Source organism: Diabrotica undecimpunctata, chromosome 1, assembly GCF_040954645.1.
Source record: "Diabrotica undecimpunctata isolate CICGRU chromosome 1, icDiaUnde3, whole genome shotgun sequence".
NCBI classification, from domain to species: domain Eukaryota; kingdom Metazoa; phylum Arthropoda; class Insecta; order Coleoptera; family Chrysomelidae; genus Diabrotica; species Diabrotica undecimpunctata.
The window spans coordinates 133,356,041-133,406,971 of NC_092803.1; the positions used below are offsets into that span (position 1 = coordinate 133,356,041).

The following is a 50,931-nucleotide window of genomic DNA, read 5'->3' on the forward strand; positions in this document are numbered from 1 at the left end:
ATTCTGTAGGTTGTGGTAAAACATTTACAACATAAATCGAGCACATACTAGACGTATCTTGAACAATTGTTTATTTAATTTATGAAGTGCTTTTGTTATATGTGTAAGTATGAGACGAAGTAAGATTACCAAAGATTGCTGCAGTGAAAAAAAGCAGGAGAGGAGAACTACGCATAGAATTTATTTAAATACAAGATTTTTTAATTTTTAAAAAACAACACAACTTTATCCTACAACAATAAACAACAGCATCTACAATTAATTATGGGTATCAATTAATTAAAGGTAATCTAAAAATAAAAAGCATAGAGTATATTCGACAAAGAAATACAGGTTTAACATGGCAAAGAAGATCCAAGACATAAAACACATGTAATGAGCTGCAGTTATAGAGGCGCAAACATAGACTCAGATCATCGCTTACCAATCTCAACATTGAGGGTTAGAATTTCAAACGTCAGCAGGAAAATAAAATGGATAGAAAGAGATGAAATGGGCAAAAGCTGAGACACGAAAAATTGCAGAACGTTACTTGGAAAACAATATCAACAGGCTAAGGCATTAAAATGTAAATGAAGAAAATCAGAAAGATATGGACTTCTACTGAACCAGATTAAAGAAAGATATTAAAGCAGCCGCAAAGAATGAAATAGGAACAGAAAATTGTACATGTATGCGAATGAACATGGGATCACTTCGTTAACACTGAAAATAATACTAACGCAAAAATTATCCGCAGAATTTTCACGACCAACATATGCTATTTTGTACTCAATCTTCTTCTCACAAACTCAATCATCGAGAAATACAAAGATAAAACTATACAAATCAATAATACGCCGAGTTCTAACATATGGTTTAGTGACCTTGACTTTAACAAAAAGTACATAAAACATGTTAGGATGTTAGGATGTAAAAGGAAAGTACTAAAGCGAATCTATGGAACAGTGAATGACAATGTATGTGGAAATGACGATACAACTTCGAACATTACGGAATATACCAGGGACCACATATTGTAAAATACTATTTTAAGATAGGATGTCTGAGAAAAATGTCAGAAAAGCTATCCTTGATATACCCATTGGTCATAGAAGAAGAGAAAGATCCAAAATAAGGATCCTTAATAACATGACAAGTATGAAAATACGTGCTTAGCAGAAAAAGGCGATGGATAGGAAGGACTTGGGAGAAATTCTTGAGCAGGATAGGATCCGCGCAGGGTTTTAAAGCCATAATGATGACGAATATGGAAAACAAAATTGAATGCATTAAACATGACGTTTTACATCAATTTGCTGTGCAAAAGAGTTGTCATGTACATACCGTATAATACATGTTTTAACATATTTGATATTACTTGATATACACACTGGATATTAATATATAATCCAAAATCTGTAGTATATATATATATATATATATATATATATATATATATATATATATATATATATATATATATATATATATATATAAATTGCTAGGATCAAGTACCGATTTCGAAGGGCAAAAAATTAAAAAATAGGGCCAAAACGCATTATTGTATTAATGCTATTGTCAGAACACGACGAGCACACAAACTGACTATCTACATACTACTTCTTCGCATCTGGATATCTGGATCGAAACAGCTTTACACAGTGTAATTGCTAACAAATTTGCATCGATAAAAATTATCATGTATAGCCAAGATAGTAGTATGTAAGTTATGTAACAGCAGCAACAGTTGATGTAAAAATTAGTAGAAGTAGGTTTACCGATGCCCTTAAGGCAGAAGTATATGTAAACGCTTTTGTATCGTGTTGTTTATTCTTGTTAATATTTTTGTCTCTTTAAGAACTGATGTTATTTTTAAATTTGAATGTCATACTTACAATAAACAATAGAAATATTGTTTCTATTTAACATCGTCCTTTACACGTTTTATTTTTATGCTCCGACATGTTCTGGCAATTTAACGAACAGCAGAATGCTTTCAGGCTCACTTGAGAACGTTAATACCTACTCATTCTGGCAATTCCAAAAGGTCTAGAACGAGTTCTTACCGACAATAAACAGACAAAAATCAATATTTATGACACCCTTGCAATATGAAGGTAACCATAACCCATTTTGGCCGTATGTTTTCACCACTGGCCGAAATCGATGTTAGATCCTAACATAATATGTACTTACCTATATGGTTTATGAGGAGAATAGATAACTTATATTTAACAATAATAAATATATTCCTTAATTTAATATAATTAATGCACATAATAAACATTTTACATTCTATTTTATATCTACATATAAAAATATAATAAACGCAAGATACCCTAAAAAATCTTAAACATATAAAATTATTAAATGAAATTGGAGACTCTTAATTATTAAAACAACTAAAAAACTGGTTATTTTTGGTAGTGTGGTTTCTAATCAACAAAAATAGTTTTGATTATTAATTTTATGTCTGCGTCTTTCGTATAAAATGAAAAGAAATCAAATTTCTAGTAAATATTTCTTTCATGAAGGTTGGCAATGCTAGGTGCGATTATATATTTATTTATACCCATATTACTGCCTTAGTATATTGCTTTTTGAGAAACTTTTTCTGGCGTTGACTCTGAGGCCTTCCTTGGACCACCAACCGCTCCATTTTGTGATTACTTTGATGGATATGAGCAAAGAACTTTGAAATTCTAGAGTAAACATTACTAATGAGGCACTCATTGGGTTTAATTTCATCTTGAACCAAGATAATCGTGCGGCGAGCCGTCCATCGAATACGAAGCAGGCGTGTCCATGTCTACATTTCAAAAGCGTCTATGCGTCATCTATCTGATTTTTTGACTGCCCATGTCTCGCATGCATAGTTAAATGTAGAAAAGATTCGGCTTGAACCGAGTCTCTTTTTGTGTCTCATAGAGGAGACTACCTCGTATCTCGCAATAAATCGGGTTTTAGGACTTTATTGTTGGCGATCAATAACCATGATTTTGGTTTTGTTATAGTTAACTTTGAGTTCAAGTTTAGCCCTTTCTACCTCGAGTTTTTTTTATTTAGTTAGTACTGTCTTCCGGAGTAGAGGCTACAAGTGTTGTGCCGTCTGCCTAAGTTTACTTCTTCCTCTCGACCATCCAAGACTCTGCGCAATATGAACTCTGAATATATGTTAAATAATAAGGAAGATAAAACGTATTCTTCGCCAACTTTCTTTTCCAAAGTACTATGGTCAGATATGAGTCCTGTGTTTAGGTACACGGACTATCATCAATATGTTTCATAGTTTGTGCCATTTAAAATTATCTGCCAAATGCCTTTGTATAATAAACAAAACATGTAAATATTAATGTTGACATCTGATATTCTCTGGCTTTTTCTATGATGTTTCTTATATTAGGGACTTGTTCTCTAATACCCCACAAATCTAGCCTGCTTAGGTGCTATCTGCAAACTTATAAACTTTTCTAGACGACGTTGTAGGATGGAGAGGATCACCTTACTGGCGTGTAATAGTAGAGTCTATAGTCTCTAGTTGCTACAATTATTTGTCTATAAAAAGAGTCTATAGCTGTTACAATTATTTGTTGGACCAAAGGCTGGTGTACCAGATTTCAGTACACAATCGATGTAATATTCTCACTACACACACCGAAAGATGCTTCAAGACATCAGCAGTATTGAGATCATAGACTACTAGTTTGTTTTACTTAGGTCTTTCAATTTCTGCTTGAATTTACGTGTGAGTAATTTGACTTTATTCTGACTTTATCAGTTCTTTGGTGTTATTTGTATCGGCATGTTGTTGAATCTTACTACATATATTTTCTTATATGAATCAGAGGATTCTTAATTATAGCGATTTAGAGTTCTTGCAGATAACCACACTTCTTTTATCTTAATAAAATGACGATTGTTAATATTACAGTTAAATTTCACTACCAATTGTGGGTAAATAATTGTTTGATGTTTCCTTTCCCTTACCCTAAATTATTTTGTACATAATCTTAATTTTTTGTTTTAATTTATGCGATATGTTTTATATATTTCTTCTTTAATTTACTTTGTTATTTCTTAATCCATTGATATCAAAATTGTTCTTGTGTACAAAATTTTATTTAATTTTTTTTTTAACTTCTGTATACTGTTGGCAATATTTAGTATATTTATTTTTATTATACTGTATTTAATTATAACATAGGATTTTCAGTATTCCGTAATTTATTTATTATAATATTCAGTAACCCTTTTTATAAACTGGCCCTTTGTCCTGACGGTAAAGTGTTGACATGGTTACAAACTTTCACTGAATTTATTTTACATTGATTGCTCTTTTGAATATATATGTATGGGTAGATTTTAATAATTTCTGTATCATAATTTTAAAAATATTTTTTAATTGATTAAATTTAACATCAATTTCTTTGGTCTTTTAAGACAAAATTCTTTTTGATTGTCAAATTAAGCGTTATAAAATTAAATTCACTCTCGTGGGTGTCAAAATGATATGAGTAATAATGTGGAAATACTGACCAAGCAATATTAGGTAAAGCGTTGATATTTACACCAGGACCAATTTAGGACAACCCTCACGAAATTTGTCTTGTAGAAAACTGCAATCATTATTATATTTAGATAGCTGATAAAAAGCAGTAAAGCTTGATCATAGAATATTGAAGCAAACTGAGTGGTTCACGTTTCCAAGAAAATTAATAAATAAATGTTTAAAATTAAAAGGAATATGTAAAAATATATTTAACTTTAAAAAACTTTAAGAAAACAAAATACCACATTTTAAACTTACCAAAGTTCACCAGTTGTGTTAAATAATTAAAAGTTTGTTGTCATGTGGTTGGACAGTAAATTATAGAATTAATTACTTGTCGAAATAACTTTATAAGTTCTGATTTAATTCAATTCTTTAATATAAATCTTTATGCATTGGATATATAAATATTACACTTACTTATTTTAGCAATAAATATTTTATAACATTTTAACGAGCTCTTTATAATATAAATCATAAAAATTATAATAAATGCCAAACAAATATCGTTGTACGTCATATGTCACTTGTATATTTAAACTAAAGCGCTGAAATGATAACTTCATTATTTAACATCTTTGATTTATTTGGTTATCTTGAAAAGAGTCAATCTGCGTCGGTGATTATTTGTCATTACTTATGACTACTTATCTTTCAATACATAAAAAAATATAAAAACAAAAACCTAATTGATTAAATACTGCAAGGCACTTTTGATGAAATTTCTTGTTCGATTGTAATAAGATAATAATTTGCGGTTAAAAAAATTGGTACTGTGCTCATAGACATATAAAAAATAGACTGACTGAGACGCAGGGACTGCTTTGCGTCATTTTTCTCTGTCGCACTGGAGTAACATGACTGTATGGCAGCAGTCAGTGTATTAGTATTATATGTCTATGAATGTGCTGGAATATAAAAAGCTGCAGGAAAATATTAAAACACATTTTTTGGTTATTTTATAGTTAAACTTTTTGGAATTTTTAATGTATTAACAAAGAAAGATATATCTGTCATCAATGCAATATATTTTATTTGAGAAAGATAAAGAAAGATAGAGAAAAAATAATAATTTTATTGATTGTTTTCCTGCATATTTTGAAAGCTCTTTATTAACTTAAAGTTACTTAAGGTTTTTAATTTGTTGGCTAATTTTAAAAGAAGGTAGAAATACTATGAATCACTGTATTGTGATTTTGATATGCTTTTTGTGGAAAGAAAAATTCCGTATTTCTTCCGGATTTAACTCCGAAACTCCAGAACATTTTGAAAAAACGAAAATGTTATGTTAAATTTACTACTACTTTTAATTCATGCTTGCCAGACATACAGTAGAACCCCGATTATCTGTACGCGGGTGATTTAGATTGCAGATATCTGTGCAGTATCGATATATTTTCGACGATACAAATTTTTTTGTTGCTTTTTTTTTCAGCCAATGTTACATCAATTCCTAAACGAAGGGATCAGGATATTTTTAAGATATTAAAGCACCTCTACCGAAGAGAAGTTATGATAAACTTCTTGGATGAAATTGATCTAATCAAGTTTGTTAAATCGTTCACCTTCACCATCAAAGATGCAATTTTTATAGTGGAAAATGCATGGAGTGGAGTGACAAAGAAGATTTTTAATAAGAATTTCTACAAGATTATGACCCTAGGAAAAGAACAAAGCATCATGGAATATGGTGATAAAGACCCTACCATAGCTGAACCAACTGCATTAGTGCGCAACGCCGATGGATTTAAAGAAATTAATGAAACCGAGGTTCAGACGTGGACAGAGTATAACAAAGGTGGGTTAGAGTATCATAAAAGACGATATTGTCGAACTATTTGTCAACCAGCCCTGTACGTCACAACCTGATTCATATGAAAATGAAAGTCAAGACGAAGAAAATAATGTTATGAAACAAAAGAGTAACTAACCGGGAGGCTGAAGAAGCTGCCAATATTCTACTAGACTATTTTGAAACTCAAAGAAGTTTTAAAAGAAAAAAAAATCAAAAACTTTTAACAAGTGTCGAAATTATTGAGTTTTTTAAAGGCATGGCTACCTAAAATGTATAACCGCTTTATATAAGTGCAAGGTAATCTACATACTCATGTAATTTTTATTCTTTTTTTTTAGTGTAAAACTTTATTTTTGTAGAAATCTGTTTTATTTTCCGATATGTATCTTTTCATGGTAGGTGCACATGTATGTATTTATGTATATATTTGTGTACATATGCACTCGTACATAATATACGAAAAAAATGTTCGGATTATCCTTTCTTTTCAAATATCTGTGGCACTCTCGGTTCTGCAGAACATGGATAATCGGGGATCTACTATATTAATCTACTGTTTAAAAATTCTAACGGCAGAAAATAAAGAGTTAGAATAAATATTTTGTAGTACTAAATAAAATATTAATTGCTATTTGAAAAAATATTCATAACATAGTCAGATTCATTGTTAAAAACGTATAATACAAATATTCCTAAATAGTCAGATTTTGACAGATTCATTGTCAAAAACGTATAATACAAATATTCCTACCACACCTTATTATTAGCTGAAAAATCCTTCCTGTTTCAGACCTCTTTCATGAAAAACGGAAGAATAACCATGAAAAGTCGGAGTGTATATTCAATGATTTTTATTTAAAAGTTTCTATTTAAACTTTGGATTAATTGTTGCATTTTTATTTGGTTAATAAACTAGATGTAAATAATTTTTTACTTTTATTTAGAATAAATATTGGTTATGAGAATGCGCGCTTGGTTGTATAGAACTAACTTCCAGTAATTTCCACTCGAACTCAAAATAAAATCTGTATAACGTAAAATAAATTAGTTATTAAATTGACTAGACAGTTTAACTATTTTTTTGCTTTGTTTTATCTACATATTATTAATCTGAAGAGTTTTCGTACCTTGTTTCATATCCCTGATATTGGCACTGTATAAATTAAACATGAATTGGCATACACTTTTTAAAAAATATATAACGAAAATTATTATGTGTAATAATTTTTTCTTACAAATTTTTGTTTTATTAAGAATATGATGTATGTAAGTCAAAATAATTAAAATAAATCAAAGTTTTAGGGCAGTCGATTCGGTTAACTTAAAGATGTAGAAATCAACGGATAAATCTACTCGTTCAAATTTTTAAATTTAGAGAAGAGATTTGTTTAAGTTTTAAGATTTTTTTTAATAATTTATATTATATATATATATATATATATATATATATATATAAGCATGAATTTAGGACTTTCAACGATAATGGTTTTGCTATTATTGTATTCGTTAACATATTATACCGGCCTCTAGAATTTATTACATCTTCTCGTCTGATTTAAATCATTTGGTAACTTTTGAGCAGTTTTATCATATATAATTGTTCTGATGAATTTCTTGCTTCAACTTTATTTCCTTAGGAGTGTCTCTTTTACCAGATATTAATAAATAATTAATAAATAACACAAAAATCACAATATTCACGTTTCATCCATTGGGACAATTGTAATATCTAAAAATAAAAAAAAGAAAATTAGAATAACATATTATAAATATACATGGAGGTTAAAGGAAAGCTATTAACCCATATACAGTAGTGCTCCATTTAAAAATCTACCTAGCGATATATATATATATATATATATATATATATATATATATATATATATATATATATATATATATATATATATACCTCATGTTATATAACTAACTACTTGTATATCAATGTTATACTATTTTTAGACTTTTATATCACTTTTATAGAAATTATCACCATAGAAAAATCGAGGAGTTCAATATCCCACTATACATTTGTTTTATAAATTATCGCTAAGCGTTCGACAGGGTCAAATGGCATCACTTATGGTAGACACTGAAAGAAGTAGGCGTACCACAGCACTTAATTTTGCTTATAACTAAACTATAAGAACTAAACTCTCAAATGAAATCCCGACAAGGATGTATCTGCACAATTATTTATTGTATATGGGGAGCATATTATGAGAACAGCGCCTGAAGGATGAGAAAAGGGCATCTTAATAAATTGCCGATAAATAAATTACCTACGTTTTGCAGACGACACAGCCCTTCCTGAAAATTGTCGAGAAAAGTTAATTGATCATATACGACTGGTTGAAAACGAAAGTCAAATATTTGGTCTGCAGTTAAACGTATCAAAGACACAGATCATGATAGTGGATAGACTAAATAACAATCATCCAAGCATAACAACTATTGATCGGTTTGAGCTCATATTTATATCTGGGATAATTGATTACAAACACAGGGCCACTAGAGGAAGAAATAAAACGTAGATTTGATCTAGCAAAAGTCGCCGTACTTAAGATGGCCAAGATATGCAAGGACTCTTAAATTTCACGAACTTTAAAATTGAGGTTGATGAACTGCCTAATATTACTAATACTGACATACTGAAGCATGTTTAACATTTTTTTTAATTATTCCCCTTAGAGAATTACTTTCATGCCATCTATGTCTACGTTTTTTATTAAAAGCCTTAAAAATAACCCAAAGGCAACGAGCGGTTTGTCATGCCTCTTTTTAACAACGAAATAATTCGCCAAATGTTCTCTGCTCTTTTTATCTATCATTTGTTAAATAGAAACCATTCCTATTAACAAATAGATCAGTTTCTATTGTCAAGTACCCTGCCTACCTTTTAAGAAAAGCAGAGATGTTGGTTTTCGATGAAATTATAACTCCTGTCGGGAGAAAGTGATTAGGTTACAAAAACGACCACACTAGCCTTACCATTTAAGTATTATTTTCGCGTGGCACTCTTCGGCCAATACTCCCACTCTTTTTTTATGCTTAGCTTGTCTAAGATCAGAATTCGAATTTATTTTTGAGTAGGTTCCTGTGGCAAGCGGTTTGTCTCCATCAAACGGCGGTAAGTGTATTTTTAATTCACCCTTATCTATATATCTTCACACAGTGCTTCCGATATTAACTATATTCTCTTTTGTCAACAGACGTCTTCCAATTCGAAGAAACAAAGTCACTTCTCTTTGCCGTTCGTGTCCACCGTTCGTCTCTACTGCTCGTCTCTACTATTCGTCTCTACTATTTACTACTACGTTCGTCTCTACCGTTTGTCTCTACTATTTACTACTACCTGTACTGATACCTGTATTACTACTGCGTGATCTTCTTGTTTTGCTGCTTCTCTTTCTTCCTTTTCTTTCTGCCTACATCAATTTGAGAGACTGCGGATTGAAACACCGTAGTGCGTTACCGTACTTGACTCACCCACGCCTCTTGGGCAGTCCCATTATACCTGTTGCAAGGGCAACGCGTCCAGTGCTTTTCTTATTGAGACCGTTCTGTGAAAGATGTCATTACCTGTGCCTACTGACTGCCGACTAAGCACAATGCAGATTATCCAATTGTGAGTACCGACATTTTTATCTAAATCGTAAGAAGTTGATTTACGACTTCAGTTCAGTAGCTTTGATTATTTATGGCTAACTCTAACCAAACGAACTATTATCAGTATAAAATTACAGTATAATATATATGTATAAATTACAAACAATTTGTTTTATGTGTAGGTTAGTTATATTCATGATAAATTTTATGCATAGATTTGAGGTGATCACGATCAAAATTTAGTAAAATGTTTACGTATTCTCAAGGCATAAAAATCACTTATTTGACTAATATTGACGTAGATACAATTATAATATTCCGTGCTTTTTTTCCTATTTTTGAGAATACCAAATTATTTTTAATAAAAGATATTTGTTGTTGTATTCAATAATAAATTGTCCAATAACTTATCTCGTGGTAAATGTACAGTAAAAATTGTTATAGTGCATTTACTTTAACTACTATACCTCATTATAACTTTGTTGATGAACTATTTGCCTTTTATTTTTTTTTTTGGTGTGATATAAATTTATCTTTTTGTGATTTATATTACTATTTGTTTTGTCATATAAACAGTGTATATGTGTCGAAATATTAAGTGTGTACCGCACAATTATAATACCTTTTCTCTGTCACGGTTGACTTTATTCTCGCGTGATTATCTTAATTTTACCTTTCCTTTCTTGTTATCTTATTCTATGTGTCTTAAGGTTTCATTGTTCCTCTAAAAATAGGGTTGTGCCAAAATATTTCCCTTCTCTTATTACTCTTTATCTTCTAACTTCTCGTCCCTGTATCTTCAGTACTGCTCTAACTGATTCTTTATATTTGAGCTGTAATAAGAGCCCCGACCAAGAGACCTCTACCAGACTGAAGCGCGAGCCTAATACCGTTCTTTGTCTAACCTCTAATCTGTCATTAAAGAGGGTACAATACGGATGTAAATCTTGGACCATACGACAGGCGAAAAGAAGAAAGATAGACGCCAGTAAAATGGCGTTAGAGATTAAAATGTAAGAGAAAAATGTTACGAATTCCGTGAAATGACCAAAGGATAAATATTTCAATTTTAAATGAGCTAAAAGTCAGCAAAGTCCATCTATACCAATTATAATACTTTGGACATGTAGCAGACATTGTTATGAGAGCAGACATAAAAAACAGAAAAACTTATTATCCAAGAAAAGGTAGGTAATATAATATATTACCTGCATATTATATATATATATATATATATATATATATATATATCCCGAACAGCAAAAAAACGAATATATACAACAGTTATCCGACCTCAAGTACTCTATGCTACCGAGACCTGGACACTAAATAAAGATATGGAAGTAAAATTAGATAGATGGGAAAGAAAAATTCTTAGAAAAATACACGGAGGTGTAAAAGAGGGGAACATCTGGCGAAGAAGAACGAATGAAGAAATAATGCAATAATATGGGCAACCAAAAATAACGCTAAAATTCAAAGATTAAGATGGCTCGGACATAATATGTATTATATAGCATATATATTATAGCAAAAATGAAGGAAGGAAGAGTTCCCAATGAATAAATAAACACGGAAGCTGGTACAAAAAGAAAAAGAGGCCGCCCCCGAAGAAAATGGCTGGAGTCGGCAAAAAAGATCTGAAGTCGCTGCGGGTACAAGATTGGAAAAACTTAGCACAAGGTAGAAAGAAATGGAAGAAAACCGTTGAAGCCTTAGGCCTTTGAGGCCTGTTGAGCTGAACTATATATATATATATATATATATATATATATATATATATATATATATATATATATATATATATATATATATATATATATATATATATATATTATGAAAAAGTGAAAAAGACAGAAAAGATTTGATTTCACGTTCAAAGCGTCTATGTATCTATTGATACGTATTTCGACTTAATAAGTCTCATCAGAATAGTTATTCATAGCCGTTCTTAACGTGAAAAATAATCTTCTCTGTCTTTATAAGGAAGCAACAATAACATGGCTTCGTTATGGACGCAATAGCGACATCTGATAGAAAAATCGGTAAGATAGTTTCGAAACAAATTCAGATTTCTGCTTTAATCTGGAGCCTTCTAAAAATTGCAAGGCATGGCCAGACGATGATAAAGATGTTAAAAGAGACATGGGGAATCTAAAATTTGCATTCCACGACATGTCTATTCATCTAAGCAGAAAATCTTAACGAATTTGTTTCTCGTACTCATACAGAGTAGATCCGAATAAAATGAAAAAGACAGAAAAGATTTGATTTCACGTTAAAAGCGTCTATGTATCTATTGATACGTATTTCGACTTAATAAGTCTCATCAGAATGTTATTCATAGCCGTTCTTAACGCTGCAAGTTCAGACAGAGAAGATTATTTTTCACGTTAAGAACGGCTATGAATAACTATTCTGATGAGACTTATTAAGTCGAAATACGTATCAATAGATACATAGATGCTTTGAACGTGAAATCAAATCTTTTCTGTCTTTTTCATGTTATTCGGATCTACTCTGTATGAGTACGAGAAACAAATTCGTTAAGGATTTCTGCTTAGATGAATAGACATGTCGTGGAATGCAAATTTTAGATTCCCCGTGTCTCTTTTAACATCTTTATCATCGTCTGTCCATGCCTTGCAATTTTTAGAAGGCTCCAGATTAAAGCAGAAATCTGAATTTGTTTCGAAACTATCTTACCGATTTTTCTATCAGATGTCGCTATTGCGTCCATAACGAAGCCATGTTATTATTGCTACCTTATAAGACAGAGAAGATTATTTTTCACGTTAAGAATGGCTATGAATAACTATTCTGATGAGATTTATTAAGTCGAAATACGTATCAATAGATACATAGACGCTTTGAACGTGAAATCAAATCTTTTCTGTCTTTTTCATTTTATTCGGATCTACTCTGTATGAGTACGAGAAACAAATTCGATGTCGTGGAATGCAAATTTTAGATTCCCCATGTCTCTTTTAACATCTTTATCATCGTCTGGCCATGCCTTGCAATTTTTAGAAGGCTCCAGATTAAAGCAGAAATCTGAATTTGTTTCGAAACTATCTTACCGATTTATATATATATATATATATATATATATATATATATATATATATATATATATATATATATATGTTTGAGCAGTCAAAAACCTAATGAAAATCTAAAATATAAAAACGTCACCCCAGTTTATTAATAGAAACTACAATAGTAAATTGATAAACAAAGGTCAAAATTTTAGTTTTATTATTATCTAGTTTTAACCAAAAATGTCTGATTAATGCCTGGTCATCGGTCCGATAATTTTGAATTAGACTTAGGCCGGTCGCGTAAGCCAAATCGACGAAAAAATCACGTACACGAGACGCATTCATCAAAGTAGTTGATTTGATTTGTCATTATATTTGTCTAACTGGGTCACAATTTAGCTATTGACGTTGTTAACCGTGATAACATGTGTCAGAGATCAAAAGTATTAACAGACAAATTATACATTACCTAGAATTTATCATAAAAAGTGGTGCAACTTTTAATTTTATAATATATCATTAATTTTTAATAATGATGAACAAATCTGAATGTATTTATCTAATCTACTGTACGCGTGTATACGTAGAAAATTTTTATACAATTTTTAACAAAATTTTTAGACAATTTTGTTAATGATTATCATAATTGTGATTGCTTAGTTATTATTCACCAAATTATGTACTTAATATCCGTAAGGACATGAAGTACACCCCATTGTCCATGCTACACAAAGGTACAAAAATCTTCTATTTTTTTAATTTGCAGTTATAAAGCGCAGGATGTTGTTTGATTAAGTAAATTTTCTTCAATTTGAGCCCTTTCGGCTCTGTCGGTAGCATTTGCCAACATACATTTTTGGAGGTCACTGTTACCTGTAAACACGGCAGTTGAGAGTTTTATTAGTAGCTGACGTTAGGGTGATCTTTGTCAAAAATGACATATGTGATAAATTGTCAAAATAAGTTTAAACTTTCTATTCATGTGCAGCTGTTAGAGAAATATGTACCATATAGAGTCTAGGCTAAGTTTCCGATTTCTTGACTTAAAATTTTTAATCACTTTTTTTGAAATACGTGGATCACGAAAAACTATATTAAAAATGTATAAAACGCTAAACTAACATTGAAAAATACCAAGAGCTGCTACTCGATTATCAGTTGTAACATGGCTCCCTCCTCTAGACTGGCGACCCTGCCAGTCCACTCTCTCCTCGTACGGGGCCAACCAATGCAGATGTACGATCTTTATTTTTGTTCTTGGTCGTTTATTCGGTAGATAACATTATTGAATCTAAATGCCACGGAATACAGTCCTTCGCGTGACTTCTGTAGTATTAAACATCGGCCCTTATGACGTACTGGATTATATAACTACACCAACTCTCCTTCCTTGAAGCAGAGTAAGCTGGCCTGTCAATACCGAGTTTTCATCCTATCCCACTCCATTCTCAAATGTTCTCAAACCTTCACATGAACATCGTCAATTCTTTCAGATAAGTTTTGGGTGTAGCTGTATCGTTATATTCTTCACGGGGTTCAGAAGTTCCAAATAATGGATCAATTCTGTCAGATATGTTTTGAGTGTAGCTATCGTTATATTCTTCATGGGGTTCATGAGTTCCAAATAAATGATCAGCAGAAAGCCTCAACTCTTTTCCAAATAAAAATTTCGCTGGTATTTCGCTTGTCGACCCATGGATGGAACTTCGATATGCAAGAAGGACGAACTGGATATAATTGTCCCAGTTATCTTGATGTTTATTGACAACAATTCAAATATGTTCACCACCATTTTATCAGTCACAAAGGTGTGGTATTGGTCTTCACAACTCTACAGCATCTGACACATTTTTTCAACAAATTCGATGTAAAATTTCGACCTTAGTCGGGGTATATTTCTGATGGAACTCCAAAACGACAGAAACAATTACGAACTAGTACTTCAGTTAGTGTCGAGACCTCTTAAATGCCACTAAAATGTGCCGGTTACCAGGATACTGTACGGGGAAATGGTCCAGAGATGTCTACAGCGACCCTTTTGGAAGAAGTTTTGACCAAATATTCTTGGCTTCTCCTTCTATGTCATTTACTACATACACATTCTGTACATTCACGGCACCTCCTCTCAATATCCAAGCGATATCTCATCCCGTACAATCGATCTCGGACTTTTGCTAGAGTCTTGTTTATTCCCAAAGGGCCTTCGGATACACCGCTGTAACACTCCAAAAGTACTTCACTAACTTAGCTTTGTGAGAGAACAAGTTAAACTTTATGCAGGCTTCCATTGGAACTCCCATTTTCGGTGTAAAACACCATCCTTTGATCAAATAAAAGGCAGATATCGAGCACAGATTATTAATTAAATCTTGTCCAAGTACTTTCGCTTCCTAGAGCAGCTTCAGGGGCATTTCGTCAATTTTGGCCCATCCAACAATCGTAGAATGTCATAAATATAAATTTGTACTACACTATACTACATAGGGACATAGTTTTTCTAGATATCGAGCAGTCTTGTTTTCGGTAATTTTTCTAGCAGTTTTATCATCAGACCCTTCAAATGGCTAATAATGAAGGATCTTGGTAGGAGGGCCCTTCTGAATTATCTCCAGAATATGTCGGCAAATCGCTTTGATCTATAGTTCTCGCTATTTTCAACTAATAATCAACTGAGCTCGGCCAATAAGATGACCCACTTCTGACACCAATTTGTACCATGGTTTTCTTGAATCAAGAGAATCAGCAACTCAAGCTTTATTAAAAATGTATATATATATATATATATATATGTATATATATATATATATATATATATATATATATATTATATATATATATATATGTATAAATATATATATATATATATATATATATATATATATATATATATGTATACATATATATATATATATATATATATATATATATACATCTTTATACCATACCTGAACCATCTGAAAAACCATACAATCCTGAACCTCCTATATCTAGAGTATTTAGAGCTGCCTATGGCACGCTTATCTTCATTAATTCTAGCAACGATTTCAAAAATGTATATATACAAAAGAAATTTTTAATATTTTAAAAGATATATAAATGGGGATTTTACTTATTAATGACATAATCCTGATCCCCTTGTTATTTCAGTCAATTCTGAACCTAAACATACGTGTATATGCACAAACCTGAGCCCAAGAGATGTTGCCAGTTTTAAGTAAAATGGGATTTCTTAGGAAAATTTTCGTATGTGTTTGCTTGAGAGTCAGAAGCAGTATATTTTTACTCTCCCTTAATTGTACATATCCTAAATCCTAAAATATGTAAACAATACGTCCTATCTACCGATTATTTTAACAGCGAAGGCGTCATATCACTACCATAAATAAACCATACGTTCCAGTTCATAAATGTCAAAAATATGAGCTTTGGTTAACGGCGATTTATATTAAAAAAAAAAAAAAATCAGGAAAGTATTGCATTAATTTATTATCAAAAGTAGCTACATTGGTACATTAATTTGACTCTACTATTTATTATAGCTTAGGTAATATGAATTTAACTTGCCTACAAACATAAGAATAATGTGATAGAGATCAGATCAAAACTAAAACAAGAAAGTCTTTCAAAACAGTCAAAAAAAATTAAAAACCAACTAAAAAATATTAGAAAATGGGTGTTTAATGTTTAAGTTTTCCTGTATATATATTATAAACTACAGCTTTGATACATGTCCATTTTCTTTCTTTAATTACCTCGGGATATTCTTTAATAAGGTGTTGCACTTTTACCTCAATGGAAGGCTTTCTTTTTTTAATGTCGGAAAAGTATTCTGCGATAATTCTTTTTTATTGTTTTGTCCATGATCTTCTTCTATCAATAAATATTTTCTTTTTTAAATTGCCAATCTTTTTTTGAGGTTCTTTGTTATTATCTCAGTTAGCTGAAGTAGATGGAATCTGGCAATCGACGTTTAGATTATCATGAGTATCCAAGATATTTTCCATTTCTTCCTCTTCCGCATCAGAGAGAGGAGCTAAGTTAATGTTAGTTTCGTCTAATGTTTTAACTTTGTATTTTTCAGTTTAGAAATTTAAGCCGTTTGATATACTTTGACAAACGATAATAATTGCAATGCAGTTGTAATGTGTGTCATTTGTAATGAATTTGCTTAATTGCTCCATATCATTATTGGAAAATTGAAGAAATTGAATAATGGTGGCCAAATGCTTTCGAAGTTTTGTTGCTGTTATACTCGCAGGTCTCTCCAACTGACATTTTTTGGCATATTCACGTGATTTCAATTTGTGAAATAATTCTTCTGCAGATGTTTGCAAAAAAAAATATTAAGTTTCTTGAGGTCGTTAGTAAGCAGCAAAAGTTCTTCCTTGTTCCATTTATTTTGATTTAAATTGGTACATGTTGAGCAGAAACTTCATTACACCATTGGGATTCTAAAAGACTTTTTAATATTTTAAGTTCTTTTCTCTCATTGCTTGGGTTTTCTATCTGAACAAGAATAATATATGCTAAGTCGCAACATTTTCTCATAAGTGTCCCAAAATTTATGGCCAACGTTGGTGACTCATAATTATTTGTTTCTGGGTTATATTTTTTTATTTTATTAACTCCAGAAATTATTAGTTGAACATGCTTTGGGCGAAGAATATCTATAAGTTTCTTAATATCAGGATTCTGTAGTCTTGTAGACTAAGAGTTTTGCGAGTCTTCGCATATTTTGTCTTACCAAATCAATTTTGCCTTTACTCTGACGGCCTTTTATGTCGTCTGCACGCATTCTGAAGAAAATTTTTGATTTTAATAAATCATTACGTTTAAGAAAATGGTGTAGAAGCAAAGTAGTTTGTCCGTCGCTTTGGGACGTCTGTCTTCTATTATTTTTCTCATCATAATTAGACGGACAAATTTTGGTATGCTTAAATAAAAATGTTTTCTTATCTTTTTCCTTAAGTTTCATAAAGCCAATCATCTCTCTTTTAAATTAACCTTATGACATAATATGTTAACTACGTCAATTTCTTCTAAGTGCGATTGAGAAATATGTCTAGCAAAATGGAAAACATTCCCGTGCTCCGCTCTATCAATCACTTCTTCAAGTATTAACGAATCGTTCTCACACTGTTTGCTGTTACAGATTTGTGGATGGCTCTTTTTTGTGGCATTTTTAAATTTGAGAACTGCAAGAAAGAGTCAAAGTTTAACCAAATTTAAGAACAATTAAACAAATAAATACCAACCATTTTTTTAGCTCGGCCGTCTTCTAATGGCATATAATTAGGATATTTATCGAATCGTCGTCATCCTCTATAAATTCGCTTTTGGATGTGTTAGACGAGTTATTAATTTTTTTTTTCTGTAGAAACACAGCATTATTATTTTCCGCATAGGAATCACATTCGTCGGATAAAAAATCCATATTTATTGCTTGATCTGGGTCCCTATGTTATTAGATTTGTATGTTCTCGAGATATCCCCACTTTCATCATATTAAATAGAAGAAATCAGCTTAAAATTTTTTGTCACTCAATAATTTACAACTAACCTATTTTGACACCCATTCATTTTTGAATAAGATAAGTAGTTATATTTCTTTGAACTTCCAAATATTAACTCTTTTCGAGATATTTTAATATTGGTAATTTAGCACATGATTAATGTTTTGAATGTCGAAGAAGTGTAACATTTTGATACAAAAGGATTAGAATTTCTCTGTAAATACAGGAAATTTATTTTAAAAAATATATTTTATTCTTCGAGCTTAATAGATTAGAAAAAAGCATTTCAGACCCATTATTATTAAGTAAGTATATAAAATATTATTTAAACTTGGCCAATTTACTTTCGTTAAACGTTGCTCTTTTTCGTCTTTCCCCTTTCCATTTTTCTCTTTTGAACTTTAAACTTTTGAATCTTTATTTACGTGTATCTGAGAAATTGGATATAAGCTACTCTCCGAATTTTTCGAGCAATAATCAAAGTGTATTTTTTCTACGTTTTTGTCTAAAAATTATACATTTAATCTTTAAATCCTTTCTCATTCTTTGCTTTTCTGGTTCATTTTGCACAGGATGTTTCAAAACTATTTTGAAAAATTTCAGGGGTATGATTGATAGATGAAAAGTTCTCCTCATAAACAGTTCCCCTTTGCGCTATTGTTAACTAATAGAGACAAAGGTTTTAAACTTATTAACCTAAATAACATGTAATAGTGCTAATTTAGTCAAATTCGTCTGAGATACTGACAGTGATAAAATACTAATTTAAAAATATAAACAGAAAGACATCAATGTCCATTAGTTAGATATACTTTTCTTTCTAAGATAATTCCCCTAGAGGTTTATCGAAGTACTTTTAAAACATCTTGCATAACAGTTAGCAAAAAGAAGATGACGTGATTTCTCTTACTTGGGATGCCCTATATAAAATGAATTTAAACAGGAACTCAATATTTTGAGATATCACAGACTACTAAAAACATTTCATAAGCCATCTAAAATGATGTATCACAGAATTCCCCTCTATTAATTACGTTTTTGGTTAAAAAAATAAAAACTTACTTTTTTTTAAACATTATTTAGAACAAATCCTAAAAACCGGATAATATGATCATCCCAAATTGCAAATCAGCTTCTTTCGATAAGAAAATCGCCTATAATAATTTTTAATAAACTCTTGACACAGTCTTTTTGTAAATATGAATTAAAATCAAGAATAACTATTTTACTTGGACACCCTGTACCTCTGTTAATATTAGCTTATATAAATAAGCACAATTCATCTAGATTTTTAAGCCAAAGTGCTCAAAATGACAATTTAGTTTAATACCTTTGGTATAATTAACCTTTCCCTAAATACATATCAACCATCAGTTTACAACGTCCTTTATAATTATTCATTTTTAAACACACCTTCCTGAACCAAAACAAACGACTGTTGTAACTAAATAATAATATCTTATACCATCTATTGAAACGAAATCTCTCTGGCCTTGGCTAAAAATAGAATTCCCCAATTCTCTAAACAAAATAATGACAAAGCAATGTTGCCACATAGTATGGATCAGGATGGTACTAATTGTAATAATGTATATAAAAATCATGTATATTCAAGAAATTGTTTCCAGCGCCAAAGTGGCAAATGGCTGAACTAAAAAATGCAATCCTGAACCACAATACAAACAGGTTTCTCTTGGATTCCGAATGACATATTGAATTGAAAGTTAGGCAGTTTTGTCCGCTGATGGCACCACTAATTAAAAAAAATGATTTAATTTGTAAATTTTAAATCATATGTCAGTTATATAAGGAAACCAATCCTGAACCAATATACAGGTTCAGGATCGTAAACGGGGTTCAGGTTTGTGCTTAAGTTTTACTATCGAAGGCTCAGGATTGTACTAAAAACAAATATATATATATATATTTATGTATACATATATATATATATATATATATATATATATATATATATATATATATATATCAGTAGGACAAAATCCTACTTTTTACATTTATTCGAATAACCGGTAAGGAAAGGAGCACCTCTTGATTAACTCCAATTTTTTATCCATTACCTGAGTGGCAATGAATTGTTGATTTATTATTGATATATACTCTTTAAGACGACTGTTACGACCTAGTTCGTGATAATTTACTGCAAAACATTCTAGCTTTTTATTTTTAGGCCAAAGAAATAAGCTATTTTCGTGACACTTTTTGATAAATCTATCTAACAACTGCTTTGGATAAGTTTAGGGATATCAGTATACAATAAATTAAATATGCAAAAGATTGGATGTCATCTTTTACTTATAACCATTATATAAAAAACGGAAGATTAAAAATATATTCTAAACAAAGTAATTGTTATAAACCTTGTATAATCTATCTTTATAAAAGTCTAAGATGACTAGTCACACCGTTTGTCCAGTAAGGTAACTACGCGACCTAGGAAAGAAATTTGAACTACCAACATCTGACATTTCAATCATATGTTGTTCTTGAAACGATATGGTTGATTTATTGCTAGTTCTTTCTACAAATTGATGATTCGAATATTCTTAGTCGGAAATTTTACTACTTCACAGTAATTAATTTTTTCGCAAAATTGCTAAAAACATAGGTTACTGTAAGGTAAGATTAATGACGTATAATCTATATTTATTATACGTTATTGGGTAAGATACACATAAATACACTTACTATAGAAATAAAATTATATTTTTAACAAACGTCAACATTGTACCAAAATAAATAAAGGTAAATAGAAATAAATAAAATTAAATCAAGTTTAACAGACTTCGTAAAATTAAATACCAATTAAATGAAATTAAATAAAACTAAATCAAAGCCATAACTTTAAAAAAGCTGCTTGCTATACCGTTTCTGCTTCATTTCCCATCTAAAATGCTAAGGTCCGTTCTGCTCATTTTTTGAGCGTTTTGTGGTGACGGTAGAATAGTTCGTCGGATCGTACGTATGATACATCATTGGAAAGAAAAGGGGATAGAAAATATGTTGAGATAGATAAAACACACATTGCGACATTGTCAAAACGATAGTACATCATATCTGCTTTGTTATTGGTTCGATTGGACCGTTGATGTGATAAATGAAAGGGGAGGATATAACGAATATATTTGTATAGAAAAAATTAAAAAGGCGACTACCAAAAATGCACTACACAGTGTCTGCAATATAAATGAACATATAGTTCCTAAACCTTCTATTCATATATATATATATATATATATATATATATATATATATATATAATATATATATATATATATATATATATATTATACATATATATATATATATATATATATATATATATATATATATATATATATATATATATATATATATATGAATTTACACTACATGTTTTTTGTAAGAAAACTTTTACAAAAATGTTTATAACATTGATCAGCTTTTTAGCCTGTCAATAGACTGTCAATTTTTCATGTAAAACTATTTGTAGCTTATTCCTGATGATGTCGATGACCATCGACGAAATATTGGAAAAATAAAGAAATAAAGAGTACACTTCTCTTCTTTCCCAAAGAATCTCAAAGTTTTTCTTCTAACTTTAACAGCTGTGATTAACACTATTTTATATTATATAGTTATATATATATATATATATATATATATATATATATATATATATATATATACATATATTTGCATAGTCTACCTATACAAAGGGATTCTTCGTGATCATCAGACGAAAATATGGCCTAAACAGTACGATACTACTTAAGAGATGGAGCAAACTGAACGAGAAATTGGCGAGAATCGAAGCAAAAAAGACCTTTTTAATCCAACTCAGGAAGACAAAGAAATACCCACGTTTTATTAGTGATCGCACCGATTACCTCATGCTGTCCACTATGGGTTCCCTGTCAAACAAATTGACAAGAAGAGCTGATTTCATCAACATGCAGGTGAGAGCACGATTGTTGAACTTCCATATTTCGTCCGTACATTCCGATATAGCATTCATTCATCGACAAATGTCAAACATATTCATCCAACTTGAACATCTCCTTCCCTCCACCATTTGGATCAGTATGAATCTACCCTAATCAAAAAATATAACTTCTTTCTACATAAATCTCTATTTTATCTCCAAAACCCTCATTCAAGGACTAGTAAGTAAGTCTAAGTAAGTTTTAACGTAGTCTCCTTCTTCACGAATCTTCCACTTTCCAGTGTATTAACTTCTCTTCGTAACCATTGGAATTAAATCCAACCACACAGTCCGATATATTGGATAAGTTTTTCTGAATTATTAAAATTGATTTTTACACCAACTATTTAATTTTCAATGACAAATATTATCGTCAAATTTTTGGAACTCCTATGGGATCCACGATTTCTCCTATTCTAGTCAACTTTGTACTAGACGATTAATGAGAGTATCAAGAAGTGAGATTTCCAGGTTCCCTTTGTAAAACGGTATGTCGACGATCTGATTTTAGCAACCCCGCCGGACAAGACGGTGGACACCTTATCAGTTTTTAACTGCTTTGATCCGCACCTACAATTTACAAGTGATTTGAGGTTGATAACAGTATCCCGATTACAGATTAGTCACTACCTGGTAAATAAAAGAAATGGCTAGCAACCGTTTCTTAAATTACCATTCGACACACCCAATACACATGTTGACACACCCGCTATACAAAGAAGAATCTCTCAATCTACTGAAGTCAATTCTCATAGATAACTCCTATCCGGCATTCATCATCAATAAATTTCTATATTCCAAAGGTATGGGCAGTCCATTACTAAAACACATAACGGGCTAACATTAGCCTCCATTTCTTACAAAATACAGGTGAATAAGTCCCCTCTCACTCCTGAACAAACTACAAAATATTCTTCGCTCCTGTACTTCCCACAAATCACTAACAAGCTTAATAAACTTTTCAAAAACTTAAAAGTACCTTTAACTGTTAAAATAGCCTTAAAAAACACCAGAACCTTAGGAAAGTTATTTTCAGAGACAAAACTCCATTGGCCCCTTTAGAACAAACTAATGTCGTCTATCATATATCCTGCGCAGAGTGCAACTCCTGCTACATTTGCCAGACCAGCCGCTCTCTTCAAGGTCGACTAACGTCTCACAAAAGCGACATTATGGATGGATTTCTAAACCATCTTGTGCCCTGGCACAACATGCCATTTCAACTAAACACAGTATCGATTTCACGAATACCAAAATACTGTGCAAACAACAAAATTATTCATAAGCGATCCATCCTTGAAATGTGCCAAATTCTAAAACATCCAGCGTCCCTAAATAAAAGAACCGACAGATATTGACTGACAGAACTTGAGCCAGATATATCACTCTCTCATCATACAAAACAAATAAAAAAAAACCCTTATAAGACATTAACTTAATTCCTATTCTTCTTTCTTTTTTTTTTGTTTTTTTTTTCTTCTTATTCTTATTCTCAACCAAATCTTATTCTCAACCAAATCAAATTTTTTGCGAATTTTTAAAATAGTTATTTCCATTGACCGTCCATTTGCGATTTTCTATTAATGAACGATTTCATTATAGGCAACACAACATACATTGCTTGCATAAATTAATTAAACGATCTGTGATTGGTAGTGACCTGTGGTGTAGGCAACCAAGCATATACCTATTTATATTCCCACTAAAAAATTTAAAATGAAGTAGCCGCTGTTAATAGTATCTGTCATTGTATGTCATTATTTTATTGTTTAAAATTCTGTGTATTTGAAAAATAAATATTTGAATGAATAATTTCAGTAATATATACTTCGTAAAATAGTACAATTACGAAAAAGTTTTGTAACAAACTCGTGAATAAAAATGGCGATTAACAATCTCGAACATTAACGTTAAAATATCTCGTTAATTGCCCTTATTAATACACTTGTTGGTTAAATAACTACTAATAATTTTTAAAAAATTAACTTTTGAAACTATAGCTGTAATAATTAAGCAACAAATTAACAAAAAATACTTTACAAATCCTTATTTTAAAAGATTTTCTATGCTTTTCAGTAAAACTGTCTCACTTTTCCATATGGTTTACTAGTTATCACCTTTAGTATTTAAAATCAAATAGCGATCTTACATTGTTTATATATTATTTAAAAATAAAAAATGACGTTTATTCTCAAAGCAGTTGTTAGATACCTGTATCAAAAAATGTCACAGGAAAATCCTTAGTTCTCTGGTCTAGTTGTTGCTTTCACCCTGAATATTTTAATTTATTATGTAGACGTAATACTGATTAATGAAGCGTTTAATAAATAATAGCATTAGCTGATATTTCACATTTTGATTATTTCGTCATGGAATAACCAGAACGTATAAGATCAACATCTTTTTTAGATATAACGCATATTTTGTTTATTTTAATTGATGACTAGTAATGAATGAGTAGTTGTGTTTTTGTTGAACAAATAATGTGGCCTTGACTTATTGCAGTTTGAATAAGTATTGGTTGAAAATAGGTATGACAAACATTGAAAAATATTATAATCGTAAGAATCTGCTGCACATTAAGAACGTTATTATTTTCTTCATAAAATGACGGTGCTTATAGCACGAGGGATTCAACTCACGTTCATAATGTAGTTAACCATAATCAAACTTGAATTTTCCATACATCGTAACACCAAGCTAACAAAAGTAGATGGTAAAAAGCTGATCGTTTACCAAGACTTAATGAAAACTATGTTGCTCAACTCGGGGCTTCATTGGGGTGGATAAGGGCAGGAATAATAAAAAAGTAACAGATCAAAGGCAGATAAATAAATAAAAGGTAGATAATAATTAAATAACAGATTGACAAAGAAAAACAAGAAACACGGAATACAGCTGTAAAACAACTGTATTCCGTGTAACAAACTGTAAAATAAAATGGACACCAATAAGTTTTAACCTGAAACTTATAAAGGAAGAAAGATTTAATAAACTAAAAATTTGATTGACATTAATTTTGCTTGAAGGTATCAGAAAAACACTTCAGAAAACATATTAACGGCATTAAAGACATTTAAGAAAATTATAAAAATCGACATATTTACCCATAGGCTAAAAGATATTATATATTCAATAAAATACTTTATAAAACTAACATAGCCATACCATTATATGGTGATCAAATAAAACAACAACAAGGGGAAATATGTTAGAAAACGTTTTTAATACTATAAACTTATGCCTACCCACGAACGACTCTCCAGCAAAATTCAATATGGCTACGGAACATCATCCGCCATTGAACTCTCCATATGCGAACCCTCATTACTGACCCAAGTCGATTGGATAGCACTAAAAGATTTATACCGTAGTGACCAAATCAAAAACTTCAGAATCCAATAATGACACATTCAAAAGCTTCAATCAGATTGTACTGAATGATGTTAATATAACTAGAAGAAAATCTCAACTTAAAAAAACACAAACCAGTTCCCTGGTGGAACAAACAAATAAGAATCCTGGCAGAAATACATAAATAGAACATTAACAACAGCACAGATATATCATCGGTTTTAAAAAAAGTTAAAAAAATAATAGGACAGGATACCAACAAATTGTAAGTCTAAAAAAGAAAGGACGTTATTAACTGAACCACAGGACATAGTGAATGAACTAGCTGAAACCCATCAAAAATTTTCATCCAGCCAAAATTACAGAAACAAGTTCCTAACCTATAAAACAACGAGGAGGCAGTATCTGTTATAATTTTAGACGAATTCAACCATATCAATAGAGCTCTTAGTTATGGAGTGTTTCTAGAAGCACTTAATAGCATAAAAGATACTTCACCATGTCCAGACGACATACCAATACAATTTATTAAAAAACTTTCCATAAAAGCAAAAGAATTTCTACTCCAAATATTTAATATTATTTGACCATAAAAATGATTTCCAAAAATTTGGAAAATTGCCGTTGCTATCTTTATAAATAAACTAAATAAAAATAAATTACAACCAGAATTAAATCATCCTATATCATTAACATGTCCTATATCATTAATAGCCTTATAAAAAAATAGTCAAAGAATTAATGTGGAACTTAGAACACAATGATCAACTTACCATTGAAGCTGGCTTCAGACCAGGTAGATCTATAAACGACAACAATATACATTGGGAAAACGTTATTCACGAAGCTTTTAAAAATAATAAAAAATGTATGGCAATTTACTTTGACATAAGTAAAGCATTTGATACAGTATGTAAACACCGTACATTGAACATTCTAAAAAAGATGTTATATCAAGGACTTTTGCCTACACAAACATTTTTTTTTAACTCAAAGAACATTCCAAGTTCGCGCGAATAGTTCAATATCCTATCTTAGAGAACAACAAACCATAAGCATAGTATATTGCTTAAAAAGAATCAGTAGGTTCACTCTCATATTTTCACGCTTCCAATTTTGAATCCACTCCTAGGTCCGTGCCGGTTCATGCGCAATAGATTTGGCGAAAAATGCTGCTGTTGCAAGATTTAAAATATTCCATTAGTTTCAAAGAACATTCCAAAATTATAATAAAATAATTATTATTATAGAAGTTCTTTGGAAAGTGGAAAATAAATTTCATAAATGGTAAAATTCGTCACATACCCACTATACACACTACTAAAGTTTGAAAAATCATATTGCCTAATTGACTTAATCTATTTAAATAATGAATCATAAGTATCCATCGTATTTGTCAAAGTGAAACAGAATTGTACTAAGTAGTACTTGTAAAGAATTTCTACGTCCTTGGAGATCAGTATATCACTGTTCTAGAAGTAGAAACACATAATTGTAAAATTTTGAAAAATGACTTTATCATGTTGGAGGGGTTAAAACTGCATTTTCTATATATTTTTAAATCACCATAACTGTACTTACGGAATCACCGGTCATGGCGAAATTCGTAAGTAAAATTACGACGATCTACAAATATGTTGAAAATGCAGTTTTGATCCCTCCGATACAATAAAGTCAGTTTTCAAAATTTTAGAGTTATGTCATTATACTTCTGGAACAGCGATATATGCTATCACTTTTCCATAGTTTTCTGGAAGTGGAATCTGATTTTATCTTTCAAAATTCTGATTTGACTGTTACTGTTCCTGTCTGTGAGTATCTTAGCTGGGTATAACATATGTTCTATTATTTTATATTCTGCAAGAATTTGGGTATTAACTTATTTGCAGTAACTATTTAACAGGCCTCCCAAAACCCAGCTTTGGTTTGATTCGTCATGCTTTAGTCTCAAAAAAAACCTAAGCTATGTAAAAAACATAATTTTCTTGAACCTTTTGAAAAAGAATATTAAATAGCTGAGAAGATATATCGCATGTCAGGATTCGATCAATTAATTTTGTACTCAGCTTGAAGCCTTTTTTAAGTCAATAAATCAAAATTTGTCTTAAGGAAAATCTATTTTTATCCATAGTGCCCTATCATATCTTGTATGTCGCTATACGTTCATTAATATTGAAGACACTGTGTATCTTCCCTATCTACCCTTTTAGTAGTCGCCTTGTTTATTTTTTCTATCTGAATATATTCGTTATATCCTCCCCTTTAATTTGCTATGTCGCATGTTAGGATTCAATCAGTTGTTTATTTTGTACTCAGCCTGAGGCATTTTTTAAGTCAAAAAATCAAAATTTGTGTTATGGTAAATCTATTTTTATCCGTAGTGCCCTATCCTATCTCGTATGTCGCTATACGTTTATTAATATTGAAAATACTGTGTAGTGCCGCCCTTTCATTTAACGTATTTTTTCTGTCTCAACAGCATTTTTACAGCTTTTACTTAATTATATTTAATTTTGGTAGATGTTGGTAGTTCAGATTTTTTTCCTAGGTGGCGTAGTTACCTTACTGGACAAACAGTGTGACATCCTAGCCTTTTAGATCGATAGATTCTTCCAATTGTAAATGTATGTAAAAATTTGAGTTTAACTAACTACGTTGTGAACGTAGTGATCCTACAGTGGGATTTTTAGGCTATATGACATTTTTTCATTTCATTGTTTTGTTATTAATAAGTTGTGATTGTGGAATATATATATATATATATATATATATATATATATATATATATATATATATATATATATATATATATATATATATATATATTCTAACTTTTATTCAAAGTTCGCTACTTGTGTCTTTATAATCTTGTTTTTATTATAACTGCTATCGTAAAATTGAAATCCTCAAAATATAATTTATAATTCGAATGTATTATTATTTTTTCATCTATAGAAATTGGTTTCCTCATTAGCTCTTCGTTTTATGAGATTTCTCACCAGTAACAGTGAATACAGCGTGATTTTCTAATGAATACAAAAAATTAAATATTCGATTAATCCAAACTGATGGATTCAACATAATACATTTTGAAGGACAATCAGTAATCATTATTTGGGAAACTATCGATAATTGTCGAAAACTTCAAATTAAGGAAAGTATTCATTATTCCGAAAATCTCATTAAATTTTAGGTCGCCACAAGTCATACTTTTCCTATTTATTTTCGAGCAGTGTATTAAAAATTATATTGAGCAGTGTAACAAAAACTGGAATTTAACTGCGCGTGGAACTCATGCGCGTGAAAAAAATGGAACATGAAGAAAAAAGGACTGGCGGCAGAGTGAACCTACTGATTCTTTTTAAGCAATATACTGTGCCATAAGTATCCCTTATTAGTCCTACTCAATGTTTAAAAGAATTAAACCTGTTCAGACAAGACTATCTGCAGATGACCTGATTTTTACATTAAACGCATTAATTGTATAGCTTCAATATTACAAGAACATTTAAATAAACTAGCAAATTGGTTTCTAAGTCCCGGTTTTAGTTTTTGTTCTAATAAAACAAAATGCATAATATTTTTAAAAAAAGATATCGACGATAAACCTAATGCTTGAAAACCAAAATCTTTCCTGTACAAACGAAATAAAATATCTAGGAATGATATTTGATCAACAGTTAAATTGAAAAAATCATATTCAGCAGTTATTTTATGTCAAAATAGACTCAACTTGTTAAAGTACCTAACTCACAAAACCTGGGGTGTCGATGGTAAAGCAGTACTCATAGATCATTAATTCGTTCCAAAATTGATTACGGATGTACACATGCATCTGCCAGCACAAGAACGTTAAAACCTTTTGATACGTTACATAACACCTCGTTAAGGATTATATTTAGCTGAAATAGGTGAACCACGCTAAAGCGTCGTAGGCAACTATTCAACCTTTTATTACACTTCTAGCATAAGTGTAAATAAAAGAATTCAAATTAATAACATTTTAGACATATCCATGACTAATAACTCTTCAAAGTTCATTTTCCTAAATTTCCAAGAATCCATCATGCAGTGAAACTACCTAACTGGAAGGAATTTCTACTCTTAGATCAATACAAAAATATACAGAGTGGTCCTTAAGTAATTGTACAAACAGGAGCCGTAGATTCTACACTTTAAAATATTACGATTTAAGCCAACTTTTTTTAAAAAAAGGTTTATATTAGGAAAAATACAGGGTGTTAAAGTGGAAATTTAAAATGATATTTTTCGCTATAACTTTTACGTTTGTAAATATTTTTGGACAAAAATTTGCTGGATGCTTTTGAGTAGGATAAATTATAATTTTATACAAACTTTAATGTAACTGATAGAGGGCCACATACTTACCATATGTGTGGCATACATTTGCGCTTAACTTTATTGCTCTTCAAGTTAGCTCTGTTTGTTTTAAAAAATATTAAAGATAAATTATTTTTACAAAGAAAAGGTATACTTGTAAGTAACCTTACAATTCAACCGTTTTCGAGATAATCGCATTTTATAAGTCAGCTGCGTAATGATTAGCCAGCTGTAGATAAGCATAATTCATAGCTTATTCTTATTAAAACAACTCAAAGATAATAATGTAACAACAAAAAATGTTTTGTTTTTTCTTCTAAATGTGTCTATCTTCTAGATATGTTGGCGACCACATTGACCCATCTTATTCTATTCACAGCAGCTCGAAATAGATCAGTTGATGTTAGACCAGTCCACTTCCTAAGATTGGCCAGCCAGGATATACGTTTAGATCCAGGGCCTCTCTTACTCTCAATCTTGCCTTTTAGAATCAGCTATAGAAGTCGGTATTTATCATTACGCATGATGAGGCCGAAGTAAGCCAATTTTCTGTTTTTTATGGTATTTTTAATAATTTCTTTGTATTTTCTTAGCCTCTGAAGCATAGTTATGTTACTTGTGTGGTGTAATATGAGACCCTCAACATACGTCGGTAGCACCACATTTCAAATGCTTATAATCGTTTTATGGCATCTTCTGTAATGCTCCAGTTTTCTATTCAATAGAGGAGGAGACTAAAGACTTTACATCTAAGAATTCTTATGCGTATATTGATACTTGAAGATAAGTTGCAGATAATCTTCCCAAGGCTGTTAAAAGAGCTTCTAACTTTTTCAATACGAGTTTTTATTTCGTAGCTGTGATCCCAAGTATCCTTATTGCAGCCCAAATAGCATATTTTTTCCACTCTTTGCATTCTTTTTGTCTTCTTGCAATTTAGTTTTAAGCCGTATTTGTTACATGCTTCTACAATGTTATCAACCATCCTTTGAAGCCCCTGCGCCCTATCTGCCAGCAACACTGTGTCATCTGCATATATAATATTGTTTATAAGTGGACCATTTACAGCAATCCCATCTTTTGATTCGTCCAACGCCTCCCTAAAAATGTTTTCAGAGCATATGTTGAATAATGCCGGTGACAATATGCAACCCTGTCTATCTTCTTTTTCGACTATGAAGATCTCGGACAGTTCATTTTTTAATCGTGTTGTTGTTTTTGTTGGAGATATAAGTTTGAGATCAGTCTTATATCCTTACCATCGAGTCCTGCTGTTTTTAGGATATCGATTAGTTTTCCATGTGGGACTGTTTGTTTTGTTATGACTGCTAAATGTCTTATTGCAGAAAAAATTCTTCACCTTCTGTTTTAGGTGCCGTGTCCGTATTCAAACGTTGGTTGTCATCATGTTTACAATTTTCCTTTTCTATCGCTTCTTAAGTTTCTATACTGGCGTTGTATTACTTTTTCTTTATTGAATAATGCTGAAAACTCAAAATATGTGGTTTATGGAATATGTTACAACACCACATTCTAGATAGAAAGCAGTGAAAACATGTTTAAATACAACTTTTCTGAACGTTGGATTGGTCGTGGTAGTCATATTCCTTGGTAATGTGGTAAGATACATAGGTATTTAATTCATAAAAAATCCAGAAGAATTCTTATTATTCTTTATGTAAATTGTTAACCCATTTTTATTAGGACAATTAGAAACTAGAGCACAGGTACTGAATAACACATATGTGCCTTGTTTCATAACACTTTTGCTACAAATCCAACCTTAAAGACTCAATAGTTTTACAAAAACATTATCTTTGGTCTAATAACCAATATTGTTATACATATAGGAAACACACAGGCAATTTAATTTAGCATAATATTAGTTCGTTAGTAAATCATAATAGTTCATTTGTTCGAGATGTAGTTATAGTTACTTGTAAGCTGTAACGTAATCATATAAATAAGTAATGTTATCGATAGGTTATTCCGTGTATATATAAATAACTAATGAACGAGATACATCACAGTTTAATATATTATTTATCCCCTGCGACAAATAAGATGTAGTTCCATAATATACGATAAGATTTGGATATGTATCCAACAGAATATATTCATCCATTATACATTATAGCCACCACGTAGCCCAGAATTTAATCCGTTTGACTTTGGTGTATGGGGCGCATTAAAACAACGTGTATGTGTATATAAGAATCTCATAAATATTCGCAACCAACTATGGGAAGAAATAAATAATGCAGCAGTTTTTTTAGAACCAATGATTCTATTGAATATGAGACGATCTTTTATGGAATATATTAACAAATTAATTAAAGAATATGGTGGACATATCGAATACTTACTTTGACAAAAAGTTATGTTATTTAAAAGGAAAGACAGTTAAGATTTGATTTTACGTATAGTGCGTCTGTGTATCCGCTTATACGTATTTCACTCTAAAAGGGGTCCTCGGAGCCGATATTCACAAACGCTCTGAACGTAACAACAAGAATATATGATATGTTGTGGAATGCAATTTTAGATTCCCCATGTCTCTAATTACATCTTTATCAACGTCTGTTTTGCTTTGCAATTCTTAGAAGGCACAGATTAAAGCAGAAATCTGAATTTGGTTTTGAAAATTAGTTTACGGATTTATTATTTTATTTAGTTTAACTATTTCTTACATTGGTTTGTAAACAAAATGTTTTGATTATGACTTTAATTTAACATAAAACCTAAAATGTTTGATGAAAATCCTATTATTCTGTTATTTTGTCAAATCCTATTATTAATTATCCTGATGATATATTTATTTTATTTAATATTTCGTTAACAATTAACTTTAGTTATAGGTATTTTATACCAAAATTCAGAGGTAATAATGTTTTTGTCTATTTTTCCTTCATTGCCTGGAGAGATTGCCTTAAATCAGAATTATGTAGCTGATTTGTAAAATGCGATTATCTCGAAAACTGTTGAGTTTTGAAGTTATTAACAAGTATACCTTTTTTTGTTAAAATAATGTTTCTTTAATATTTTTTGTCATAGATATATTGTCACACATATTAACAGGAAAACTCTATCTTGCAATTTACCTCAATTTATCTCATGCAATTTACCAAGCAATACTACACGCAAATGCACATGAGATGAACAAAATAATAATCGTCACACATTCTATGTCACCACTACACATAGTCACATAAGAAAAATCTACACGCAAAATCCATTTATCTTTACTAATATAGAAAGAGGTAAAGAAAATTGCATACTGAAGACACAAGCAATAAGTTTCTTTGGGTCCCATCCTATGTTAGAATAGCGGGTAATAAAGCAGTAGACAGAAATTCCAATAAAACCATAAACGATAACAGTATCACCATGTTACCCCAATTTGTAAGTACGGATCTAAAAAGCTATTTTACGAAAATCCACACCATCAAAGCTTCAAGTGATATAATATAAGATGGACCATGACAACCACTCGAGGTATCAAGACAAAAGCGAATAATTTTTTCCCGTTTACGACTTGAACATACCCAGTTTTATCATGAACGTTTGTTTAAAAAAGAAGAACGCCCAATTTGTGATGAGTGTGGTAGTAAAAAATGCGAAATACCATTCATGGGCCATATAATTAAATACCATTTATCAAACAATCTTACATTTTAAATTTAAAAAACACTATCAAGAACCTACTTTTGTTTTAAAAAGACTTCAATCTATTAGACAAAGAGTAATTAACTGTTACCGTTTCGCTAATAACCTTATTAGGTTAAAGCGGGATTTTTGTAAATAGAAAAAAATAAGAAAGTAGTTCCCGTGCGTTATGTGAAGATTATAAGACGTTTGTATAACAAAGTAACAAGTAGTGTTAGGACATGTAAAAAAAAGATTATATCATATATGAACGAAAATTTACTACAATAATTCTAGTAAGGAATAATAAGCAAACTGTAACTAGCACACAAGACGTAGGAAGCACATGAGAAAAATTTAGAATCTCTTTAATAAAAAAGCCAGTGATTGGTAGATAAATATATTCCAAGAAATAATACTTGATATCTTAACATCAGAATCTACAAAAACCGGTTAACTCAGCAAAGACTAGAAAGGTCGTAAGCCCACACTACATAATGCAGAAATGATAAAACTTATCAATGAAGAAAACCTTTAGACAGTGGCATTGCAAATGAATAAAATCTAAAACATGGCATGTCATCGTAGGTGATTTTTGTTTAATAACCTGTAAAAATAATAATGAAAATCTATATTAATCAAATGAATCGCCGAAATGTTTGCACGGCATCATTTCAGAATGACTGAACCAAATTAGATTCTTTTTTTGTTGTGTTTGTTATTATCACTCAATAACAGTTTTCTTTTCATTCTAAATAGCAATACAACTAATAGATGGCGCCATACTATGGCTAACAAGGAAGCTAGGATTAACAAAATAAATGTCGGTATTGATAGACTGGGCAACAGCCATACCTCACTGAGTATACCGGTTCTCATTCGATCACCGAAGTCAAGCAGTGTCAGTTGTCAGATAATACCTTGGATGAGTGACCGCTTGAGAACATCGCATGTTCTTACCATGGGAAACCTTTCTTCTCCGAGACCGCTGGACCAATTTTTACAAAATTTTATGTTTATTCTGTAGGTCTTAGAATATGTTGTTATCTATTTTTCATACCGCTAAGGGGTAAAGGCGGTTCAACCAAAATATTTTTTTATTTTATTTACAAAAATTTTTATTTTTATATTTGTATGAGGTAGCAATAGAAAATACATACAGCCCTTAATTTTCACCCCTTTATTACTAACCCCATTTTAATATCCATGTTAGTGTCTCAGAGTTAGTTGAAATGTTTCTCCTAAATAGCTAGAACGATTTTTACGAAATTGTATTTTCATCCCCTTGAGGGGTAAGAGTGGTTCATCCCAAATATTTTTTTATGTTTATAAACAAAATTTTTTATTTTTATGTTTTTATGATGTGGCAATAAACAATACAGACAGCCCTTAATTTTAGCCCTTTTATTACTTACCCCCTTTTTTTTAATAGACGTATTAGTGTCACAGATTTAGTTGCCATACTTCTTCGAAACCGCTTCACCTATGTTGATGAAATTTTATATTTACATTCAGTAGGTATGGGAATCGGACGTGATCTATTTTTCATATCCCTAAGGGGTAAGGGTGATCTATCCCAAACATTTATTTTATTGTTTGGACAATTTTTTTTATATTTTAATAACGTAACTAGTGTGACATAGTAGTTAGTGTTACAGAGTAAGTTTTGAAATGGTTGGACCGATTTTTATAAAAATTTTTATGTATACTCGGTTGAATATACTACTCTGAATTTGCTTCTAGGAAAGTTATTTTCATTTAAATCAGTTAATATGTAAAATGGATAATAAATATTATCATTGCGGCAAAGATCATCAAGGAAAAATACAAAGGATAGGATGTCTTGATCCCGCGTATACTGATAATTTCAACGAACATACCATTTGGTTTAAAACGTTTACAATTTCCCGTGCTTTTAGCATCTACAATGACAATAAACAAATCAAAAAGCCAACCGTTCAAATTTTGTGGAATTAAATTAGAGTTTCCATGTTTTGCGCATGGCCAATTATTCGCGTGTTGGAAAATCTTCATCGTTTTATATTTATTTAATGCAAAAGAATAAACATATTTTTATCATCGTAGTCGTAGTATGTAGTTTTTGTTAAATAATCTATAATATTAATGATGAAAATTATTCTCTGTCTGTCTCTCGACAGAGGATCATTAAAGATAGGAAATCTGACGTGGCCGTATACGTGGTGAATCGAGGAGCTGGCATAACTAGACACTCGGTTAAGAATGGTTATGTTAAGGTATATGTCGGAAATCTGGTAGGATATAATTGCTATGTTTCACCAAACATCCCGCTTCAAGTATATGAAAAGTACATTGACTCGATTATGCAAGAGGCTAGGATGGAGCCTGTACCGGTCGTCATAGCTGGTGACCTGAATTCGAAGGATCGTCCATGGAACCCACGAGTGCAAGATGGGAGAGGGAAATACCTATCAGAATGGATCCACGCCATGGGGCTTACCGTGTTAAATAACGGTAAGGCACCTACATACGTAAGAGGTAATAGTGAATTTATTTCTGGATATTACACTGGTTTTAACGACATTTCTAAACAGGGCGTTAGCTGGACTGTTTTGGAAGAAGAATCGCAGAATCGTATGATATTTTATTCGAATTCTGATCAAAGTCATTGTCAAATTTATGTTCACGTTCATTGGGCCTATACTCTTCATTGTTATCTGATTGCTCATCGCTAATAATATTATTAACAATGTCATTATTAATAATATCAATCTATATATATATATATATATTATATATATATATATATTATATATAATATATATATATATATATATATATATATATATATATATATATATATATATATATATATATATATATATATATATATATATATATATATATATATATATATATATATATATATATATATATATATATATATATATATATTCAGGGATTCTACAGTATTCACTGCCTTCCCTCGCTCAATCGTTTTCATCTCTCTCTGTTGTCTCATTCTTCATCGTTTAGGCCTCTCTTACTCATGGCGTCGTCTACTTCGTTCCTACAGGATTTTCGGGGTCGTCCTCTTTTCCTCCTTTCTATGGGGCTCCATTCAGTTAGTCTCTTTATCCATCTGCTGACGCTAGTTCTTCTTACATGTCCATACCACTTTAGTGTTTTTTGTTCTATATATGTTAGTATGTCTGTTTCCATTGATGTTTTTTGCTTTATTTCGTCATTACTTCTCCTATGCATTCTTGTTACTCTGCAGCATCTTCGCAGGCATTCCATTTCTGTTGCTACTATCTTACTGCTGTTTTTATTGTTTATGATCCAATTTTTAGCCCCATATGTCATAATATTTCGCACTTATAACTTATTATAAATCTGTGTTTTTGTCTTCATATGTAGGTGTCTATCCCACCATACTGAGTTAAGTTGTTAAGTAAGGATTGCTGTTCTTGTTTGTTCCAATCTTTGTGTAATTTCTTTCTCTGTTGTTGCCTTTTTCGTGATTATAAACCCTAAGTATTTGAATTTACCCTTTCCGTAGATTGTTACGTTGTCATCAATCTGTAGATCTTCTATGTCTGCTTTATTTGTAGATACGCACTCTGTTTTCGCAAGGTTAATAGTCCTCTTTTCCTCCTTTCTATGGGGCTCCATTCAGTTAGTCTCTTTATCCATCTGCTGACGCTAGTTCTTCTTACATGTCCATACCACTTTAGTGTTTTTTGTTCTATATATGTTAGTATGTCTGTTTCCATTGATGTTCTTTGCTTTATTTCGTCATTACTTCTCCTATGCATTCTTGTTACTCTGCAGCATCTTCGCAGGCATTCCATTTCTGTTGCTACTATCTTACTGCTGTTTTTATTGTTTATGATCCAATTTTTAGCCCCAGATGTCATAATATTTCGCACTTATATTTTATAAATCTGTGTTTTTGTCTTCATATGTAGGTGTCTATCCCACCATACTGAGTTAAGTTGTTAAGTAAGGATTGCTGTTCTTGTTTGTTCTAATCTTTGTGTAATTTCTTTCTCTGTTGTTGCCTTTTTCGTGATTATAAACCCTAAGTATTTGAATTTACCCTTTCCGTAGATTGTTACGTTGTCATCAATCTGTAGATCTTCTATGTCTGCTTTATTTGTAGATACGCACTCTGTTTTCGCAAGGTTAATATCTAGGGCAGCCTTGGTATATTCTTCTTGTAGTTTCTTCATCATGTAGCTGAGGTCGTCTTGGTCCTGTGCAATCGCTACTTGTACGTCTGCAAAGCTTAACGTATATAGGTGTTCGTTCCGTACCGGTACTCCCATGCCTTCGCATGTTTTTTTTCCATGTAGTTAAGGCTTTCTCTAAGTACAATTTGAATAGGGTTGGAAATATGGAACAACCCTGCAGGAACCTTTTGTTATGGTGAAGTATTCTATGATTCTTTTTCCCATTTTAATGGACACTTTATTTTCTTTATACAGAGCTTTTGTAGCTTTTGTAGTTCCGTCTGTATTTCTAATTTGTAAATTGCCTCTCATAGTTCTGACCTAGGTACAGATTCATACGCCTTTCTAAGGTCCACAAATGCCAAATCTTTATCTCTATTTGTTGCTTTTTTCTTTTCCAACAGTTGTTCCAGTGTGTATACGTGGCCAGAAGTATATGTGGTATATATGTGTAACAATGTCAGAAGTTTCTGCATCATACTATAAGCAAAAACTGGTTGTCTTTGATTTGAGAGACAATGAAGGACACTGATATGTCTGTAGTGCTGTAGTGCTGAAAAAGTTCAACATTAACATTACACATGTGGTTTTTAAAGTAGGACATTCACAAAACGAGGGTGATTCAATGCATGTCCTGGTAGAAAAACGAAAAAAAAACACCAAGTCGTATATATTCCAGATCAATAGATAATCATAATACGATGTGCGAAAGCATCAGGCAAGCGATACCTATTCCGTAACTGAAATAAATCGAAAGCAAATTCTAAATTTTAAACTATTTAAGGACGCCCATATTAATTTTGAAGTAGATATTAAAAGTAATAAAGTAAAATGGTCTGAAATTAAATATCTACAGATACACAATGAAAATGCGAAAAGAATTCATGTAAATTATAATTACTGCGTTAATTTAGAACAAATGCCTGTAACTTAACGTTCTTCAGCTAGGTTCTTCGTCATACCCGAAATATATCAATGTTACTACAAACAATTAAAATTTTGTGGCGCTAAAAATATTCAACAATCAGATTCCGAATAAAAATTTAAATTAATTATATTATTTTGTTCATAGTGGTAGAATATTGTTGTTTTTGTAAAATTAATAATTTTTAATTAAAATTGTAAAAACTACGAGTTGATATTTTATTTAAATATACCATAAAAACTAATTTTCTCTTATTTACATTGCCAACAACTTAAAACATATAACCTTTTAATGTTAAGACGAAAAAATAATTAACACGGAGAGAGTAAAATGGTTGTTAATCGGGTTACAACCTTTTTCTACGAATAGTGATGTTTAATCTCAAGGTTGTATCGCGATCAAATTTCTCAATAGTTATTAAAATTACAAAACATACATCTCAAAGTAATCCCTCATTATAATATAAACATTGTATCGAATTAGTGTAAAAGACTTTAATCATTTCGCTACAAATTATTAAAAATGCATGTTTTCCCTTTTTGTTTTTGCCTCTTCTGTAAAATCGCTAAAAATGAGTTACAACCTTGTTCGATGGAGGTGTTGAATTAATCAATATCTACTGTAATATTCCAAATAATTTCAATTAATTTTACTGTATAAACAATAAAAACATTTTAAGTATCCTGTACATTCTTACCGTGTATAAAACTAACTAAGTACTTGTATTGTTTGTTAAATATATACTTGTGTTTTTTTGTGTTTGTTTTTTTTGTTTTTTAAAATTACTAATTAAATACCCAACTGGTATTGTTTGGCAGTACTATTTTAAACAGGCAAATTTTTAAATTACTCGTAATTTTGTAATTTTAATAATTTATAACATCGTTCTTTTTATTAATTTTATCTAAAATTATATTGTAGTTTCTCCTGATTAAGCTAACAAAAAATTAGCGAAATATAGGACGTAAAAAAGCAGTTTTATTTACAAATGTACAATAGACCGCATACCTTCTAATTCAGTACAAAATTATGTATATATATATATATATATATATATATATATATATATATATATATATATATATATATATGTATATATATATATATACATGTGTCTATAGTCATATATAAGCCTGAACTCACCTTTTTCAATATATCTCCTTGCATACTCCATTCACATACTCGAAACCATACAAACACACTTCTCTATCGTTTTTTTTTGTAGTCTGTGGAGCTTGTGAAGAGGTGGCTACCACCTCCTTGCAAGACCCGTTCACTAGTTCAAAACCCTGTAAACATTTGGTTGACGCTGGCTCTGCTAATGGTGAAGGAGCTTTTGAATCATCCTTGCAGGTTCCATTATTTGTTGCACCAGATATACATACTTGAACCTTATTTTCTGCGGTTTGAGTCCTGACCACATCGTTGCCACCTTCTAAAGGAAAGGCCAGCAACGCACTTGCAGTAAAAATAATAAAAATTAGGAGGTTCACAATTTTTTCCATATTCGCGACCATGTTTTCCGGGTTTATAACGTTTACTGCTCGTTAATGAAGCTTTATTATAAAAAAAACTTGTCGTTCGGTGGTGGACTAATCATGAACGATTTGACAAAAGAAATGATCTGTTTCGATACAGATACTACCAATTAACATGGTATGAATGTATCTGAGGTTGCAAAGGTCGCGAGCATTGGCGGGCACTGAATTGGGCCCGAATACGGTAAAATATTTAAATATGGAGATGTAGTTTAAAAACTTATAAAAGCATTAGAATATTTTTTGTGCTAATATGAATAACATTATTTCTAAAGAAAGTAATAATGAAATTGGCTCTTAACATCAAACAGATTTTTAAATACTATCCAAAAAAATATTTTATTATTTGAATTTATTTGTGTAAGTGGTATTTCAATTAGATGCTCCAACTAGAAATTTTTTAAGCGATTTACTGTAAAATCCACATAAATCTACGGCTTTTGATTAAAATGTAGGTACGCGTTAATTCGGTAAAATCTTCTGCACAACGAATTACTAGAACGAACTTATTATAAGAACTTATAAAAATAAACTATCGTTACTATTGAGAATATTTAGTTTTCTGTCTATAAATATAACAGAATTTTATTTTATACTAAGTTCAAAAATGACTAAGGATCCCGAAATGAATGTGTTTTTATAATTATGTTCCTATATTATATGTATTACATATGAGTTAACTTTCAGTTCGCCTCGGTTCTGGAAGCATAAGTCATATTTAAAGTTCTAGATCTGTTTAACTATCTTCTTCTTCATCTTTTTTAGTTTATTGGCCTCCACCTACTTGAGTATTTGCCAGCTTATCTTCACGGAATAAAGGAAAAATTGTTTATTCACCTACAATTTGAAGTATGGGACAAACAGAACAATGGTAAAAGCTTTTGGTACTTAGGGCAACTGCTAAGCATTAATTAAACAATCCCGAAATATTGCCTCGGATAGGTATAATAAAAACCCAAGATATTTATCCTGGATGAATGGATAGACAGAATGTTTATCCAGAAACAAATGATCCTATTGTTCCTTTACCTAGATTTGATTCATCTGTAGACAATTTGTAATTTTTTATATATTGTTCAAGTTATTTATTATTCTTCTTCTTTTAGTAACCTGTCCGATTATCATTCGTTGGCAATCATATTGGCAATAATAACTTTGTTTACGGCAACTTGAAACAGATTAGCGGATGTCTCTTGATACCACTCTCAGAGATTTCGGAGCCAGGATGTTCTTTTTGCTATTTTTGCCCTATAGTATGAGGTGTAGAAGATTATACCTCTCTGAATGTCTTATTACATGGCCGCAATATTATAACTTTCGATTTTTTATTGTTTTTGTTATTTATGTGTTTTTTTATTTATTATTAGATATATATTTATTTACTTTTTATCAATTCATTTAATATTTCCCATTCCCCAGAACTTTATCTTGTAAATATTCAAAACATGTATTAAGAATTTAATAACAACCAACAACGGGTTATAGAGAAGGGTTAAGAGATATAGATGCTGGGTACCTATTTTAAGCCAGTTCATTATATCAACCGAACAAAGGAAGAGACGCAAGTGACATCAGTCTAGAGCACCAGTTGATAAAACTAAAATAAATAATGCCACACAAAAATTAAAAAGAGAAATTAAAAAAAATTAAAAACGAATCAGTTAGCATCCACCTAAGTGAACTATCAAATGATAGTGCTACTGATTACTCATTGTGAAAAGCTACCAAACGATTAAAAAGGCCAATCTTACAGAATCCACCAATAGAGATCTACCATAGAAATACTAATGGTAGCTGGGCAAGAAGCAATATACAAAAGGCCAACAGGTTTGCTGACCACCTAGAAAATACTTGTCAACCAAATGAAGAACAATAAATAGTTAACTGGGACCTCCCTGATCAAGATGAAATGGAGATTAGCCCTATAACTCCAAAAAAGGATATTTGGAAATAAAAGAAAATATAAATCCAAAGAAAGCTCCTGGATTTGATCTAATTACTGGGCAAGTGTTAAAGCAACTTCCAAGGAAAGCTATAATAAAATTAACACATCTTATAAACACTTCCTTTAGGCTGATGTACGTACCAAAGATACGAAAGGTGGCAGAAATTATAATGACACTAAAACCAGGAAAACCTCCACAAGTAGCTACTTCAAATTATACGAAAAATTACTCTTGTAGAGACTAAAACCGATTATAGAGGAAAAAATCTAATTCCTAATCATCAGTTTGGGTTTAGAGCAAGCCACTCAACGATTGATCAGGTGCATAAAATAAATGATATACTAAAAAAAGCTCTACTAGAAGGAATAGTCTGTTCCGCAATTTTCCTCGATGTAGCGCAGGCTTTTGACAAATTATTGCACGACGGATTATATCATAAAATGAGATGCTAATTACCAAAAAATTATTCTGAACTACTAGAATCATATATATCCGACAGATATTTTCGAGTTAAAAATGAGGAAGCATATTCAGAATTAAGAGAAGTTAAAGCTAGAGTTGCATCTATGAATCGGCTCGAAGCTTTCGAAATATGGTGTTATAGGCGCATCTTACGTATATCCTGGTTTGACAGAGTTACTAATGTGGAGGTCCTGCGTAGAATGGGGAAAGAATGTGAAATTCTCATGACCGTCAAAACTAAAAAGTTGGAATATCTAGGACATGTAATGAGAAATTAAGAACGTTACGGCCTTCTCCAGCTGATTCTCCAAGGGAAAGTAAATGGTAATAGAGGACCGGGAAGAAGACGCACTTCCTGGCTTCAAAATTTACGAAAGTGGTATAACACGACTACCACTGAACTATTCCGCGCTGCAATAAACAAAGTAAAGATAGCCGTGATGATCGCCAACATCCGGAACCATCGATGAACACTTTAAGAAGAAGAAAGCTAGAGTTCCACAAGGAAGTGTCCTGGGGCCAGTGCTATACCTGCTCTATACCAGCGATATTCCATCAGTAGAACCTAATACAATTACGACATTAGCAGATGACACATGCATTCTAGCAGTCGGACAAAACCACGAGGATGAAGCAACCGTGCTACAGAACTCTGTTGAACAAATTAACATCTGGACCAGGCGATGGCGTATCAAATTGAATGAAACAAAATCTGTTCATGCCAATTTTACTAACAAAAGAGAACAACATATCCCAGTTAGCATAAATAGAAACCAAATACCTTATGAAAATACAGCAAAATATTTGGGTATGACATTAGATTCCAAGCTAAATTAAAAAGAACATATTAAGAAAAAAAAAAGAAGAATTAGAAATTAAGTCTAGAAAGATGTACTGGTTGATGGGAAAAAATCCACTCTGTCTACTTATAACAAATTGATATTGTAGAAGTAAGTTCTAAAACCGATATGGACATATGGGATACAGCTATAAATTTGGATCTTACAAAAGAAAGTAATATCCAAATTATACAACGATATCAGAATAAATTATTAAGGAATATCGTTAACGCTCCATGGTACTTCAGATACTGTGATCTTCATCGAGACCTCCAGATGGATACGGTTATCCATACAATATATCCATACAAAGGCTCTTCAAAGACGTGAATGTCGAGGCCATCAAACTCCTAGACAATGCCAACCAGATAAAAAGACTTAAGAGAACGAAGCCGTTTGAGTTAGTGCTATAAGTGAGTAAAAGTGAAAAAGCAGAGCAAAGTGCGGCTAGAGTGTACACGTTAGATAGTAGTACTATAATGTATTAGAGCCTAAGGAATATTGCTAAATGTAACCTTAGATAAGTTTTTTGTAATATTTGTATATATAACTAACTTGCTTATTGATCATAGTAAATGATCAAAGCAATAAGCATAAGATTCCTGATGGAGTTTTATTAAATTAAAAAATAAATTATATCAATCAAAATTTTGAACAGTGTTACATATTTACAGTACGAATGTTCCATTATCCCTATTTTTAATAGGTGATTTGATACTAAACAGTCAACTTAACTACAGCTGGACCATTCATTTATCATTCTGGCTTTACAACTCTGCGTGGGTCCTAGCCTCCTCAAGCAGTTCTCTCAAGTCCTCCCTATCCATCGCCTTTCTCCACCAAGCAGATATTCCCATATCTCTCATGTCTTCATCGATGTTATTAAGGAACCTTGTTCTGGGTCTTCCTTTTCTTCTTTGGCCAATGGGACTATCAAGGAGCGTTTTTCTAGCTGGATCATTTTGTTCTATCCGTATTACTTGTCCCATCCACCTTAGGCGTCCTATCTTAATATATTTTACAATATCAGATTCCTGGTGTATTCTACAAAGTTTGAAGTTGTATTGTCTTCTCCACACTTCATTGTAATTCACTGCTTCATAGATTTACCTCACCTTAGTACTTTTCTTTCGAAACATCCTAAGTCCAGGTCTCCAGGTCTTTCAAAAAAGCATCTCTTGGCTGTGCAAATTCTGCGGTTTATCTTCGTAGTAGTATTATTTTCAATGTAAGGAGCGTTTCCAGGTATACAAATTCGTTTTCTGCTTCGATGACGTCGTTTTCTATTACAAGTGGTCGTAGGATTTGTGGTTGCGTGCTTATTTTTATATACTTCGTTTTTTTGTTGCTAATTATTAAACCCATTTTTGTAGCTGATTCTTTTAACGCTACATACGCCTCTCGTACAGCGTTTTCCGTTCTCCCAACAATATTGATATTATCAGCATAGGCCAGGATTTGCACTGATTTATTATATATTGAACCAGTGGTTCTGATTTGTGACATGGGTGTTACTTTTTCCAGAGCCAGATTTAACAATATACAGGAGAGAGGGTCTCCCTGGTGCAGCCCGTTAGTTGTTTTATAAGGTTCAAATAGTTCCCCCTGAATTCGTACTCTACATTCAACTTTTTCAAGAGTTAGTTTCGTTAAATTTACCATTTGATTTTCTATTTCTAGCTTCTTCATTGCTTTGAACATTTCTATTCTATTTACAAAGTCGTAGGCTGCTTTGTAGTCTATAACTATGTGATGAGTATTAATGCCATATTCCAGTATTGTAATCTGACGAATTGTCGATTTACCAACTTTTAAACCAGCCAGGTGTTTTCCTACTATCTGTTCTGCATATGGTATTTTACGGTGACATAGTACTGTGAAAAATATTTTATACGCTGCATTTAAAAGTGTAATTCCTCTGTGGTTAGAGCATTTAAATATAATATGTCTTTTTTTGTGTATGGTATCATGGCCACCTTCTTTATATAGTTCAGCTGGGAGATTATCTATTCCGGGTGATTTGTTTCGGGCTAGTTTTTTAACTGCATCTATAACTTCAAGAATCGTTGGTGGTTCCTCTTCTCTCTCGTTTGCTCTTCTTACATAATCTCTTTCGTCTTTTAGGTTTTCTTTTTCTCTCTCCATATTAAGTGCCTGGGTAAAATATTCCATCCATCTATTCAACACACCTTTCCTTGTAGTTAATATGTCGCCATTTTGACTTCTGCATTATGTTGCGGTTGCGTTGAATTTTTTTCTGTTGATGTCAACTTCCTTATAGAATGCTCTGAATTATTTCTCTCGGTTAAGATTTTCTATATACTTAAGTTCCGTATTTGGGTGCTTTCGTGTTGTTCTTTTGTGTATCCTTTTTTTCTCTCTGTCTGGTAATTCTCCACAGTTGTTCTAGTTCATCAGGTGAGCATATTTCTGTGGGCTTCATTTTTTTTGTTGCATTCTTGCATTCATCGTCAAACCAATGATTTTTATGGGCACAAATTTCTGTTCCTATTTCATCTTTTGCTGCTGCTTCAATGTCTTCCCTTATTCTGGTCCAGTAGGAGTCTATATATGTGTGGCCTTCTTGATTTACATTTTGATTTCACGGTAATTAAACTATTTAAATTAGGACCCCGTTTAAAAAACTCCTCTTGTTGTTTGGAAAGAAAGGCTTTTCTTTAGTATTTAATTCAATATGAAATTAAAATAATTTTTCTAGCATGTTTATTTCGAAGCATGAAGTTTTAAAATATCCCTAGCAACTTCTTTTAGAATGATATATGAAGTGAAATACGACTAATTTTTTGCCCAAGGTATATATACAGAAAGAAATATATGTACATAAAAACCGCATTTAACTTACCTAGTTTAAAACAGTTTTGATCTTTTTAACAATTTATGTTATTATTATATTATTATAAATATTATACCTCATACTAATTTATATATCTTTCTAATATCCTAACATGATCTGCTTGATTAAGTGATTAACAATTCTTAAACATGCATTTCAAGAAAACAGCTACGCCTATGCATGGTGGCAATCTGACTGGTACGAATAGTTGATGAGATAAAAATTATCAATATTTTTTGTTTAGAAATCGGTATACTTTCATTAACCATTTTTCTTGGTAAAAATTTCACGTATTTATTTGTATTATTGTGAACAAAATGTTTGGCTAAGCCATGGGGATTCACTTGTGAAATTACTAAGAAAAAATTAGGACGACTATCCGTGAAAAACAGTATTATTTTCAAAACAATATAAACTGATTAGATTGAAGAGAATTGATTCTAGTAAAGGCATATAAATTGAATTCTAAATGTAGTTAACTATTTGAGTAAACTCTAATTTATTTAATATTGATGTTAACACGGATTTGTGTTATCTATATGGCATTGACATATATTCTTCAGCCACGATGTTGTTCTTCTACTTTGGCCACTCTTAGCTCTTGCATTAAAGCTATATCTAGTCTTCTGATAGCAATGGTTTCTGTCGAAGCTGCCTAACTCTAATGGAAGTTCGCCCACAGGACTCTGATTATAGCCATCGTAGCATTTGATATTCTGATGACGCTAGTCTATGTGTGTATGTGTGTGTGTGTGTGTGTGTGTTTTATTGGCACTGGTTTTAACAACCAACTGGTCAGTCAATTTGTCTTAAGTTCTCTCTTTACACAAGATAGGGTTAGTATTTACATTTAAAACTATTGTATTGTATTGACCCTAAAAAAAAAAAAATTTGGCCCTAAACATGAAAAAGAACAAAAAATTAGTAAAGAAACAAAACAAAAAATGGAAGATCGTAGAATGCTGAGAAGCCAAGGAAATGTTGACTCACAAGATATAAACAGCATCAATAAAGAAATTTCTAAAGCCATCAGACGAGATATTAGAAAATACAACTAAGAGAAAATTATAAAAACTATAGAAGACAACAAAAGCATGAAACCATTGAGGAGAAAAATGGAAAATATCAAAAAAGAAATCTTTCAACTTAAAGACAAAAATGGAAATATTATCTCAGATAGACCAAGCATATTACATATAGTGGAAAGTTTCTATGAAACATTATATAAAAGTCAAGTTATTCCAGAGCTCATCGAACAACCAATACAAAAGGTACATAATGTAGGATCGGAGGATATACCAGATATACCACGAGAGGAAATTCAACATGCCCTCAAAAATATAAAAAATAATAGAGCTCCGGGGGAAGATAGTGTAGTCATTGAGACAATTAAACTAGGAGGTCCACTTTTGATGTCCCGAATCCAAACACTTTTTAATCTATGTCTGCATAGTAAAAACATTCCAAGTAAATGGAAGAATTCGGTTACAATCCTACTTCACAAAAAAGGGGATAAATTAGATCTCGAAAACTATAGGCCAATTAGTTTGCTTAACCACCTATACTCTTTACTCGAATACTGACAAACAGATTAGAAGCAAAACTCGATTTCTATCAATTAGAAGAACAGGCAGGATTTCGAGCGGGACACGGAACAAACGACCATTTGCAATGCCTTAAAACTCTAGTTGAAAAGTCTATCGAATATAACAGACCCCTTGCTCTTATCTTTGTCGACTTCCACAGAGCATTTGACACAGTCGAAACAGTTGCTATCTTAAAAACACTATCAGAATGCAGAATAGATCACAGGTATGCAAATATTATTCGAAATATATACGAAAATGAAGAAAGTGAGAAGATAAAAATTGGCAGAGGGGTGCGGCAGGAAGATACCTTGTCGCCAAAACTATTTATAACAGTTATGGAGTACGCATTTAAACGGCTAGAGTAGGAATCAAAGGGTATTAGCATCGATGGAAAAATATTCAATCATCTCAGATATGCCGATGATATTGTTCTCATAACAGACAACTTAGGAGAAGCCAGAGTTATGTTACAACAACTACAGCAAGTAACCCAGAAAGTCGGTTTAAAAATAAACTATGGAAAAACAAAAATGATGACCAATCTCGTCCCCAATGAGCTAATAGAAATCGAAAAGTCGCCCATAGAACTTGTGGAAAAATGTGTGTATTTGGGTCACGAAATAAGGTTAACGCAAGATAACCAAACATGCGAGCTACTCAGAAGAATAAGTCTGGGTTGGGCTGCATTCGGAAAAATGATAGACGTATTTAAAACAAATATACCGATCCATTTAAAAAAAAAAGCTTTTAACCAGTGCGTTCTACCAGTCCTCACATACGGAGCAGAAACCTTAACTCTCACAAAAACATCAGCCGAAAAATTGAGAAGGACATAACAAAAGATGGAGAGATGAATGCTTGAAATAAGCTTAAGAAACAGAATAAGAAACGAGGAAGTTCGTAGACGAACCGGAGTGGAAGACATTATCGAACATATTACAAGGCAAAAATGGAGATGGGCAGGACATGTTGCAAGAATGAAAGACGATAGTTGGACAAAAAAATTGCTTGAGTGGAGACCACGGGCTGACAAGCGAAGCCGAGGAAGACCCCCAACGCGATGGACCGACGACCTCAAAAGAATCGTGAAAATGTTAGAAACTTACTTACTAGTTTACTCTGTTTTTGCTGTTTTGTTTTTTGTATCTTTTTTACTTTTTTTTATTTTTCTTTATTTATTGTTTTTTTTTTATTACTAGGTACGCTAAGACATAAAACCGATCGACACCTAAGAAGGTTTAGATCTTCGTAGTAACTTTTTTTTTATTTTGTTCTCCATTTTTTTATTCTTGATTTGTCAGAGCTCTAATGGTAAACAATTAATATGACTCTATAAAATTTTATGTACATCTAGATTCTTTTACTCTAAAAGATGTGTTAGATTAGAAGGTAATTGAACATCAACTTGAAATAGCTTGGTAAAAAAAATTGATATTTCAATAAAATGTAAAGGATATTCTAACAGCATATGTTGTAGATCAGCTAGCTTCCCACATATACATTCATTATTATTTGCCAGTTCTATTTTTCTTTTGTATACTGGAGTTATCCAATGATTGCTTCTTATTCTACAAAAAGTTTTGATGAAGCCGATGTTGGAAACTTGTTTGAACCATGTCTTGACGGAAATTGTGGGTTGGATTCTTTCATAAAATTTGCCTTTGTCTGAATTGTTGTAGTGTACCTGCCATTTTGTCCATTTGAGAGACCTGGTTATAGATATTAAATCTCCCATAGGAAGTTAATAGGTTTGCAGAGTGGATTCTTTCATTGTTGCTTTTTTAGAAAGATCATCTACCATTTCGTTGTTTTTTTATACCAATATGTGTTTTTATCCAGCACAATATGATATTTTTGTTCGATTTCAAAGCTTCACTGTTCAGAGCTATGATGTCACTGATGATATAATTTTCTACAAAATATTTAAAATATATTTCAGTTTATGTACAATGCTTTGGCAGTATGTAAATAGAATTTAGTCTAGTTCTTTTTGGTTCATACATATTTTATAGGCTATTTTGACTGTTATGATTCAGCTGTGAAAGTTGTCATTTTGTCGGGTAATCTGTTGTTTATCTTTATACTTCTTTGGGGGTAGAATATAGCATACCCAACTTTGCCGTCCATTTTTGAACCATCTGTATACAATTTTTGATAACTCCCACAATGATGTTGTACATACTGAAGGTGGTCTATTTTAGTAAGAAAATCGGTGACAAGAATATTACTTAAATGGCAGTTAATTCGAGATAAATAATCTTTATAATTTAATTTTCGAGATGAGGTTTATTCTATTTAGTATATGTCGTCAATGTAACTAGAAACGTCGAGAAAACTTTCCACAACAAAAAGCTGCTTCTTTTTTTCCCAGTAATGATGAGTTTATGTAGTGGTTAGTTGTACAATTTTATTCAACAACGGTTTATTGTTAACTGTCACTTTAATTATAAATTTATTACTTAAGAATTCTCTGCGTAATGAAAGTGAAGGTTCATTAAGCTCACATTCCATGACCAATATGGGAGTACTACGAAGATAACCAGTGCTTAACCTAAGTGCGTTATTTTTTATACTTTCGATTTTTTGGAGTACAGCGTTTGATGCTGAGCCATCAAATATAGATCCGTAATCTAAGATCGATCTCATTAAATTTCTGTATAGTAATATTGAGATGTTTGGATCAGCTCCCCAGTTACTGACACAATCTTGATGATATTAATTGCATTTTCCGTTATTCGTAATATATAATTTGT

At 31.4% G+C, this 50,931-nt stretch overlaps 1 long non-coding RNA gene across 1 annotated transcript; it reads right to left on the reverse strand.

Annotated features, from left to right (window-relative positions):
- Nucleotides 1-1,910: 1,910 nt before the first annotated feature.
- LOC140432021 (uncharacterized) lies at nt 1,911-40,574 on the reverse strand. The gene is made up of 2 exons (XR_011949753.1): nt 40,094-40,574; nt 1,911-8,055 (listed from the first exon to the last, which is right to left on the reverse strand). It is a non-coding gene; the product is annotated as an uncharacterized lncRNA (long non-coding RNA).
- Nucleotides 40,575-50,931: the final 10,357 nt, after the last annotated feature.